Source organism: Elephas maximus, chromosome 9, assembly GCF_024166365.1.
Source record: "Elephas maximus indicus isolate mEleMax1 chromosome 9, mEleMax1 primary haplotype, whole genome shotgun sequence".
NCBI lineage: Eukaryota > Metazoa > Chordata > Mammalia > Proboscidea > Elephantidae > Elephas > Elephas maximus.
The window spans coordinates 111,397,927-111,467,349 of NC_064827.1; the positions used below are offsets into that span (position 1 = coordinate 111,397,927).

Genomic DNA, 69,423 nt, shown 5'->3' on the forward strand with positions numbered 1-69,423 from the left:
TCAATTACAATAATGTAGCAACTCTAAGTATTGGTCTCCCACCCCCCTCCCTCCTCCAGGACTTGTTATTAGTTTATTTGTTTAGTGATGGACTGCATTATTTTACTGAAGTTTATCCTCCCTCCCCACAGTGTTAAGTCTCTAAAATTGCTCCTCAGGGAGCTGCAGTTTTGGGGATCCCCAGAGTCACCCTGGGTTGACAGTTTTACTGATAAAAAACAAAAATCCATTGCTTTTGAGTCAATTCTGACTCATAGCAACCCTACAGGACAAGTAGAACTGCTCCACAAGGTTTCCTAGGAGCAGCTGGTGGGTTCAAACTGCAGACGTTTTGGTTAGCAGCTATGCTCTTCAACACTGTGCCACCAGGTCTCCATTTTACTGATTGAGCTTATCAGATATATGCAACTCAGAACACCATTAACAGATTGCTGTGCTTGCTTGCTGAAAGTGAAGAGGACTTGAAGCACTTACTAATGAAGATCAAAGACTACAGCCTTCAGTATGCATTACACCTCAACACAAAACAAAAATCCTCACAACTGGACCAATAAGCAACATCATGATAAACGGAGAAAAGATTGAAGTTGTCAAGTATTTCGTTTTTCTTGGATCCGCAATCAACACCCGTGGAAACAGCAGTCAAGACATCAAGATGCATTGCATTGGGCAAATCTGCTGCAAAAGACCTCTTTAAGGTATTAAAAAGGAGAGATGTCAGCACAACTGAATTAAACCAAAAGCAAAGAAGTTTCCTGAATAAACTGAATGCTTCGAAGGCCAGTGTAGCAGGGGGAGGGGCCTGGGGACCATGGTTTCAGGGGACATCTAAGTCAATTGGCATAATAAAGTCTATTAAGAAAACATTCTGCATCTAAAGTGGGATGCAGAATGTTTTCTTAAACGCTAGCAAGCAGCCATCTAAGATGCATCAATTGGTCTCAACCCACCTGGATCAAAGGAGAATGAACACCAAGGACACAAGGCGATTACGAGCCCAAGAGGCAGAAAGGACCACATGAACCAGAGACTGCATCATCCTGAGACCAGAAGAACAAGGTGGCGCCCAGCTACAACCCGATGACTGCCCTGACAGGGAACACAACTGAGAACCCCTGAGGGAGCAGGAGAGCAGTGGGATGCAGACCCCAAATTCTCATAAGACCAGACTTAATAGTCTGACTGAGACTGGAAGTACCCCGGTGGTCATGGCCCCCAGACCTTCTGTTGGCCCAGGATAGGAAACATTCCCGAAGCCAACTCCTCAGACATGGATTGGACCGGACAATGGGTTGGGGAGGGATGCTGGTGAAGAGTGAGCTTCTTGGATCAGGTGGACACTTGAGACTATGTTGGCATCTTCTGCCTGGAGGGGAGATGAAAGTGTGGAGGGGGTTAGAAGCTGGCGAAATGGACACGAAAATAGAGAGCGGAGGGAAAGCAGGCTGTCTCATTAGGGGGAGAGTAATTGGAAGTGTGTAGCAAGGTGTATATGGGTTTTTGTGTGAGAGACTGACTTGATTTGTAAACTTTCACTTAAAGCACAATAAAAATTATAAAAAAAAAAAAATGTCGCCTTGAGGACTAAGGTGCACCTGACCCAAGCCGTGGTGTTTTCAGTCGCCTCATATATGTGTGAAAGCTGGACAATGAATAAGGAAGAAGAACTGACAGCTTTGAGTTGTGGTGCTGTCGAGGAATATTGACTATACCATGGACTGCCAAAAGAGGGAAAGATCTGTCTTGGAAGAAGTACAGCCAGAATGCTCCTTAGAAGCAAGTATGGCAATACTATGTTTCACATATTTTGGACATGTTATCAGGAGAGATCCTGGAGAAAGACATCATGCTTGGTAAAGTAGAGGGTCAGCGAAAAAGAGGAAGACCTTGGACAAGATGATTGACACAGAGGCTCCTACAATGGGCTCAAGCATAAGGACGACTTAAGGAGGTGAACGACAGGGCAGTGTTTCCTTCTGTCGTATACAGGCTCACTATGAGTCAGAACCAACTCAACAGCACCTAACAACAACATGCAAGTTTAGGAGCCCTGGTGGCACAGTGATTCAGAGCTCAGCTGCTAACCAAAAGGTCAGCAGTTCGAATCTACCAGCTGTTCCTTGGAAACCATACGGGGCAATTCTACTCTGTCTTATAGGGTCGCTATTAGTTGGAATTGATTCTGGCAACGGGTTTGGTTTGGTATGCAGGTTTAATAATCAACTTTTAAATTGGGCAGCACATCATTACCAAATAAATCAGTACACTGATTAATTAGGATTTTTAAAGTGCTTATATATAATGTTATCAGGAACTTCAAACACAAATTTCTGATTGGTTGAAATTTACATTAAAAAAACAGTATGTATTCAAATTATGAGTCTGAATCGACTCGACGGCACTGGGTCACTGGGTTATTCAAATATTATTAAAGTTTAAATTGAAACTTTGGTAAACAATTATAAGGCAATGACAAGATCAGTGAGTCATGGTTATAAGACCCCCGTAGCTTTGAAAATAGGATATGTTCATTAATCTTGATTGTTTTCTGAGAGTATACGTTTCATGTGAAAGTTAATAATAATGAAACCAGCCTGTTTGGTTTCAGTGAGCCTGATTACCTAGAAACAATTATGTGAAACAAAACAAGCTACTTCTACAGGTTAATAATTTAAAGCATAGCTAAAAGATGATTTATTTGTTACAATGCACAGATTTCTAGCAAGATGATCTTTACTGTCATGGGTAGAAAAACTTTTTCTGATTTCATAATACAAAACTTGTAAAAATTTAGCACCCACAGGTGCTAAACTGCCTTAATTTCTGGCTGATTGCTCAGTTATTTTCAACAATGCCCTGGGGAATAAATTTTTTACAGGCTAATCCAATCAAAGTGTGGGTTCTTTGAAGGAATAGTTTCTGAGGTTCCTGTCTGATATTTGTTCTGACCTCAGAAGGACTCTGGAGCTGGAGATGGGGATAATCTTTTCTTTGAGTGACATGTTGGCTCTAGGAGTTGAGCACTTGGTGGAGGAGAGGCAGTAGTCTGAGGTCCTCTTGGCTTCCTAGTGGGGAACCACGACCTCAAGAGCTGGGTAAGGGCTATCATCACCCAAATATTCTCAGTGCACCTCACTCTGCCACCAGTGGGATCTGGACCACAACAGGGAGCCCCCACCTCTTGACCACAATTGCATAGGACTTAGCCTCAGCAATAGGCAGCCAAGAGCAGGATGAGAAATGCTATGTACTGCTCCTCCTGAGAAGAACGCCCTCTGACTGGGAGCTGAGGAGAAATGGAGCCTGTGTTCCTGGCTGCAGAAGTCTGGACTGGAGTCTGCCTCCCTGAGCCACCGGCTCTTACCTTTCTAATTTTCTTAGATTTTTCTTGAATAGATTCTTTTTTTTATTTACTGTTTGCCCTTAGGATCATTTCCTGAGGCTTTATGTTGTTGCTTTTTTTCATTTTCACCAGTTTCACTGTGGAGTGGGTGTCTTAGTTATCTAGTTCTGCTACAACAAAAATACCACAAGTGGATGGCTTCAACAGAGAAAAGTTTATTCTCTCAGAGTCCAGTAGGCTACATGTCCAAATTCAGGGCATCAGCTTCGGGAGAAAGGCTTTCTCTGTCAGGTCGGGAAGAAGGTTCTTGTCATCAATCTTCCCCTGGACTAGGAGCTCCTCCACGCAGGAACCCCGGTCCAAAGGACGTGCTCTGCTCCCGGCACTGCTTTCTTAGTGGCATGAGGTCCCCCACTCTGTGCTTGTTTCCCTTTTCTTTTATCTCTTGTAAGATAAAAGCTGGTACAGGCCATTCCCCAGGGAAACTCCCTTTATATTGGATCAGGGATGTGACCTGAGCAAGGGTTTATATCCCATCGTAATCCTCTTAACCACAGGCAGAGATTATGATTTATAACACATAGGAAAATTACAACATGGAGGACAACCACACAATACCAGGAACCATGGTCTAACCAAGCTGACACATATTTTTGGGGGACACAGTTCAGTCCATGACAGTGGGTCAGCAGAGCTCCTCACACTGTCATGCCGACAGTCAGTCTCCTAGACATGATTTTAAACCTCTGCACTCACTACACATCCCGTGTTCTTCCATTTAAAAGATTACTTGAGGCCCATCCCATAGCCACAACTCCCCTGCCTGTAAGTGGCTTGGGGAGGCCTCAGCACACATCTACTCTGTCTTCAACACCAACAGAGCCCCACATTTGTCCCTGGCCAGTTAAAATTTGTCTCCCACCTCCCACTATTTGGGGCAGCCTTGTGACCTGTCTCTGGCCATTGAGAACCAGAGAGTGACTTTCTGGAGAAAATCAAGTCTTCTTGAGGGTTGTCCTTTGATAGTGTCCCACCTGCAAGCAATTGGAGTAGCACCAAAGGTATAAGCTGGAGTCACAGGGGATAAAGCAGCCCCAAAATGCTCTTGGAAAGACTTGGTTTGGATTCTGAAAAAGAGGCAGCAAAAGTGAGGTCTATTGGAGTAAATTAAAGGCTTTAGTAAGGGGAAACACTACAGAAGGGCCCTGCTGAATCCCATAAGCCCACCACCAAAAAAAAGAAAAAACCATTGCCGTAGAGTCAATTCTGACTCATAGCGACCCTATAGGACAGAGTAGAACTGCCCCCATAGAGTTTCCAAGGAGTGCCTGGTGGATTTGAACTGCTGACCTTTTGGTTGGCAGCCGTAGCACTTAACCACTATGCCACCAGGGTTTCCACCGGCAATTAACCTAGGTTATGATACTGGTGTACCAAGGGCCTTTGTTCTAACACTTATATACTCAAAGAGTGAGTGAATGTCGAAGGGGGAAAGAATGTGATATCCGCTCCCAGGGGACAGGGACAGGAAAATCAAGTCTGAAAACCTGGGGGGGGAGGGGCAGGGAATGGCCCTGAGGAGTTTACTTTGCTGATGACTGGATTTGCACTTAAAGGTCGTTAATCAGAAGCTATTGGTCCCAGAGGAAGGAGAGAAGAGAAGGTAGTCTGGTTAATGTCCCTGTTTAATTGAGGTTACTGTCTGGTCAGTCACTCGTTCTCAAACCCAGAGTCCTTTGGGGACAGGATCCATATTGGATATATCTAAATCCCCACACCCTTTGACCTCCCCCTGCTTCCTGCTGGAGGTCCAGCTGCCATCTTGGAACCATGAGGAAGAAGACCGTGTGCTAAGGAGGAGCATGAAGGCAGAAGGAGCCTGCCAGTCTAGAGGACGCCCTGAGCCACTGCCCTGCCCCATACTGGCCCTGTGGTGGGGACAATAAAGCCCTTGCCCGTGTAAGCCACATTTGACAAGATTTTTGGATTGACAGTCCTCCTTTACTCTGCTCCAGCTCCCAGGAGCTGAGAGTTAGAGAGACAGGTTTCTAGGTGCTGCAGTGGAAGAAGGGCAAGAAACTGGATTGTTAGATTCCCCAGCTAAGGAGCTGGGGAGAGCTCCATCCTCTCATAGGCTCTTCAGAGTGGTGGGTCTTCCCACTCCTCCCTCACCCTAGCCCCAGAGGAGAAGATGGAGAGGGAGGCAGCTCAAAACCCCACCCACAAAAGCCCTTAGAGGCCCAATTATAGCTTGTACTAGGACTTTCTTGCTGTTTCTTGAACACTCAAGCTTCCTGCCCACCTAAGTGCCTTAACACTTGCTGTTGCCTCAGCCTGGAATACTTTGCCCTTGCTAGCCACAAGGCTCACTCTCATGCTTTTCTTCTCTGCTGAAAAAACATTTTTGTTATAATTATCAGTCAGGGTCAGGTAAGTTGTGCTGACGAAACAAACAACAACAAAGTTTATTTCTTGCTCACAGTGTGTCCAGCACAGATTGGCAAGGAATCTGCTCAGTGTAGTCACTAGGGACCTCAGCTGATGGAGCAGCTCTCACCCCATCTCCCCTGCAGGGAAAGGGAATGCTGGAGGGTCATACACCAGCAATTAAAGACTCTGGCCTGGAAGCAACACCCTTCACTTTTGTTCAAAACACATTGGCCAAAACTATTCATGTGACTCCACCCAACCACACAGGGGGGCTAGATGTTCACTCTTCTGGGTGTACAAAAGGAGATAAGACCTAGATACACCAGTGACCAACATCAGTGACTGCTGTATTATTCTTAATTTTTTTAGTTTTCGTAGTTATGCTTTTATTTTAATTTCTATTAGAAAAATTGTGGTTTTCCATTTATGGTAGTGATATTTAAAAAAATTTTTTTTTTCCAGAGCTTCTTTCTTGCCCTGCCTTGCGCTAGGCTGCCTAACTTGCAAAACTCTTTTTTTTTTTTTCCCAACTTGTTATTGTGGTTTGGGTGAAAGTTTACAAAGCAAAATAGTTTCCCATTCAGCAATTTGTATATATTTTGTTTCATAACATTAGTTGCATTCCTTTCAATGTGAAAGCACTCTACTCACTTCCTCCCTGAGTTCCCCGTTTCTATTTGCCCAACTTTCCTGCCCTTTTCTGCCTTCTGAACTTTGTTTTTGGGCAGATGCTGCCCTTTGATCTCGTATGGTTTTTTGTTCTGAGGAGCACATTAGTCATGGGTGTTATTGTTCACGCAATAGGCCTGTCTATTACTTGGCTGAAAGGTGATCTCCAGGGGTGGGTTCAGTTCCTGGTATGAAGGGTGTCTAAGGGCCATAGTGTTCAGGGTTCCACCAGGCTCTGCCAGACCAGTAAGTCTGGTGTTTTTTATGAATTTGAATTTTGTTCTACTTTTCTTTCTCACTTTGTCCAGGACCTTCTGTTGTGATCCCAGTCAGAGCAGTGGCAGTGGTAGTCGGGCACCATCTAGTTCTTCTGGTCTCAGGCTACTGGAGACTGTGGTTCATGTGGTCCATTAGTCCTTTGGACTAACTGTTTCCTTAGGCCTTTGATTTTCTTCACTCTTCTTTGCTCCAGACGGGAACAGACCAATAGCTGTATCTTAGATGGCCACTCATAAGCTTTTAAGAACTCGGTCACTACTTACCAAAGTAGGATGTAGAATATTTTCTTTATGGACTATGTTATGCTTATTGACCTAGATGTCCCCTGAGACTATGGTCATAAGCCCTCAAGCCCAGTGACTCTGTCCCTCAAGGTGCTTGGTTACAGCTAAGAAGTTTTCATGACTGTGCCCCCTGTGTGCTCTACCATATACATGGGTATCTTGCAGTGCATGTAAATACGTATGTAGAAATATCGTCTGCCAAACCTATATATGCTTGTGAGTGTACTCCTATACCCCATTCCACACCTGTCCAGCTTACACACCTACCTATAGTCACTCATAAATCATTGTTTGTATATGTATTAGGGTTTCATACCTCCCAGTGTCTTCCTTTGCCTTGGTCATGTTGTGCTTACATGCCCCTTATTGTACATTGCCTTTCCTTTCACCCAGGTTAAAATGTATCTACTATCTAGTTAGTGATTTTCCCTCACTCTGTCTTCCATCCCTGGTAGCCATCAAATAATGTTTCTTTCTGTGTGTAAACCTGTTCTTGGCTTTTTATAATAATGGTCTCATACAATATTTGTCCTTTTATGATTGACTTACCTCACTCAACATAATGTCCTCCAGGTTCATCCGTGCTGTGAGATGTTTCACGGATTCATTGTTATTCTTTAATGTTGCATAGAATTCCACTGTGTGAATGTACCATAGTTTGTTTACCCATTCATCTGCTGAGGGGCACTTAGGTTGTCTCCACCTTTTTGCTGTTGGGAATAATGCTATGGTGAACATGTGTGTGCATATATCTATCTGTGTCAATGTCTCTTATTTCTATAGGATATATGCCTAGAACTGGGGCTGCTGTATCATACGGTATCTCTAACTTTTTAAGGAAGCACCTTACTGTTTTCCACAATGGTTACCATTTTATAATCCTGCCAGCAGTGTATAAGAGTTCCAATCTCCCCACATCCTTGCTAGCATTTGTTTTTTTTTTTTTTTTGATCATTGCCATTATTGCCAGGGTGATATATCTCATGGTTGTTTTGATTTGTATTTCTCTAATGGCTAATGATTGTGAGCATCTCTTCATGTATTTGTTGGCCACCTGAACATATTATTATTCTCATTTCTGTTAACTCAAGCCCTCTGAGTCCTGGTTCAGATCTCTTTCAAAATATAGTATAGGCAAGACCCATGGTTTTCAACTGATATCAAAGTTAAGTCATAAAATAAACAGAGCTTGGTCTTAATTACTGGAATTTTGCCATTCTAATAACGAGAAATGGCTGAGAAGTTATAAAATTGGGCTGTCACAAAGGAAACCTCATTACCCATGTCGCAAACCTAAAGGCACAGAGAAAAACCAAAAATTAGTATAACAGGATATATGTATTTTGAATACATATGATTTTTTTTGTATGATTTGGATTGGGCAGCGTCAACCCAAATATCGGGAAAGGGAAAGCGCTCTGAAGGGAGGACAGTGAAATTGGGTTATATGTAGATCATTGTTACGTTAATTTCTCAGAAAATAACATCAGAACACCAGCAGGGTTTCAGGGTCCCTTCGTTACAGAAGCAGAATCACCAAGGACACACCATACATCCTAAAACACAGCCTCCAGTCAGACCCTAGAGTTCCTGCTTCTCAAAGCTGGCTGCACATAGACAATTTTCCAAAAGAATCCAATGCCTAAGGCCAAATGGTCTCTACTAAGTTGCTTACTAAGCTATTTGACCTGAAGATGACTCCAGGGAACCAGTTCCTTCAAGGTTCAAAAGGACACCTAATGATGGATGGCCTGGGTAGGTCACCCCAACTCCATGAACCCAGAAATCCAGATGCCAGGAGAATCAAAATTATTTTGTCAGCCAACAGAATGTCCCCCAATTGGGAGACTGTGGTTGGAAGAAATTGTGCCTCACAAGCCGATTCCTATTTGTTTAACTTATGTGTTCTGTTTCTTTATTGTTGCATAGCGAATCACCCCAAACCTTAAAGACAGAACACCAATCATACCACGCTATCATTATCTTTCATGGCTGTGGATATGCTGGGCTCAGCTTGGTGGTTCTTGTACTTCTCACATGCGACTTCAGTTAGACAGTGGCTGGGGCTGAAATCTACTTGCATGTTGGGCAGTTGATGACAGCTGTTGTCTGGATCTGAGCTGGGACTCTTAGTGAAACACCTATATGTGACCTCTTTGGGTGGCCTGATCTTCCTCCCAGCATGATGGCCAGGTTTCAAGAGTGAACACATCCCAAGAAACAGGAAGTGGAAGTTGTTGGTTTCTTAGGGCCTGGGCCCAGAGCAATATTCTATTGGTCAAACAGTCACAGAGTTCAGATGTAGAGCCCTTCGATTTCTCAAACTCAGTATTGCCAGGAAGAAACTCTGGAATACATCTCCCTCCCCACCTCATCCTGCCCCAGGTCAAAAGCCCTTGACTCCACTTTTTTTCAGACCCCACATCCAATCCATTAGCAAGTCCTTTGGAATCAATCTCAAATTTATCCAGAATCCAACCCTTCTCCCCACCTCCCCAGCCAGCACTCTGGTTCAAGTCTCCGTCTTCTCTTGCCTGGACTATTGCAATAGCCTTTTCTCTGGTCTCCCTGCCGCCACTTGAGTCTATTTCCATATTTATTTTAAAAATAGGAATTAGAGCAGATCACCATGCTCTCCCACTGCCTCAAACTGAGAGCCCACGGCTGCCTGGCCTTCCTGGTCCTGTGTGATCTGCCCTGTCACCTCTTGGCCTCACTTCCTATTCCTCACTGCTGCTCATCCCTCCCCAACCACACTGGTGGCAAGACCATTCTTGCCTCAGGGCATCTGTGTGTGCTGTTTGTTTCCTCTGCCTGGGACACTCTTCCCAGGTAGCATGTGGCTTGATCCCTGACTTCATCCAGGCCTCTATTCAGATGTCCAGTGTATTAATTACCTACCTGCCATGTAACAGGTATCCCAAAACACAGCGGCTTAAAAAACAATAATCATTTACCGTTTCTCACAGTTTCAGTGAATCTGGAATTCAGGTAAAGCTGAATTCCACAGTGGTTCTTGCTTGGGGTCTCTTGAGATTGCAGTTAGATGTCAGCCAGGGCTGCAGTCCTCTGAAGACTTCCCTGCAGCTGGGGAGGTGGGGATAAGAGTGTGCACCCCAAGAGGGCTCACGCACATGGCTGGCAAGTTGGTGCCGGCTATTGGCTGGAGGCCTCAGTTCCTTCCCATGACAGCCTCTTCTCAGGGCTGCTTGAGTGAACTCATAACATGATGGCTGGCTTCCCCCAGAACAAGCTATTCAAAGGAACAAAGCTGAAGCCACAAAGCCTTCTGTGACCTAGCCTTTGAATCACATACCATCATATCTGCTGTATTTCTTTGGTTACCCAACCAGTCTGATTCATTGCTGGAGAAGACTATAGAAGGGCTACCTCTGTTTAAATAACATTAATTAGGGACTATTGGAGGCTGGCTGATTCCCCAGGCCTCCTCTAACCTCTAATCTGCATGACTCTTCTTCCTAGCACTTTTTGGCAGCTATAATTAGACACTGATTTGCCTCATTCTGTTAGGTCTCCCTAACAGGGGCAGGGACCTCACCTGTCTTCCCTATGATCCAACTCTGAGATGGGCACATGGCAGGTGTTTAAGAAACATTTGTTGAATTAATTAATGAGTAAACCAGTAAATGAATGGATAAATCAATGAATTTGGGTCAAAGCCTGAATCCCTACCTTCCAGAAGACAGTGGCCCCTAGTTGTGGGAGAAGAATGTCCTTTACCTCTCCTTGATCTTATGGCCACTCCTCATGCCACTGCCCCTCTGTTGGTCAGTCCAGCCACATGGCCTGCCCTGAGCTCCTGGGTGCCATAGTCCTCCTCCTCTGGCCTGTTTACCTGTTCCCCTTTGCTTGGAACACGTTTCTTCAGCAGATCCTAGTCAGCCTCAGCCTCAGCCTCAGTGGGAGCCCTCCCTGTCCCCGTGTCTTACATTGGCATCTTTCCTTGCTCTCCTGTCCCTCTGCCCAGTTGTCAACTTATGTGTGTATCCAGTAAGTGCCTACCATGTGCCTGGCCCAGTGGAGATGTGCTGGCACAGACAACGGCCAGTAAGGAAGCATACAGAGCCCAAGGGAAGTGAGGGATTCATCCTGCAAGGATCTTGGGATAAGCACTACAGACAAAGGGCACAACACAAACGGAGGTTCTGAGAACGGAGAGAGGCTGGCTGGCTTGGGCTGGGTTCTCTAGAGAAGCAAAACCAGTGAAGTCTCTAGATATACATAAAGGAAATGGCTCATGCAGTTGTAGACGATGGAAAGTCCCAAATCTATGGTTCAGGCTGGAGGCTTCTCCCAACTCACGTAGTTGCAGGGGCTTGCTAACCCAAGATCCAGACCACAGAGGCTAAGGAATCCCAAGATTATCTGGCAAGCTGTTGGCTCAAGTCCCAAGAACTGGAGGTCAGATGAACAGGAGCACCTGCAGGATCCAGAACAAGCAAAAGCCAGTGAGCCTTGCCAGAAAGTCTGCCTATATTGGATGCACGCCACAACCCCAAGGAAACTCCCTTTCCACTGATTGGATACTCACAGCTGATCTCATCATGAAGGTGATCACATTATATCAGATCTCACCATGGAGGTGATTACATCATTCTGTGACTCTCAAAGTACATCATAACTACCAAATCACTGAGGATCATGACCCAGCGAAGTGGACACACAAACTGAACCATCACAGTCCACCCCCTATCAACTTGCCACCTGTACACATCTCCTTAAACCATACATAATCTTTGAATAAAGACAATTATAAAGTCATACTTGCACCTAACAATATACAACTAATACGTGTACAACTGAAAACACACTGGCTCTGTTTACATCTTACATTTTATAAGTAAAGAAAAAAACATTTATGCACACATACAAGGCAAAAAAAACTCATAACAATTACAGTCCTCATTTCTGGTCAAGTGGTTTTAACTGGTATTTAGAACTACCTTCTTCCACTACCCATTCCGTATTCCCTTTACCCTCGGCAAGCACCTCATCTGGTAGTGGTTCTCTGCCCGGTGGGGTGACACAAACCTTCATTCCTGAAGATGTCTGGGCCATTAGTAGTCATGTTAGAATCGAGTTGCCATAGTTTTCCACTAACTTCACGAGGCGTAGTAGTAATACTAAGAGATGCCCTAAGGGATCTCCTGTACCCCGTAATCCATGCTTCAGCGATCAAACCAAATAAACTATTAGATCATTTCCTAAGCTGTAGGGCTGAAACATCTGTGCTTAGTGGGCCCCTATCAATAAACTCAGAGTGATCTATCTTTATGTTCCTTGCACCATTATCCTATACCCTTACTAGCCATTCCCACACATATTCCCCAGATTTCTGTTCTGTACATATTAGAAAAGTCAAGCAGTTCTTTTAGAGCATAGCATACCTCCTCCTGAGTCACAGATTGTACTTCACCTTTTGGGGCTCTGTCATGGATTCAATTGCATCCCCCCAAAATATCTATCAACTTGGCTAGGTCATGATTCCCTTGTATGATTGTCTACCATTTTATCTTCTGATGTGATTTCCCTATATGCTGTAAATCCTATCACTGTGATGTAATAAGGTGGATTAGCAGCAGTTACATTGATGAACTCTACAAGAGTAGGTAGTGTCTTAAGCCAATCTCTTCTGAGATATAAAAGAGAGAAGCGAGCAGAGATACATGGGGATCTCATACCACTAAGAAAGCAGCATTGGGAGTAGAGCGCATCCTTTGGACCTGGGGTTCCTGCGCTGAGCTGCTCCCAGACCAGGGGAAGACTGATGCATCACAAGGACCTTCCTCCAGAGCTGACAGAGAGAAAAAGCCTTCCCCTGGAGCTGACATCCTGAATTTGGACAGCCTACTCGACAATGAGAGAATAAACTTCTCTTTGTTAAAGCCACCCACTTGTGGTACTTCTGTTATAGCAGTACTAGATGACTAAGACAGGCTCCCTGGGACTAAAGTCCAGTTATAGTCTAAAAAACCCATTGCCGTCAAGTAGATTCCGACTCATAGTGACAGAGTAGAATTGCCCTACAGAATTTCCAAGGAGTGGCTGGTGGATTTGAACTGCTAAGCTTCTGGTTAGCAGCTGAGCTCTTAACCACTGCACCACCAGGGCTCCAGTTATAGGTCTGGAAGCCAAAATCGGTAGTGGGATGTGTTTTGAGAACATTCAGCAAGGTCTTGTAAAGCACCTGCCTCAGATGATGCCGCAGGCAATGACTCAGACAAAGGCTCTTCAAACACAGCTGAGTTAATCTCATCAGATGGGGGTAGAGGTGTTAATGGTTTTACTGGAAAACGAGGCATAGCAGACAAAGATGGAGTGATTTCTTCAGATGGAACTGAGAGGACTGGTTCTGTTGGCAAGAGTGATTCAAAAGAATTTAGGGGCTCAGTGTCCCTACCTTCTTGATTATCTGCCCATATGTTCCCACCCCAAATTTCAGGATCCCATTTCTTCCCAATCGATGCCCTCACTTTAACTTCAGACCCCACTCGAGGTTGGGAATTGAGTTGGTGTTGTAATTCAGCCACTGTTATGATAAGACTCTGGGTGTGGTTTTTGGTAATATCAACTCTGTTACTACAAGAAATAAAGCCTTCTTTCAACTCACAAGTGGCAACTTTTAGATCATTTATGCAGCACGTGAGCTTTGACTCTGAAGCCCCGAGCTTATCTCTTTCTTTCACCACTTTGTCTAGTAAAAGTTGTAACAACCAACCAGCTTTCTTATACTTCTCATTCTGACAAAACTGTACAAAGGTATCAAACATGCAATCACCCAGAGCCTCGTTTCTCACCAACACCTGATCTATTGGTGGTGATCTTTTGTGTATTTCTATTGCCACCTCATGCCATGGATTAGCAGTGCCCTCTTTACTACTAGAAGCAGAGTCATCAACATCTTTAAGACTAACCAGACTTGGGAAACAATTTAGAAAACTCATCCTAACAATTTTGTTTCTGTAAAACCACTCCTAGTACCAAATGTCTTAGGTTGGGCTCTCTAGAGAAGCAAGGCTAGTGAAGCAACTCTCTCTCTGTATATCTATACCTATATATGGAAGCCCTGCTGGTGCTGGTGTAATGGTTAAGTGCTACAGCTGCTAACCAAAACGTCGGAAGTTCAAATATATATATATACACACACATAGCGAGAAAGAGATCAAGGAAATGGCTCACACAGCTGTAGAGGCTGAAAAGTTCCAAATCCTTGAGTCAGGCTGGAGGCTGACTCACGTAGCTGCAGGGGCTGGCAAATGAATCCCAAGATGGGCAGGCAAGCTGCTAGCTTAAGTCCCAAGAATTGGAGGTCAGATGAACAGGAGCCACCTGCAGGATCCAGAGCAAGCAAAAGTCAGCGAGCCTTGCCAGAAAGTCCACCTGTATCAGATGCAGGCCATACCCCCAAGGAAACTCCCTTTCCACTGATTGGCTGCTCACAGCAGATCCCATCATGGAGGTGATCACATTATATCAGATCTCATCATGGAAGTGATTACACTGTTACATGAGTGCCAAACTATAACTGCCAAACAACTGAGATCCATGGCTAGCCATGCTGACACACAACCTTAACCATAACGTTGGCTGAAAGAAGAATAGAAAGGCTCTGTGCAGAGGAGGGGCTGCAACTGAGGGCCCACAGGCCTCTCTAGGTGCCGTGTAGGGCATGGCTGCAGGGGCAAGGGATGAGGCAGGGAGGCCAGCGTGGAGGGACTCCTACTGTCCAGGTGAGAGTTGATGGGGGCTTATGCCAGGGTAGTGGTTGCAGAGGTGGCAGAAAGGAATGGATTGTGGGATGTGTTTGGAAAGTGGAGCCAGCAGGTAGGGAAGGAATATGAGCTGAGCCCTGTCACAGTGGTGTCAGGGCAGGGGCAGGTAAGTGCCAAATGCTCAGAGTCCTTAGGTATCAAGTCACTTCCTATGATGATCCCAAAATGGCTTCTCATTTTCCCTGATGATTTGCTGTGCTGTGGTCAAACAGCCTGGGAGGGTTATGTGCAGGGCCCTAGGGGCTGGGAGCTAGGTCAGCTAGTGGTCTGTGCGGGTCTCCCTCTGTAAAATGGGGGTGATGGTCTCTACCTCACAGGGTTGTCATGAGGGTATAGCTTCCAGGATCCAGGATTTGGAGCAGCAGGTCAGAGGAGCATTAGCCTCAAGCCAGTCCAGGCCAGGTTTGACTCCAGTGGGCACAGGTGCAGCCCCCCTTTGGTAAAGACCTAATGTGCACCCCAGCAGGGCTAGGTCTCATTCATCTAGTCAGGCTTTAAAAATGTATTTATTGAGCACCTATTCTATGCCCGGCCCTGTGACCAAGGCTGACATGGCCCCTGTCTTTGGACCTACATAGTGGGGGAGACAGATAGCAATAAGTGGTGTGAAGAAAATGAGATAGGGTGTTTTCCCACCAAAGGTTGCATTGAGATTCTGGACTTGGGCCAGTGAAATTATGAACTGCTCTCTTATTATGAATAGAATTGAGCAGTTCATCTGGTCGGAGAATCTTTTGCCCATTTCTATGTGGTGTTATTTTTTTCTTAATGATTTCTAGGAACTCTTTATTAATTAGGGTGATGAGCCCTTGGTAAGATGAGTTGTCAGTATTTCCCCCAGCTTCTCATTTGCTGTGTGACTTTGTTGATTGGAGGGGACCTGTGCCCAGAGGCCTGAAAATAGGGAGAGAGTGTCTAAGTGCCCAAGCTAGCAGTGGGAATAGCAAGTGCAAGCCCCCAAGTGGGAATGAGCTTGACATGCACGCTTTTAAAACTTATTTATTGGATCTAGGTAGCCCTTTACACAGGGTTATGGATGCAGAATAATAGGGCAAGGGGGTCCAAGTGGCCCTCCCAGGGCAGGGTTGGTTGTTTGAGGCTTGAGCTGGGCACCGGAGGAGGGAGCCTAAAAAGGGACAGGCCATGCCTAAGCACTAACCCTGGGTGAGAGCCAGGTGGGTTTTGCACCCAGGCCTGGGGGCCTCAAAGAACTGCTACACTCTGACCTGTGCTTGTCTCCTTCCCACCCCTTCTCTGCCCCTCAGGCCCACGCTGGGCTCCATGTTAGCTCTGAGCCTTCCCAATCTCACGGGGAGCTCAAGGCCCCATTCCAGGCCAAGCTCCAGCCTCTCCAATTATTACATGCATGTGTGCCCTGGTGGCGTAGTGGTTAAGTGCTAGGGCTGCTAACCAAAAGGTCAGCAGTTCAAATCTGCCAGGCGCTCCTTGGCAGAAAGGAATGGATGTGGGATGTGTTTGGAAAGTCCTATAGGGTCGCTGTGAGTCGGAATCAACTCGAGGGTACTGGGTTTTTTGGGTAGTGGGGGAACGAAAGGAACCCTGGTGGGAGAGTGTTTCAAGCACTTGGAGGCTAACAGAACCCACCAACCACTCCACGGGAGAAAGATGTAGTAGTCTGCTTCCATAAAGATTACAGCCTTGGAAACCCTATGGGGCAGTTGTACTCTGTCCTATAGGGTCGCTATGAGTTAGAGTTGACTCCACGGCAACAGGTTTGGTTTTTGGCTTTTAATGTGGGAACAGCCTGCACAGTCAGAGAAGAGGTGAAAACAAAACCTCCCCAACTACAGGCTTTTCCTTCCCCTGTAATGGTCTCCATTTTGTGGCTGGGAGCCTGGCACTTCCAGTGGTGGGCGCCAGAGCTGGGAAGGCCAGCTGTGCTACAGATGGGGAAGCGAAGCCAAGGAGGTGCAGAGATTTGCCCGAGGACACCCATTTTACGAACTGAGAAACTGAGGCTCAGACAAGTTAAATGGCCTCCCTAGTCAGGGTCACGCCGTCTCCTTGAGCAGATGGGGGGTGTGGACGCCCCGAGAGGAGGAGTGGCCCACCTAGGTCATGCCTTTGAGCCAATTTCTCCCCTGGACTGGGAGGAGAGACACCGTCCGAGCACTGCCTCCTCTGGCTGTTCCCTTTGGAGTACTGAACTCCCACCGGGCTTTTTGCCCAGGCCTGGATCTACACTCTGCACTGCGTGACCTCCAACGTCGCGCTCCCGGAGCTTCAGCTTCCTCATCCCTGGGCAGGGCAGCGGACCACTGAGCCCCCGGTGTTGGGTGGGGCTTGGGGGGGCGGGGATAAGACCGAGCTGAGTCCAGGGACTGAGGTTAGGCGCGCGTCCGCTATTGGAGAGGCTTGTCAGACCTAGGGGCGGGGCCCAAGCCAGGGGCAAGGCCCGGGCTCCTGACGTTGTCGTATCTCACGCTGGCGGGGGCGGAGCTAAAGTAAGGGGCGGGGTCCACCTAGGGACGGGGCTCAGAGTCCCTGCTGGAGCCGCTGTCACGCTGGCGGGGGCGGGGCCCACGGAAGAGGCGGGGCCAGGGCGCCTGGCCGCCCCGTAATACACGCGGCGGGGGCGGGGCTGTGGCCAAGGGCGGGAAGGGGCGGAGCCGGGAGGGAAGGAGCGGGCTGAGACTCCGCCGGAGGGGCGGGGCAATCACCAGAGCCGCGGATCCGGGCTGGCGGACGTGCGGCCAGAGCGGACAGTCCTGGGACGGCCGAGCGCGGCTCCAAGGCTGCCGCCATGACAGGTCAGTGCGGGCGGGGCCGGCGGCGGCTAGTGGGGCTGCCGGGGACGTCCTGGTTGCACAGCGTGGGACGGGCTCCCGCGGCCCCGAGGCTCCGAGGGCGCGGTGCCTCCCGCCGTAATCTGGCCTGCGCGGCCCGTTCACTCGCTGCAGTCGCGGGAGGGAGCCCGTCGAGGCGCTCCCTGGCCGTGTGACCTTGGCCTCTGTCCGATGAGGACTAGACAAGTTGAGAGTTGTGGCGAGTCTGGCCCCTGGGGTGCTGAATGTGCATGACCGTCTCTGCGCCTGGTGCTAGTCGTCAGTGTCAAACCCAAGCCCATTGCTGCGGAGTCGATTCAGACTCTTCGCGACGCTATGAGTAGAACTGAGTAGAACCGCCCCATAGGGCTTCCAAGGCAGTAAGCTTTACAGAAGTAGACTGCCACATTTTTCTTCCTCGGGGTGACTGGTGGGTTCGAACTGCTAACCTTTGTTTAGCAACTGAGTGTTTTGACCAGGGGTTTCTTACTCATCGCCCCTCAGCTGGACCTGCTGCGTGCTGCCCCGGGTCCCGCCTTTCTTGGTGGGTGTGGACATGCGGGTGCAGGACCCGGGAAGAGCCCGCTAGGGTGTGCCTGAGACGCCCCTGCCGGAGCTGGGAAGCCGGAAGTGTAGAGGAAGCTCACTACAATGCGAAGGGCAAGACTTGGAGGGTTGTCGGGAGAGAGTGGTCACTTCCTTGCCAAGTCTTGGAAGGTTGTAGGGAGGGAATGGTCACTTCACACCTGTGGGCGAGTTTGGTTTTTTGGGTTTTTTACTGTCTCTCTCTTCACACGGTGTGAAGAGAGAGACAGTAAAAAACCCAAAAAACCAAACTCGTTGCTGAGGAGTCGGTTCCAACTCATAGAGACCCTATAGGACAGAGTAGAACTGACCCACAGGGTTTCCAAGGAGCGACTGGTAGGTTCAAACTGCCAACCTTTTGGTTAGTAGCCGTAGCTGCTAACTACTATATAAAACCAAAACCAAACCCGTTGCCAGGGAGTCCATTCTGACTACAGAGTAGAACTGCCCCCCAGAGTTTTCAAGGAGCACCTCCTGGGTTCGAACTGCTGACCTTTTGGTTAGCAGTTGTAGCACTTAATCACTACGCCACCAGGGTTTCCAACTATTGCATAGGAGGTCAAAATAACAGCAGTGAACATTCACTGTGGTCCTACTGGGTTTCTGGCACAGTGATACCCCTTCATGCTCACAGCTCCTGAGGGGTGGTACCTGTGTGTTTACAGAGAGGAGGCTGGCAGGGGTTGATGTATTCCTATGCAGTGTGTGACTTTGTGACACCTCCTGGCTCCCTGTGGAACTGCACCCCTTACCCCAGGCAGGCATGGGGGGGGCCCAGGGACAGCAACTAGACTCCCCCAAAGCTGTTGTGCTTCACTCTGGGCAGCCCCACCATCCAGCCTCTCCGACTTCTTTTTCTGGAATGGGGTCTCCAGCCCAGCCATCCCCCAGGGCCTCCCTGGCTCTGGAGACCCACCCACTCCCTCCTGTCCCGAGGGGCATGCTCCATAGACCTTTCCCCTTGGAGAAGCCTATATAGTCTCATGAGGGGAATGGACCAGTGACTGGCCCAGCCCTCATGGTCAGAGGATGTGGGGGTGACCAGAGCCCATGCCTCATTCTTGAGAGTCTCTCCTTCTGCCTGGTGTGCAGAGGTCATCCGGGGTGCCCCATGGATCAGGGAGGCCCCAGAAGTCCCCAGTCTTCTCCCCCTGTGCTTGCTGGAGTCTTGGCCTGGAGCTTGCACACAAAGGATTTCATGGGCTGGAACCCGGCGACTTCCAGGACTCCTGTGTACCAGCCTCGTTAGGAAGAGATCCCAGCTGTCACCCCCTTCCTTTGCCACCACTCTAGACTCTTTCTTTCATGGCTGCCAATTCTGAGTATCAGCTGTGGGCCTGGTCCTGCACTGGGCACTTCTTATCTGTAATTGCCTCATGGGGACATGTCAAATAGTGTCTCTGTACAGTAAGGAAACGAAGGCTCAGATTGGGCAGGTGCCAAGGCCCACAGCCACTCAATGTCCAGGCCAGTACTGGGACCCTGACCCCGGGATCTGTGCCTGTGCCCTGCGCGGCGCCCCCCCCCCCATCTTCCAACTCCTTGTGGCACATTCACCCAAGGTGCCTGATCCTCAGAGCCTGTGTCCGCATCAGAGGTGGCCCGTGGGGTCATTCTGCATCTGGGGCATGCACTCCAGCAGGCCTAGACCTTCCCTGTTCTCTGCCCACACCCAGGCCCTTAGACTGACATTCAAGGTCATATGGGCACTTGCTCCAGCCTATCCCAGGCCTTCTGGCTTTAGCACCTGCAGCCTTTATCTTTAAGCAATGAATAAGAATAGCAGCCAGAGTTTACAGGGCATGTCCCACCTGCTGGGCATTCTTCTGTGGGATCTACACATGCTAATAAACCTCACCCTTTGTAATCTAGCATCAGGACTTGTCCAGTTTCCCAAGGGATAAGAATTAGATCAGCATAAAGCTGGTTCCTATGAGGTGGAGGTCAGACATATCTCCACTTCTCCACTGTGTCAATTGAGGGTCTTCCTCTTTTCCACTGGTCTTGTACTTTACCAAGCATGATGTTCTTCTCCAGGGACTGAGCCCTCCTGATAACATGTCCAAAGTGCGTGAGACAGTCTTGCCGTCATTGCTTCTAAGGAGCATCCTGACTGTACTTCTTTCAAACAGACTTGTTTGTTCTTCTGGCAGTCCATGGTATATTCAATATTCTTCACCAACACCATAATTCAAATGCATCAATTCTTCTTCAGTCTTCTGTATTCATTGTCCAGCTTTCGCATCCATATGAGGCAATTGAAAATACCATGGCTTGGGTCAGGGGCACCTTAGTCTTCTTCAAAGTGACATCTTTGCTTTTTAACATTTTTTAAGAAAAATTTTTATTGTACTTTAAATGAAAGCTTACAAATCAAGTCAGTCTCTCATACAAAAATTTATATACACCTTGCTAAAAATACACCTTGCTATATACTCCTAATTGTTCTTCCCCCAATGAGACAGCCCACTCCTTCCGTCCACACTCTTTTTTCATGTCCATTCCGCCAGCTTCTAACCCCCTCTGCCCTCTCATCTCCCCTCCAGATAGGAGATGCCAACATAGTCTCAAGTGTCTTCTTGATCCAAGAAGCTCATTCTTCACCAGCATCTTTTTCTATCCCATTGTCCAGTCCAATCCCTGTCTGAAGAGTTAGTGTTGGGAATCGTTCCTGTCGGGGCCATGACCAGCTGGGTCCTTCTAATCTCAGTCAGACCATTAAGTCTGGTCTTTTCACGAGAACTTGGGGTCTTTATCCCACTGCTTTCCTGCTCCCTCAGGGGTTCTCTGTTGTGTTCCCTGTCAGGGCAGTCATTGGTTGTGGCTGGGCACCATCTAGTTCTTCTGGTCTCAGGCTGATGTAGTCCCTGGTTTATGTGGCCCTTTCTGTCTCTTGGGCTTGTAATTACCTTGTGTCTTTGGTGTTCTTCATTCTCCTTTGCTTCATGTGGGTTGAGACCAACTGTTGCATCTTAGATAACCGCTTGCTGCGTTTAAGACTGTCCTTGTTCACAGATGGCATGATTTTCTACATAGACAATCATGTCATCTGTGAACAAGGACAGTTTTACTTCTTCCTTCCTAATCTGTATGTATTTTATTTCCTTTTCTTGTCTTACTGCAAGTACTACGTTGAATAGGAGTGGTAAGAGGGGACATCTCTGCCTTGTTCCCAATCGTAGGGGTAAGGCATCTAGCTTCTCAGTGTGTTGATTAATGTTATGTGTCAACTTGGCTAGGCCGTAACTCACAGTATTATGTAATTATCCCCCATTTTGAGATCTGATGTAATTATCCCCCATTTTGTGATCTGATGTAAGGGGAGTTTCCTTGGGGGTGTAGCCTGCATCCAATATATATGAATACCCTGAAAAAGCTCTCCCTTGCTCTGGATCCTGCATCCAATTCATCATCCTCTAACCTTCAGTTCTTGGGATGTGAGCCAAGCAGCCTTCTACCTGACCTGCAAATCTTGGGATTTGCCAGTTCCTGCAAACCCATGAGCCAGCAGCCTTCTGAATGACCTGAAGATCTTGGGACTCTTCACTCCCACAACCCTGTGATCCAGCCGACTTCCACCTGACCTGCTGATTTTGAGTTTGTCAGCCCCCGCAACTGAGTGAGTCAGGAGAAGCCTCCAGCCTGATGCCTGACCCACAGATTTGGGACTTGCCAGCCTCTACAACTGCATGAGCCACTACCTTGAGATAAATCTCTCCTTCTCTCTCTCTCTCTATATGTGTGTGTGTTTCATTGATTTTGCTCCTCTGGAGAAGCCAGCCTAAGACGTTTAGTACTGAGAGTGGGGTCTAGAGAAAAAAAATTGTAAGGATGAGTTTTCTAAATGTTTCTCAAGTCTGGCTAGTCTTAAATGTACTGATGCCTCTGCCTCTAGTAGTAAAGAGGGCACTGCAAATCCATGACATGAGGGGCCAATAGAAATACGTGATATATCATACCGATAGAGGTGAGGCTCTGGGTGACCGCGTGTTTGGTACTTTTCTACAATTTTGTCAGAATGAGAAATATAAGGAAGCTGGTTGATTGGTCCTACTTTCACAAGACAAAGTGGAGAAAGAAAGAGATAACGCTCAGGGCTTCAGAGTCAAGCTCAAGCACCACATAACGAGCTCAAAGTTGCCACATGTACCCTGGAGGAAACACTTATTTTTTTGTATATTTCTTATATATTGTTGAAAACCAAAAGCAGAGTCTTATTGTAAGAGTGTCTGAATTAAAAAATCAGTTGAATTCCCAACCACAAATGGCATCTGAAGTTAAGGTGAAGGCATTGATGGGAAGAAACGGGATCCTGAAATGTGGGATGGGGACATATGAGCAGATAATTAGGAAGCTGGGAACATTGGGCCCGTAAAGTCCACTGAATCACTCCTGCCTATGGTACCACCCTTCTTAATCCCATCTGAAGAGGTTACTCTGTCTGTCTGCTAAGCCATCCTCCCCAGGAAAACCATTATCCCTTCTACCCACATTTGATGAAATTGAAAGCTGTGCCTGAAAAGTCTTTGTCTGAGATACGTCCTGGGGCTTTGCCTGGGGCATCACCTGAGGCAGATGCCTTGTAAGACATTGGTGACCCACCCCCACCACCCATTTTTCTTCTAGACCTATGTTGTTGTTGTTATTAGGTGCCACCGAGTCAGTTCTGACTCATAGGTTCCCATGTACAATAGAACAAAACAGTGCCCAGTTCTGCATCATCTTCACAATTGTTGTTATGCACGAGCCCATTGTTGCAACCACTGCGTCAGTCCGTCTTGTTGAGGGTCTTCCTCTTTTTTATTGACCCTCGGCTTTACCAAGCATGATGTTCTTCTCCATGGACTGATTCTTCTTGATAATATGTCCAAAGTATGTGAGACGTAGTATCGCCATCCTTGCTTCCAAGGAGCATTCTGGTGGTACGTCTTCCAAGGCAGATTTGTTCATTCTTCTGGCAGTCCATGGTATATTCAATATTTTTCACCAACACCACAATTCAAAGGTGTCAGTTCTTTTTCAGTCTTCCTTATTCATCATCCAGCTTTCACATGCATATGAAGCCATTAAAAACACTGTGGCTTGATTCAAGCACACCTTAGTCTTCAAGGTGACATCTGGTATTCTCTGAAAGCAGAGAATACCAGAAAGATGTTTACCCATGCATTCAACTATGTGGATCATAACAACTTATGGATAAAATTATAAAGAACGGGAATTCCAGAACACTTAATTGTGCTCTTGAGGAACCCGAACATAGATCAAGAGGCAGTCATTCGAACAGAACAAGGGGATACTGCATGGTTTAAAGTCAGGAAAGGTGTGTGTCAGGGTTGTATCCTTTTACGATATGTATTCAGTCTGTATGCTAAGCAAATAATTCGAGAAGCTGGACTATATGAAGAAGAACGGGGCATCAGGATTGGAGGAAGAATCATTAACAGCTTGCATTATGCAGCTGACACAACCTTGCGTGCTGAAAGTGAAGAGGGCTTAAAGCACTTATTGATGAAGATCAAAGACTATAGCCTTCGTATGAATTTCACTTCAACATAAAGAAAACAAAAATCCTCACAACTGGACCAATAAGCAACATTATGAAAAACAGAGAAAAGATTGAAGTTGCCAAGGATTTCATTTTGTTTGGATCCACAATCAATACCCATGAAAGCGGCAGTCAAGAAATCAACAGACACATTGCATTGGGCAAATCTGCTGCAAAAGACCTCTTTAAAGTGTTGAAAAGCAAAGATGTGTAGACATATAACTAGATTTAAGTCCCAGCAAGCTCCAAAAGGTGAAGTATGAAGTGTGACCCAGGAGTAGGCACGCTATACTCCAAAACAACTGCTTGACTTTTCCAATATATATAAACAGAAACCTGGGGAATATGTGTGAGAATGGCTATTAAGGGTGTGGGATAATGGTGCAAGAAACATAAAGTTGGATCAGTTTCAGTTTATTGATATGGGCACACTAAGTACAGATTCTTCATTCATTGTTTCAGCTTGAGAGGCTAAAACAGGATCTAATAGTTTATTGGGGTTGCTGAAGCATGGATTAAGCAGTGGCCTACACTAAATTATGAGTCAGAATTGACTCGATGGCACTGGGTTTGGTTTTTTGTTTACACTAAATTAAGTTAAAGTGCCAGACCTGGCTTGGTACACTATAGAAGAAGGTATCCAAAGGCTTGGGGAAATTGGCATGTTAGAGTAGATTTATCAGCTTGGACCCACAGACCCACACATGGAGTGCCCAGAGGACAGACCTTTTACCATGACAACAAAGAAAAAAAAAATTACTGCCATCAAGTTGATTCTGACTATAGCGTCTCCTTTGGATTTCCTATGAGTTGGAGTTGACTCGACAGCAGTGGGTTGAGTCTGGGTTTCCAAGGCTGTAAATCGCTCTGGAAGCAGACTGCCACATCTTTCTCCCACGGAGCTACTGGTGGTTTCGAACTGCTGACCTTTCAGTTAGCAGTCAATCACTTTAACCACTGCGCCACCAAGGCACATAGGTGAGGAAAAAATTGTGACGGGAGCCCCAGCATCCTTGAAGACTGCTGTGATTTTATTTAAGTCAGATTTGACAGTGGGACGTGCTTTCACTGAATTAAGACACATAATTACAATGGGGCTGATTGGACCCTGTGGTGGTAGGGGCCAAGTGGCAGCACTTAATCCACCAGGATAGGATGTGCGTGGTTACCATAATTGACAGCAGAGTCAAACCACTAATCAGAATAATCTGACTCGTATGGGCTTATGGCATTGGCTCCTTAGTCATGGTGTCCCCAGGAGTGAGATAAATGGGAAATCTACTAAATATTTACTTGATCTGTACAAGCAGAAGAATTCTAGGTCAAGTAAATGGCAGTCTAACTTGATTTGCCAGAATAGGGAGTCACTGCCCCTCAACCAATTCCCAGACTTGAGCCACTTTACAGACCCACAACCCCTGGAATGAAGGGGAGACTAAATCCCCTTGAGGAAGGATCTCACTGCACTGCCAAAAATTTGTAGCGGTAATCTTGCTGCCAGCCTTCCCCAAAGAGATCTATGGCTTTTTACGAGAGTGACTGTTTGTTGGGGAAGAGGAAATAATCAGACTTTTGGGGGATTACTGACACTAGATCTGAATGGACACTAATTCCAGGAGACCCAAAACATCACTGTGGCCCATCAGTCAGAGTGGGGGTGTATGGAAGTCAGGTTATTAATGGCGTCTTCACTCTCAGGTCCATCTCACAGTGGATTCAGTGTGTCCCAGTCCTATACTCATTTCCCAGTTCCAGAATGCATAATTAGAATAGACATACTCAGCACATAAAGTATAGCAATGGGCCAATGCCCATGGAATTCACTGGTCTTATTATGTTGCCCATTATCCTGAAGCCACTGGCTTGATAGAACAATGGAATGGCCTTCTAAAGACACAATTACTGTGGCAACGAGGTGGCAACACCTTGTAGGGTTGGGGCAATGTTCTCCAGGAGGCTGTATATGCTCTAAACCAGCATCCAATATATGGTGCTCTTATTCCCGTAGCTAGAATTCAGGGTTCTCGGAATCAAATGTTGGAGATGGACTTGTCACTACCCTAGTGAACCACTTGCAAAATTTTTGTTTCATGTCCCCACGACCTTATGCTCTGTGGTTCTAGAGGTCTTAGTTCCAAAGGGAGACTCAACACTGATTCAGTTGAACTGGAAGTTAAGAATGCCACCCAGCCACTATGGGCTTCTCATGCCTCTGGATCAACAGGCAAATGGGAGTTATCATATTGGCTGGTGTGATTGACCCTAACTACCAAGCAGAAATCAGACTGGTGTTGCATAATGGAGGTGAAAAAGAGTATGTCTGGAATACAGAGATTCCTTAGGTGTCTCTTTGCACTAACATGTGCTGTGATTAAAGTCAATGGAAAAGTACAGCAGCCCAATTCTAACATGACTACTAATGGCCCAGACCCTTCAGGAATGAAGGTTTGGGTCACCCTACCAGGCAAAGAACCACAGTCAATGGAGGTGCTTGCTGAGGGTAAAGGGAATACTGAGTAGATGGTGGTAGAAGGTAGTTCTAAGTACTAGTTATGACCACTTGACAGTTGCAGAAATGAAGACTGTAATTGTTATGAGTATTTCTTCCTTGCTTTATCATATGTGTATGTGTACATATACACGTGTATGTACAGCAAATATTTTTTTTTCTTCCCTCCCCATCCCATCACCTATAAAATATACAAATGGGGCTCATGTGTTTTTGGTTGTGCATATGTTAGTTGTATCAGGTTAGGTGTAAGTATGACTTTTTAATTGTCTTTATTTGGAGATTATGTATGGTTTAAGATGTGTACATGGTTAATGTTATGTGTCAACTTGGCTTTTCCGCATTATGGAATTATCCTGTATAATGGTTAAGGTTGTGTGTCAACTTGGCTGGGCCATGATTCTCAGTGATATGATAGTCGTGTGATGGTGTGATCACTTCCAAGATGAGATTTGGTATTACATGCTCATCTCCAGGATGGGATCAGCTGTCAGTAGCCAGTCAGTTGAAAGGGAGTTTCCTTGGGCGTGTGGCCTGCACTGAATATAAGTGGATAGTCTGGCAAGACTTGTGGGCTTTTGCTCATCTGGATCTTGCAGCTGGCTCCTGTTCATCTGATCTCTGGGCTTTAGAACTTGAGCTAGCAGCCTCTATGGTCTTGCCTGCTGATCTTTGGGATTCATAGATCTTCAGAGCCTGTGAACAAGAGCCCTGCTCTCCCACCTGCTGATCTTGGGTTCGCCAGCCCCTGTGGCTGTGTATCAGGAGAAGCCTCTATTCTGACCCACTGACTTGGGACGTTGCAGGCTCTACAACTGCATGAGCCATTTCCTTGATATAAATTTCTCTCTATATGTATATTTATACGCTTTACTGGTTTTTCTTCTCTAGAGAACCCAGCCTAAGACATTCTCCATTTTTTAATCTGATGTAGTTATCCTCCATTTTGTGATCTGATGCAAGGGAAGTTCCCTGGGATGTGTGGTCTGCATCTAATATATAGGGATGCTTTGGCTCAGCTCTCCCTTGCTCTGGACCCTGCATGTGACTTGTCATCCTCTGACCTCCAGTTCTTGGGACATGAGACAGCAGCCTGCCATCTGACCTGCAGATTTTGGGATTTGCCAGCTCCCGCAACCTCGTGGGCAAGCAACCTTTTATCTGACCTGCTGATTTTGGGTTCATCAGCCCCTGCAACCACATGCGTCAGAAGAAGCCTCCAGCCTGATGCCTGACCCATGAATTTGGGATTTGCTAGCCTCTACAACTCTAGAAGGTTGGCAGTTCGAATCCAGCAGGCACTCTTTGGAAACCCTATGGGACAATTCTACTCTGTCCAGTAGGGCCACTACGAGTCAGAATCAACTTGACGGCAATGGGTTTGGTTTTGGTTTTTTGGACTGTGTATTTACATATGTATGCTTCCCTGGTTTTGCTCCTCAAGAGAACCTAGCCTAAGACACTCAACATTAACTATGATGTTAGCTGTAGGCTTTTTTTTTTGTACTTTAGCAAGTTTTGTTCGTTATCAAACTGAGGAGGTTTCCCTCTATTCTTAGTTTACTGAGCAGTTGTTTTTATTTGTTTGTTTTTAGTTATGAATGGGTGTTGGATTTTGTCACATACTTTCACTAATCTATTGATATGATCATATGGTTTTTCTAGCCTGTTGATGTGATGGATTATATTAATTGATTTTCTAATTTTGAACCAGCCTTGCATACCTGGGATGAATCCCACTTGGTTGTAGAGTATAATTATTTTTATCCATTGTTTGATTCAATCTGCGAATATTTTGTTGAGGATATTTGCATCTCTGGTCATGAGAAATATTGGTCTGTAGTTTTTCTTCTTTGTAATGTCCTTGTCTGATTTGGGTATTAGGGTAACACTGGCCACATAGAATGACTTAGAAAGTGTTCTCCCTGCTTCTGTTTTCTGGAAGAGATTATAGAAAATCATTATCATTTCTTCCTTAAGAAAAAGTCACCAATGAAACCACCTGAATCTGGTGCTTTCTGTTATAAAAGGTTATTAATTATTGATTAAACTTCTTTAATAGATATAGGCCTCTTCAGATGGTATATGTCTCTTTGTGTGAGTTTTGGTAAATTGTGTCTTTCAAAGGATTGGTCCATTTCATCAAAGTTATTAAATTTGCGGCAGAGAGTTGTTCATGATATTCCTTTATTATCCTTTTAATATCCATGGGATCAATAGTGATGACCCCCCCCTTTCCATTTATGAGGTCAGTAATTTGTGTATTCTCTGTTTTGTATCTTGGTTAGTCTCTCTAGACCTTCATCAATTGTATTGATCTTTTCAAAGGACCAGTTTTTAGTTTAGTTGGTTTTCTCTGTTGTTTTCTTCTTTTTAATTTCATTGATTTCTGTTTTAATACTTATTATTTCTTTTATTCAGCTTGCTTTATGTTTATATCGCTCTTCTTTCTCTAGTTTCCTAAGGTGGAAGCTTAGATGATTCATTTTGGTTCTTTCTTCCTTTCTAATACGTGCATTCAGTGCCATGAATCTTCCTCTAGGCGCTGCTTTTACTGTTAGGCTCTGGTAGTTTCCCTTGCGGGCTGGCAGAGAGTAGAATGCACTGGGCATAATTCAAAATGGTTACTTCCCTCGCGCCACCTCCTGCTGAAAACAAGAAGGAACTTCTGTCAGATCTTCAGTGAAAGCCTGATGGGGCACCTGGAAGTAAAAATCTCGAAAGTGTAGGGACCCCCTGAGATCGGGCCCCTGGGAGTTTTTACTAAGGTAGCCCGCACAGCGTCCAGCAGTTAATCGCTTACAGCTCAGTTCCCAGTTCCAGCAGCTTCTGCTCCTGGTGAGCTGTGATCCTCTGTGTCAGCCTGTCCGGACCTCTGCTCCTGGTGAGCTGTGATCCTCTGTGTCAGCCTGTCCGGACCTCTGCTCCTGGTGAGCTGTGATCCTCTGTGTCAGCCTGTCCGGACCTCTAGTTTCCAGGGCATCAATTTGCCCTATGACCTCAGTTCTCAGTTTGTTCAGATTATTTCTTGCTATGGTGATGGTGACAACTCTCAAGTTCTTTACATGCTGGAGCAGAAACTGGAAGTCCAAATAGGATTTTAAAAACTTTATTTGAAAATAATTTCAAACTTAAGGAAAAGTTACAAGAGTAGTAAAAGAATACTCTTCACCAGACCTATGTATGTTCATCTAAAACAGCCAAACCCATTGCTATCGAGTTGATTCCGACTCACAGCGACCCTACAGGACAGAGTAGAACTGCCCCGTAGGGTTTCCAAGGAGCGGCTGGTGGATTTGAACTGCCAACGTTTTGGTTAGCAGCCGAGTTCTTAACCACGTTTACACACACACACACACACACACACACACACACACACGTACATATGTATATATATACCTACATTCTTGAATTGTCAGTTTGACTCATTCTTTCAGGAGGTGCCATCCCCAAACTGGTTATCATTTTTGCAGCTCACATATTGTGTGATGAATTTTAAACCTTTTAAGTCTCATTACATTTGTATGAATCACAGACTCTTAGGGCAGAATTTATTTCTTGCCCAGAAGAAATGGTTCATCCTCCTCCTGCTGTTTCTCACCTACAAGAAGAGACGGTTTTAGCCAAATCATTCTGAACTGAAAACTCTCAACTTTCAGAGATGCTTTTTAAAATAAAAAATCATGTAGACCTCTTGCTGTGTCCTAAACCTCTGCCAAGAGTGAGGCCAGCAGAATGAAAGCTGCGGTGAACCGCTTTACTCAGGGCACTTGAATGTCCACCCGGGAGCCTGTGTGATGGAACCTGGGAAGCCGCCGTAAGGATGTGAGGAGACGTACCCCTTCTGTGTGCTGGTGCCATCATGGGGGCCCTATACACCCTGCCTCCCCACCTCCAGCCCCTCTTATGGGGAAAATGGTGATGTTGAAAGAAAGGAAAAAGGGAAGCATCCCTCAGCCCCCTAGGCAGGTGTATGGCTTTGGCCTTGCAAACACGCAGTGCCCAGTGGAGCACCAGCTCAGACCCCTGTGCCCCTTGTCATGGTGTCTGTGGTCTCCCAGGAGGCTGTGGTCAGAAGCTGTGCAGTTGGCCTCAGGCCAGCACAGGGCAGCCTATGCCCCCCCCCCCACCCGGGCCCTAGCTTTTCTCAAGTGCCATTACGGGTACCCTGTGGACAGCGGGCACTTGGCTCCATGGAGCTTGTTTCCTATGGCTAATGCTCTGGGGTAGCATTGAGGGCCAAGGGTGCGGCACTTCCTGACCTGGCAGCCTGGCTCCACCCTGTCCTGCAGCAGAGCTGGCTGGTTACTTGCACCCACTCACCCTTCAGTCTTGGCGAGTAGTTGGAAGATGTGGGACTGTGCCTGGCTACACGGGGTACCCCATGGGCTGAGGCGTCAGAGTTGCTCCAAGGTGCTGCAGCCTTATGCTCCCTTGGGGATCAGGTGGCCAGTGGTTGTGGGGGCCTTGCTGTGGCCAGCAGGCCTGGCGTCTTTATGAGTGGGGGGTCGTGCCACTCTGCCCCTCCCCCTGAAGCCCACTCACACCCCATGCTTGCTGCCCCTGGATTTCAGATCAGACCTACTGTGACCGCTTGGTTCAGGACACGCCTTTCCTGACTGGCCACGGGCGCCTGAGTGAGCAGCAGGTGGACAAGATCATCCTGCAGCTGAACCGCTACTACCCACAGATTCTCACCAACAAGGAGGCCGAAAAGGTGCTGAGGAGGTGAGGGTGGGCAGGGTTGGGCTGCGCTGGGCTTCCCTTCCTTCTCCTCTTTCCTCAAGACAGGCGGGGCTTGTCCTTCCCAGAGCCTCTGTTTCCCCGTCTGTGAAATGGCATGGTGAGTGCTCTGTGCTCACAGGGTTGTTGTCAGGATTAGGCAGCATCAGAGCTGGCAGTCCATTTGCCCAGAGCTGCCCCTCGTCCCCCGCCATATGCCCCCTGCGCAAATGATGACTGGCTTCTCTCCATTGTCACCCCATCGGACAGGAGGTGCTGAGGCCGTGAGAGCTGGCTCACTCCCCATGGGTGCCCATCTAGCAAGTGTAAGAGCCAGGATGGGCCACAGAGCACCCTCCCAGCCCTCTCTGTATGCAGGGAGGGTGCCTGTGAGTGGCTACAGCCGTGGCAGATGTAGGGCCCAGCCTGCTCTCTGCTCTCCCTCCTGGGTCTGCCCCGCCCACCCTGCACAGCTGGCCTGGCTGGAGAGTGTACTTGAAATGCAGGGAACTGACCTTTGAACCCATATTCCCGCAAGTGCCTTGTGGCCTGATGGGTCTTAGGCTTCAGGGACCCTGGTGGGGGAGCTGGTGAGCACTGCCACCTGCCTCCTCCCTTCCAGCCCCGCCCCTTCCCAGGCAGACCACGGACAGCCAGGCCACAGACAGCCAGGCCACCGACAGCCAGGGCACTGACAACCGGAGGGAGACTATCTCTGGGCTGCAGGGTGGGGCTGGGGGCCCTGAGTGACCTCCTTCTTCTTTCAGGCCTCCATGTCTTCCCTCGGAGCAGGGGTAAGGATGCCATGTGCAGGCTATCCTGAGGGCTGGGACTTAGAGCTCCTGGGACGGGGGACAGCTCCTTAACTTACAAAAGTAGTGCAGAAGTTACAAAAAAAAAAAAAAAAAGCTCATATCCAAGTTTTACTATTGTAATGGAAAGTCTAATACATATTCATGGTAAAAAATTTGAAAATTGAAGCCCCCTGCCCCACACATCCCACTCGCAAGCATGTGTTCCTTTTCTCACAGATACCCCTTGGCAGGGCAGGGGCTGCTGCTACACGCCTCGCTTTGCTTGTAGTTGCTGCACATCTTGGCCCACGCTGGCCTGCATGCAGCCATGTAGAACTGGTTGCTGCCACCAGGTGGCAGAGCAGCACGCCTCACCCTCCTGGCCCTCGTGGTCAGGCCCAAGCTTCTGTTCCACAAACACACTCAACTCAAAGAGACTGTTCGTTTCTCTTCAACCCCTGATGAACTTTTTAAGCACTTGAATTGGACTCCTATAGACTGCAAAATAGTGAAATTTATTTATGCCCTCATCCCCTCAGTAACTCCTGTCATAACCCTACCATCTAGGTTTCCATGTCTCCTCAGAGGGGTGAGGCAACTCGCCAAGGCCACACAGCAAACCACTTGAAATAATGTCCCTGCCCAGTGTTTTCTGTATGACCTCCCCAAGCTTCAGTTTCCTGTCCACGGAGTGGGCAGTGACTTCCACCCCCAGGGTACAGGTGGGGAGGGGATAGCATATGAGCCTAAACATGGGTACGGAGTAGATGGCTCAGGCACTGGGAGTATGGAGGTAGATGGCTCAGGCGCCATGGGTGTAGGTTGGGTGGCTCAGGCACCGTGAATGCAGGGTAGGTGGCTGTGGCAGTCACTGACACCTTGGAAGTGGTATGTCCCCACCCCATGAGGAGGCTGAGGCTGGAGACAGACACAGGGGGTGACCCCGCCCAGCCTCCACCGGTCCCCATCGGCTTGACCTTCCCTCTCCTCCAGTTCCGGAACCCCAAGGCGGCTCTGCGTATGCGGCTCTGCAACCTCTTGAGCCACCTGCAGCAGAGTGGCGAGCGGGACTGCCAGGAGTTCTACCGTGCCCTGTACATCCACGCCCAGCCCCTGTACAGCTGCCTGCCCAGCCGGCATGCTCTGCGTAAGTGCCTGCACCCAGGGCCCCACTGGCCCTTGCTGTGCCTGCTCAGCACGGTGCCCCCACACGCCTGGCTGTCTGTTCCAGCCGGGCAGCCGTCAGCAGTGAGGGGTCTTCTGTGTGTGTGGCAAGTCAGAGCTGTGGGCTGCTTCTGCCTTCCTCTGTGACGTGCCCATCCTGTGTGAAGATCTCTGTAGCATAAATTCTCAGACAGGAAAGGCCGGGCCAAGGGCACGTGTGCTATCCTTTGGCTACTGCCTATTGGAAGAGTTGCCCTCCTGTTGGCCAGGCACCCTCAGGCTTCAGGCCTCACCTGGGAGGTGTGGGAGCCCCGCAGTAGCTAGGTCCCAGAGCTGCACCCACAGACATGTCCTGAGGCCTCTGCCCCATAGTCCTGGTGGATGGCCCTGTCACCCTCACGGGCCCACAGAGAGGGGTGGCTCGCTTAGGTCACACGCCCAGTGTGCCAGTTTTCCTCAGGGCTCTGAAGGCTGGGGGCCCATGTTGACATGGTGCAGACCCAGGAGAGGAGCGGGTGCTCCTGGGGCCGGGCCATGCTGTGGGTGGTGTGTGGCCTCAAGGGCTGGGTGGGAGACTGGTTTTGTCCTGGGTTCTGGGTGGTGGGAACGGGGTCTCTCTACCCAGCTGTCAAGTGCAAAACACAGAAGTGACCGTGCCGCACCCCTGCTTAAAGTGAAGTACCTGTCCTGGCTCCCAGGTGCCCTTGAATTGGCCCAGCATGTTGCTCACCAGTAGACCCCTCCCCTGCACCCCCAAGTCCAGGCTGCCAAGGCAGCGGTTATGTTAACAGCAGCTGGACTTTGAGCATGCGGTGTTTGTGGTGCTTTGTGGCTACAGGGTGCAATGGTCTCTCACATGGCCCTCCCAGTTACGGTGTGGGTGAAGGAGAAGGTACTGTGAGGCTGGGGGCCAGTCTCCCACCCAGAGCGACTCCCCAGATGTGGGCAGGCCACGGGTCCAGGAAGGCAGGTGCCACCCAGCTGCCTGCGTGTCTGATGCCCGCCCACCCTTGGGGACACAGCTTGGTGCTACCTGGCCTTGCCTCCCTGTATCCAGCAACATCCTGACTTCACATCCATGTCTCAGGTCTCTGGATGTTCACCTTGGGTGATGGCTGAGGGTGCGGGGCCCACCATCCTCCCTGGCCCACCCCACAACTAACCTGCTCTATGATTTTGTTTTCAGAAAACTCAGATGGCACAGAGCTAGACTCAGGCGTGGAGAGATGGGAGCTGAGTGACAGGGGTAACACCTCCCTCCCACATCTCTCTGTCTCTCTGTCTCTCTCTCTGTCCCCCAGCACCCTACCCTGGCACCAGCTCCTCCTCTAGGCACCATTCTTGGCTTTCTGTTGATGGACAGATTCCTTCTAAAGTGCTCGCTGACAGGCCCTCCGGGCATCTCCTTGGGCCTGGCACCCCACCCCGGCTGGCCTCCCCTGCTGTCCGATGTGGCCTCTGCTGGCGCCTAGATGGCCTGCCTCCTAATACAGAGAGCATGTGCCAGCACAGCCCCGTCACAGTTCAGGACGCCACCCACTCACACCTGTTTCTCTCCAGGACCCCTGGGCTTCCTGGCTTGCCTCAGCGTGGCTGTGGGATTGGCCCTGCTCATGTACTGCTGCCCTCCAGGTGGGTCACTCCAGGTGGCCTCCCGACACACCAGGGGATCCCAGAGCTGTACCCATCGCCCAGCCGAGGACACCAGTGAGCGGACATGGAACCCCTGACTCTGGTGGGCCCCGAGGCCTGCATGCACCTAGGGACACTTGGCCCTTGAGGACTCGGGCCTGCCAATTCTGAGACCATCACTAGATGGGCAGGCTGCCACAATGGCCTCCCAGGCCCCAGGGGTAGACCCTCTTCTTGTGGCCAGGCTGGGCTGCCCCCTCCTCTCTTTTGTTTACGAAGGAGAGTTTGAATCTGCTGAGGGTACAAGGGAACACGTGCATGTGTCCTGGGGACTGGCAGGTGTGGTTGATGTGGGAACCGATAGGTGTGCCCCTCCTAGCCCCTTGCAGGTGACCCAGGAAGCCCTCGGGTAGCTGTGAGCACAGCAGCATCAGCCACTGTTGGGCTTCACGCTGACATGAGTGACACATTTGAGCTTTGGAGAATCCAGGGTCTTTGCTTGTCACTTGTTTCAGCTAGAACCCTAGGCAGTGCCACTGGGGACAGATGAGCAGGACGCTCTCGGACGCCTCAAGTACTGCTCAGGCTCGGGCGAGGGGAGAGCAGACTTCACCACATTCGCGCCATTAGTGGGAGCCGTGACCTGAAGGCCCCACATTGGTGCTTCCCTTCATTGTCTCCTCCCTCCCACCATGCCTTCCAGACCCCAAGGTCCTGCCAGGGGCCCGGCGCGTCCTCGGCTTCTCCCCTGTCATCATCGAGAGGCACATCAGCCGCTACCTGCTGACCTTCCTGGCAGAAGACCTGGGGGGTCCCTGATCCAGCTCTGGATGATGGACCCCACTTGCTGTTCAGCCCAGATGCTCCCACCGGCCAGCTGCCTGGCCTGCTACCATCATCCAGCCTGCCAAGACCGCCCTTGGTCAGCCTGCAGCCCGCCCACCCGCCGAGGGGACCAGAGTGTTTCTTTTTCTAAATTTTTTTTTTTTTTTTTTAACTATTTATCATTTCTGTGAGACTCACTTTGACTTTGCCTTATAAAGGAGCTTAGTGCTATTAAATGGCCGAGACTCCTGCCGCTCAGCTGTCTTGCTCTTCTGCTCCTAGAGGGTTTTCTCTGTGACTTGGACTCTGGCTGCCCCACCGGCCTTGCTCCCACCCTCCGAGTTGAGCCAGAGCTCTTCCCAGCCTTGCTCCCTTCCCAGGCCCCCCAGGACATAAAGTCCATACATCCTCTCCAACCACTGTCCCTCCTCACACCGCTCCATGCTAGGGGACCAGCTTTTCACCAGCCGATGCCCGGCTGTCCCCTGCCTGGGCCCTCATCCACCACCTCAGCCTGTCTGCTCCTGCCATCGCAGAGCCCCGTGCTGATACCCGCAGGCCAGACAGTGTTCCAGGCCTGGGCGCACCCTCCACCCTTTCCCTCCCACTGCATCTGTGAACCCAGAAGGACCTTGCCTGCCATGGGTGGGGTGGGGTGTGTGCTGTGAGCTCTGTCAGCGTCTAGGGGGCCCACGGCGAGGAAACTGAGAAGGAAGTCACTGCCTGAGGTCCCACAGCCAACAATGGGCACAGATGGGACTTCAGACCCATCTGAGCTCATGCCACGTCCGCCACTCTTCCCTTCTCCCCTGCCGTTGTCATTCCTGCCGCCCTCCACTTGGCGTGTCCCGAGGAGACCCGTACCTCTTCACCAGCTCCTCCCCTGAGTCCTTTCCCTGGTGACAGCTTCATTGTCATTGTCATCACCACAATGAGGCAGTTAGAGTCCTTGGCTCCTCTCTTCCTCTACCCCCTCCCCTGGAAAGGGGGCTGTGCCCCACCCTCGGACAATGGCAGACTTAATGGCCTGCTTCTTGGGGCTCTGATTTACATGATTCACAGGTTCCAGGACCTGAAAGTAAAGGCCTTGTGTGCTGCTCTGGAAGGCCCCCTCACTCCAGGTATCATGAGTTCCCACCATGCAGCCTCACCCAAAGGGGTCACAACTCAGAACCACACTCCTGAAGAGTGGCAGTGACCCCCGGCAGAGACTATAAAGTAAGGCAGTGTAACATGAGTTCAGCCTAAAGAGAGGATCTGAACTCTGAGGACAAGACAACCCAGAGGACCATCTAGAACTTTAGAGATGAAAAACGTAACTGTTGGTTTTGAGCTCGTGGCACAGGCTCCTCATGCCCTGCTTTGCAGCCTAGGGTTTAGCCACTTCCTCTTTTGTCCCTCTCAGCGCCTGGGGCCCCTCAGCCCTTCTTGGGGACACAGAGCCCCTCTCCCTTGAATTGGAATGGCTGTACTGGCTTGTGTCACCTGCCAGCCTCAGGCCTCAGGATCCTGTGGAAATGCCCCTGTGGTCACGAGAATGAACATACAAAGGCAAGAGTGGGTGGGTAGTTGCCTGTGGCTTCACCTCTGGGCCCCCCGCCATTCGGCCAGGCAGGGTGAGCTGTGGCAGTAGGCAGCTCCTCACCTAAGCCTCGCTCCAGGGTGATGACACCCACCAGCCTCTGCTGTCAGCTCCGTCTCTGTCGCCCAGTCTGTGTTACCTCACTTTACAGACGAGGAAGCTGTAGCTGGGAGCCGCAGACCACATGGCAGGCAGCGAGGAGCAGGGACTTCTGAGTGCCTCCCGCCACCCCCACACACTGGCACCCTGGCCTAGGCCTCCGATGTCTCCCACCCCCTGATGTCAGCTCCCCCGCCCCCAGCCTTTTCTAGGGCAAACACAAATACTTGTCACTCTGCAGCATCATCATGAGTCTGTATTTTCTGGGGCTGGGGTTTTCCGGAGGGACTGGCCCCTGCTTCAGAGGGTGCCAGCAGGCAGGCCATCGTCCTGGGAGTGACGACAGTGCTGCTGGTGCAGCCTTTATGGGGCTCCAGTGACCATCCCCCAGGGATGGCTCTCAGGCAGGAGCGACTGAGGTTCCTGTGAGAAAGTATGAAACGAGACTTGGGGGTGGGGAGGGCAGGAGCCCCAACCCCTATTCATTCACGACCGTCCACAGTAGTGCCTATGGAGAATTACGGGTGAGGAGGCCAAGGAGCCCCCACTCACACCGGCGTGGCCTGCGGTGTGGCACAGAGAGGCAGGCTTGGGGGCCATTTCACCCGCACTTCCAAGCTGCGGGGCCTTCCTCAAGCACAGCCTGTATAGTACTGCTCTGCCGAAGCGCTCCTCCGCCAGCAGTGTTCCCAGGGCTTCCCTGCATACGGCACTCAGCCCCCACCCTGCCCTGGTGGAATGAGCCCCCACATGGCTGCTTACCCCCCTGTGGCTCCGGAGCCTGGGGAAGAGAACACCTAGACTCTGCCCCCTCTGTTTCCAGGCGTCCTCCTGGGGCCTGTGGGAGGGGTGGCCCTCCTGGGGCCTGTAGGGGGGTGATCCTCTTGCAGCCTGTTGAGGGGCACAGTGTTCCTGCGGCCTGTGGGCGGGGGCTGGAACTCTGAGCACTACATCTCCCACGCTACCTGGCACCCAAGCCCTGGTGTCAAATGGGTGCCGCTAATCGCAGGCACTGGTGCTTCGCGGCCTGCCGGCGAGAGGGGCAGAAAGGGGCAAAGGGACCCTTCTCTGCAGCAGCCTCAGTCCCAGACTCCACTCTATGGCTTTCAGGAGGGGGAAGCAGAGAAGCTGCAGCCACTGCGGGGGATGTCCAGGCCATACCCCACCATAAAAAAAAAACAAAAACCGTACACACTCCTAATTCCAGGTTCATTCCTCCCTCCTGATCCCCTGGGTGGCTTCTGTTCCTGTCCTGCGCCCTGACTGAAATGCCTGGGGTGAAGGGCCGACGTAGGGGTGCCGGCAGGGGGGATCAGCCCTAGAGAATGAGGGAGGGGTTTTGGGGTGTTCAATGCTAGTTCCACATCAGCTGAAGGTCCCTGTTAGGAAGTGAACGAAGAAACTGGACAGAGACCAGCAGCTCAGGCATAGGAAGGCCCTTGAATCTGGCCGCCCTGAGGCTGCCTCCAGGTGAGAAGAAATGGCAGCAGAGGCTGGTGGGGTGTGGAGAGCGAGCCTTCCCGGGGCCAGTCCAAGATGGCCTGCAGGGCCAACCTGGGAGGGTGCCGTCTCTGCAGATGCCGCCCAAGGGGGATGGATGGTGACTGCACGGTGCCAGCCTGTAGGCTTTGTTCTGTGGGCTGTGGGGCTGGGGAACCCTGTCCTTGGGCTTGGGCAGGAAGGCTTTCTCTGCAATCCCCTCACCCCCTTTGGTCCCGACCCACTGAGGCCTTGCCCTGGAACCTCTAATCCCTGGACCTCAGGTTGCCACTAGACTCCTCCCAACCCCCAGTCACCTGTGACCTCATCCCAGACCGTGCCTGAGTTGAGGTCAGCCACATCCCCACTCACCAGCAAAGCCTCTGCTGGTCAGTCAGCCCGGCCTCTCTGATCTGCCCAACTCCCAGCTGGCTGATGCTCCCCTAAGGGCCTTCCCTCTGGGCTGAGAGCTGTGGGGTGGGGGCCATCTGTGTCTAGCCCTCAGCCCAATCCCCATCGGGCTCCTGCCTGCCAGACACCTGGCAGCCGGTGCCAGAGACCCGGACTGACTTAGATCCCTAAGTGTGTAAGAGTACCTTAGGCCACACCCTCCCCTGCCAGAGGCCTGCCGTGGCTCCCTAGTACCCTTGGGGTGACTCCCGAGGCTGGGTGGGGCTCAGGGCCCTCACTATCTGTCCCCCGTGTCCCCATCACCTGCTGCATGCCCCCACATCCTCAACATGCTGTTCCCTCTGCTTGGAATGCTCCTTACTAACCCACCCCACCTGCTTGTCCTTCAGGTCTTAGGGAAATGCCACCACCTCCAGGAAGCCTTCCCTGATATTCCAGCTAGGAGAGGTTGTTCTCTCCCCTCCCTACCTCTGGCTGTAGCAGGGGCTGGGCAGGGGCTGGAGGAGCTCCCAGTCACGGCAGAGGCATGCCACGGGCTGGCCCCCATGGCTTGGATGCCCAGGAGGAGGGGCCAGGGCACAGACAGAGAGGACAGGCTGTGCATGCCAGGCCTGGATAGGCAGCTGCATTTTGCACAAGCCAGGCTTCCCTCCTGGGACAGGAAACAGACATGTTGACTCTGCAGGGCTCAGGGTCCTGAGGTTGGGGGCTGGGGTGTAGGTGCTGACACTGCTGAAAACTGAGGTCACCTCTTCCAGTCCCTGCTGAGTCACAGCCTTTGCAGGCCAGTGCTGAAGCCCTTTACGGATGGGCTCAGGGGGCTTCCCAGGGTCCCCCAGCAACTCTGCAGCCACTGGGCACCCCTCCCCACCACGGGCTGGCCAGCACATGGGTTAGGTACCTGCTAGTCAGCCTGGGCACCCATCTTCACACCAGCAGGAGAAGTGTCTGCAAGGCCAGGCCTGGCTTGCTGCCACTGTTGCTAGCACCTCCTCACTGAATGGATGACTGATGGGGGCAGGTGGGTGCTGTTCTCTCACCAGGTGGGGACAGGGACCTGTGCAGGCTCTCCCTCAGCTGGGCCTGGCCCCGAGTCTTGTTAGCAGAGCTGGGCAGCAGACATGCACACAGAGGGTGGCAGCCAGGTCTTGCAGGGGAAACGGTGGTGACACAGGCCAATGCGCTCACAGGGCAGTGGTGGACCTGGTGGTCCAGCATGAGCTGCTGCTGGGGTAGCTCCTTCTGGCTGGGCTGCCGAGCTGGTAGCCTGGGTCCTCATAGCAGCCTGGCCTAGTGTTTCCCCAAAAATAAGTATTGAGAGAAAGAGAAGGAAAACGGGCACACATCCAGCTCCCTGACTTTTAGCAGTGATGCGATGAGGAAATAGGAACTACGTTTTAGTTACGCAGATGGGAGAAAGGCGTGAGGGAGGAGAGACAGGGAGATGGGGGCAGAAGAAGAAGGGGGAGGACAGTGGGTGGGAAAAGGTGGGGTGAGGGAGAGAAAGGGGGGAGAAAGGCTGCGAGAGGGACCTGGTCAGAGCTAGGACCAGGAGCGCTCATCTCTGCACTGGGATATCTGGGCGCCTCCAGCCTGCAGTACAGCTTGTTTGCACAGTCTCTAATGCTGGAGTGCATTTTCCTGGGGTGTGGGCTGGGGTATGAAGGAGGGAAGATGTCAGTTCAAGGCCCCACCCGGCTGAGCAGCAAACGCTGTCATATTACCTGCTAAATACTAGCCCCTGAGCGGACCCTTCTTCTCACCGGCCCAGCCCCCAGGCCAAGCCCCACACCTCCCACTGGCCTCCCTGCCTTTGCCCTCACCCCCACCATCCCCATGCAGCCCGAGGGGCCTGGGAACTCAATTTGGATTCTGTCCTCCTCTGTGTGGGTCAAATGAGCAGGATCTTCAATGGATAAATTGTACGAAAAGAGAGATGGAGTGGGATGTGTGCTGGAGATTAAATGAGACTTAGAAGACACATGAAATGTTTTACTGGGTAAGATGTCTAAGGATGCACACAAGGACACATCAACTATAAAGAAACAGGAGCAGGTAATTACTGTAAAAGTCAGGATGGCAGATACCTGAGGCAGGGGAAGCAGCTGTGACTGGGCAGGGCCTGTAGGGCGGCCAGCCAGCTCAGTGCTATCGTCTATCGTCCACATCATCTATCCATCATCTGTCTGTCATCTATCTCTCATCTATCTATCCATCCATCCATCACCTATCATCTATTTTTTTTACCATGAGGAGGTTAAGAAAATAGCCCTCTGTTATTGCTCCCATTTTACTTTGGCCAGCCTCCAAGCTCTACATGATTGCCCCCCATATACCCTCTGGCCCCCACTGCCGCTCTGCCCAGCCATGATGACCACCTCATTGATCTTCCAATGCCAGACCAGAGGGCTCGTGCATGGGCTGTTCCCCACCAGCCCTGGAGGCTCAGGGACCTCAGGACAACCAGTCCCAGCCATCTGGAGCTCACCCCCTCTAGCATCCCTTATGGGTGAACTTACTGTCCTAGCCAAAGGAGGAACTAAGCCATGTGTTGGCCAACACACTTGACCTGGTACTGCCTCACGAGACCAAGTACACTGCTGCCATTGCCTCACAATTGGCTGCCGGCCAGCTCGCTGCCAGTCCATTGGGCCACACTCTGTACCCGGGCAGTGTATACATGGACCGGGCCAGGGGCAGGCAGGCTGGGGACTGCCATGAGGCAGCCATCATCCCTGTTCTCAAAGGTGCACAAGTTCATATGGGAAAACGTGCCAGGGGAGCTTCCTGGAGGTGTTTGGAGAGGGCTTTTGGGGAGGGGACAAGTTGGAGTGTGATGGGCCAGGGAGCTGTTGTGCCTGGCTGTACCCGGGGTATGTAGGCATGCCCCTGGGGACCGTGTGAGGGTGGGTCACTGGACAGGGAGGGGCAGGCCACCGAGAGTGGGGTGCTGGGGAGAAGACCCTCCCATCACAGCACTGAGGCCCATCAGTCCCTCATGCTCCCAGCATAGCCCCTCCCACACCCTCCACAGCTACCCAAGTCCTCCCACCCCCACCTGCATTCTGGGGTACCCTTAGGGCGTCTGCACACACCTGCTCCCAGGTGCCCTCTCCTACTCACAAGCCCCAAGTTGCAGCACCCACCCACCGACCCCACATCTTCTGACCTCACGTGCAAACACACACCAGCGCAGCTCCACATCTTGGTTCTTCAACCAAGTGCTCTTTGGCAATCACTGTACATGGGGCTTAATGCCTGAACATGCTCCTGGGGAACAAACGAGCACCCACAGAGGCAGAAAGCATGAGCCCCACTCCACATACCAATCACGTCTCAACTCTGCTGCCTCTACTTCCCCTGCTTTTTCCTTCCTAGAGTATTTTATAGTAAACCCAGGATCCGATCATTTCAGCCATGAGTACTTCTGTTATTGATTACTCAATGGAGGCTTTTCTAAGCTAATCAACTAGGCCCACATGTAAGCCCGCAGGGGTATTGAGCCATTTAAGGCTCAAAGCTCTCAGAGACCCTCAGTCTCAGCAGGCTCCACCAGGTTGGGAAGGAATGAACAGTGACAGAGAAGGGAGGCTTTGGCAATTTGGCAGCCTGGGGCTCTAGAAAACTGTGTGGACGAGGGGGAAGGCAGAGGGCCAAGGAGGTTCCCACAAGCAGGACACTGTAGAGGAGCCCCCAAGGCAAGGACTGGAGGTGAGATGGGACAGGGTGTTGGCCTGAGGCCACTGGAGCATCTCCACTCCATTGCGGGATGGAAGAGGCTAGTGGAGGGACGGGGAGAGTTGGGGGCCCAGGGGAAGGGCAGTGAGGCCTGGGGCAGGGGTGAGGGAAGATGGAACACAAGATGGGGTGGGTGGGGTCTCCAGTGTGGGTGAGGTGAGGATACAGCGGGACCCCCAGCATGCGATAAGTCAGCTTTGGCCTCACAGGCACCAACCACAGTGGGTGGCGTGAGCTGATGATTCGAATGACTCCTGCGGCCTTGGGATGTCATCCTGCCACGCGTCCCCAACCCTCCTCCCACGCTGGCCCTTGGGACGTCACTACTGATGGATGAGGTAGTACTGGACATGACTGCAGGGCAGGGCACGGCCCCAGAGATGGCCACACAGCCCTCCCTGCAAGCACCGGGGCTCTTTCAGTTTATGAAATAGGGGAAAGGACGAATCACAAACCCTGACATCAGAGTAGGAGATGCTTGGCCCAGAAAGGTGACGTGCAGTTGAGCCCAGTATGGAAGTGGGAAAAGTGCTGGGACTTTTGTCCAGCAGGTCTAAGTGGGCTGGGAGCAAGGAAAAACTCATCAGTGCGGGGTTCCAGAAGCTGGATGGCTGAATCAGTATACATTCGGTCATCACCCGGGGCTTGGAGTTGCTTGTGACGCTGTGGGGTCGGAGCCCTGTGCACCACTAACCGTCACACAGCCCTGTGCTGAGGACACAGGTATATTCAGAGATCCGGAGGCTGCTCCTCCCCTAAAGTTCATGTACACTTGGTCCTGACCCAGCCAGTGGAGGATGCAGCACCTGGAGCCAGGAGGTTTATTGTTTCATGCTTAGAAAACAGACGGGCTTGGGGCTCTGCCCCATTGCTGCTGGTGGAAGGCAGTCGGGTCCAAGGGTGGGCGGGCACAGGGCCAGGTCCAGGCCCAGGCCCAGGCCATCCAGGCTCCCTTGGGGTGCCCGCCACAGCCAAGACACCAAGCCCAACCCCAGTGCCAAAAGGGGGTTTGGGCTGTCAGTGTCCCATGGCTAGGAAGCGGGCAGAAGGCACTGTGTTGCATGGGTGGCTCAGGTCCCCATGAGGCCTGGGAGGCTGGTGGCATCGGCAGAGGGAGAGGGGTGTCTCTCTGTCCCTCTGGAATGTCCTGAGACAGAGGGCTGAGAGCCAACAGCTGGCCTGTCCTGGACTGGCTCTGTGTCCTGGGGCGGGTCGTGGCCCCTCACTGGCCTGCTGTGAGATGGGGCACAGCTCTCAGAGGAGGGGTGAGGGGTCTTTAGTTCCAGCCTGTGGGCCTGCCACAGCTCAGCACACAGGTCTAGCCGATGGCGCTCAGGTGAAGCTCATCCTGGAGGAATTCCCAGCCGCGGGCAACGTGGGAGGTGCCACGGGAGTCAGACACCGTGGGACGAGTAGCTCTTGGTTTTGGGCACCAAGCTGTCGGCAGGAGTCACCGGGGACCCTGCAAAGAGGGGAAAGGAGAGGCATGGGTGCTAGCCCAGGCGTCAGAGCCCCTGGGGGCTCTGACACCAGGAACAGCGTCTGCTGGGCCCACTGACCAGGGCTGGTTAAACTCGGGATCAGAAGGGCCTGCCCGACCTGGGCATGTCATGATGGGTCACTGTCAGGGTGGCAGGCAGAGCTCCTGTGACTGTGCCACTCAGCACACTGTGATTCTGTATGTGAGGGGCCCGGCCAGGAGCCCCTCGGATGACCTCTGGTCACCTTTAAGAACCACTCTGTAGCCCTGGCAGAGTCCCCTTGGGAGGGCTAGGCCTGTGCTAACCTCCAGGCTGGGTGGCCATGGCAGGCCCAGTGTCCCCTCCTGGACATGGCAGATGGGACAGTGCTGCCTCAAGGACTATGTCTGGGGCACACAGTAGGCAATTAACAATGGCCTCATCATCATGACATGAGCAAGAGGGCAGCTTGGTGTCCAAGGTTCCACTGGGGGATGGGATGGACCTAGCAACAAACCAGGGCCAGCAGCTGACATCAAACTGGACGCCACATGGGGCCAACAGGTCCTAGGCCCCAGGGCAGCTCGGGATCCACATCGGGGGCACTGGGCACCAGGCGTCCCTGCCCTCCCCCTGCGTGAGGCCGTGTCCTCGGTGGGAGAGGGTTGTGGGCATGGACCTTGGAGGCAGTGAGGAGTGGGGTGGGCTGCGGGCTCGACCATGTCTATGAAGGCATACTCCCACTATCCGACCCCACTGGTCACTTTTGGATTCTCCTCTCATGAGCAGAGCTGAAGCTATATCTCGGGGTCTGGGGTGCCCTGCCTGCACACAGAAGCTCCTATTTGCTTCTGGGCTGTGGTGTCTGCTGTGCGGAGGGACCGTCACCTGTCAGCAGGGCCCTGCCAATGGCACTGGGGCCCCATTGTCCTGCACGACTCCCTTCTGTGTTCTGTATCACCTTGGGGCAGCCTGTGCACCTACCACAGGGCTGCCCACAGCCTCACTATATGCTGCCGCCAAGCCTTGGGCAGGCCACAGGAGATTCGGGGGCTCATTTCCTTCCTCCGTCAGAATCTGCCTGTGTTTACATATGTCCCTCTCTTGCCAGATGGGTGCTTCTTAGGGCACCTGTCTCCAAGCACCTCAGGACCCCAGCCCTGCACATGGCAGGGGCTTTGTGTGGAGTGCTAAATCTCTGGGAGCCGTGTGCTGTGTATCCTTGGGCATGACCCTTAGCCTTTCTGAGGGAGCACAGAACCTGGCTTCCCAGCTGCTTCCCCCTAGGCTGGATGGAGTAGGGGTCTCATCCTATGATTTGCCTGTGGCCTTACCACTCCCCTACATTCAAGGAGACAGCGCTTAGGTGACCTTCCACAGGCACTGGTGACTGAGCAAGGGGGCGCTCAGCCCTGGGCGGGGCCAACAGGTGGGGTGTCTTGAATTCCTCCCAGCCTGCTTTCCTTCCTATGCCCACAAGCCTCGAGCATCAGTGGCCCATTCACACAGCAGGTGGGCACACAGTCAGTGCCCAGCCTGGCGCCTGCCATGACTGGCAGAGGATGCAGTGAGCCAGGCTGGGCCCAGCTCCTGCTGCCTGCAACTGAGGAGGGTGCTGACCCAGTGGCAGAGCCCTGACTGCTCAAGGGAAGCCAGAAATATTGTTTTTGTATGAACTCTGCCGGTTGTTAACTGTAACTCCAAACCATTTCTGCTCAAATGCTGAGGGCTGGGGCCAGCAGCCAGCACAAGGACAGGTCAGCTTTGACAGCCCTGGACAGATGGGCGTGGCTGTGCACAAAAGGTCTCCATGGTCCCTGGCCAAGGAAGGCACCAGCACACAGGGGGCAGGGGCCTCGTCAGGCTGAGAGCCTCCTGTGGCCCCCTGGACTCCCACCCGTGGACGGCAGGTAGTGCCAAGGCTCCTGGGCTGGGTGGGTCTCACACCCCCTCCTTGCTCACCTGAGCTCCCTACTGCTGGGGCGCCACATCGATCAACGGCTTCTGGACACCAAAGGCCGTGATGAAGATGTTGACCACCACGATGATGAACACCAGGCCCGTGGCCAGGTTGTTGAGGAAGTCCAGCTTGGCATGCTTGGCTGGGTTGTTGAGGTCGTACTTGACTGTGGGGTGAGAGGGGACAGTGGGCAAGGCTGGCCTGCAGGTGTCTGCCCCACCCTGATCTGGACATGTGAGGCCAGGCCGTGCTTCACAGGGCCATAGGGCCCTCAGCCTTGTTTTCATGATAAGTTTTATCGCATAGAGAAAACACACAGTTTTATAAAATACTGACAATGATGGCCTCTGGGCCCCAGCTAGGCAGCCGCATTGTCCCTGACCCACAGAGTCACCCTGGGAGACAGGCATCTGTAGCCCCACTTTCTCCTCAGAAAACTGAAGCTGGGGGTGGTGTCAGCAGCTCAGGCCTCGAGTTGCAAGCGCTGCCTGCTCCAGGCTCTGCCTAGCTGCTGACTTTAAGGCAAAATGGATTGAGCACACGCCCACTGAGCCCATCTGTGAACAGGACGATGCAAAGGCAGCCCTGCTATGTGGTGGTGGAAACTGAGTGGCAGGGGAGTGTAATCCTGTCTTTGTGAAATGGGTACCCCAGGGGAGCAGCATCAGCCCAGGGTAAATCCTGCTGCCTGGTCACTGCTGGAACTCAGGTGACCTTCTCAAATCCCGGGGCCCCTACCACCATCTATGAACAGCAACCCCAGCAGGCCCCACAAGGGGGACCCTCTATGAGGATGGGTAGCTGGGGGGCCTCCTTTCCCTCTTCACTGTGAAGTCAGGGTGTGTTGCTTTGGGTGGTTCCTCTGGGTGTGGGGGTCACTGGGCAGCTGCCCAGCCCTGCCTTCCCATCCACACTGGTCCCTCTGTCTATCCACTGGAGGAAGTTGGCCTGAATTTGAGGTGATGGTATTTAGCTACTTAGTGTTGGGGAAGAGTGGCGTGTTGGTGGCTACAGCTTGCAATTTAGGTTTTCACTCAAAAATGGCCAGATGCCAGGGGCAGGTAGCCATGTTGGTGGCTATGGCGGCAGGCCAAGGATCCCTGCCTCAGCAAGCATACCTGTTGTGCAAATTCGATGCTCCGGCCATCCTTGACATGTGTGTACCAGGGACTGCCCTGAGCTGGTGCAGGAACACTGAGGTAAACAGAGCCCAGCCCCTGCCCTGGCTCTCGGGGACCTGCTCCCCTTACTCATTCATGCAGGGTGTGATGAGAGTCTACGGAGCAGGAAGCAGGAGGTCCAACACTGAAAGACCCAACCCTCTGGAAGACGAAAGCCCTCTAAGGGTCCTCATGGACCCTTCCTGCTGAGCAGTGGGCTTTTACACTGCCCCACTATGCTTCACAAAGGGTCCAAGTCTCTAATTTCAGATAGATGTGTGGAAGTGGAGTCTGTTTGAACTCCAATGTGATTCACAGAAAACCCACAATTGTTTGAAAGATTTGCTCTGACAGAAGCACCACCATCTCATACAGAACAAACTGAAGGAGGCCCTTGGTCCCTCAGCCTTCTACAGGCAGGAAGCAAGCTGAGAAAAGGACTCCTCATGGAAAAGGAAGGACGGCTCAGAGGGTGGGACCAAGAGCCATACTGAACAACTCTCAGAACAGAACAGGGCTGACCCCAGGAAGGACCCCAGCTCCGTGTGCCTCCAGCAGCTGCTCTGTGCAATGAGACCTCAGGCTGTGGCTGGCCCAAGTCCTGGCCTCACGCGGGGGTCTGGAGGTTGGCAGGAGAGGCAGATAACTTGTTCGTGCAGTTCATGTCTTCAGATCAAGAGAGGCTGCGTCTCAGGGCCTGACCTGGGCCTGACTTAGATGTTAAGACCCTGGACTTCAAGCTGATGGCATCATGGGCTGAGACCTAGTGGCCTTGGGGGAGTGTTACACATGTAGAGTGACTGAACTATTGTAGCAGGAGGGCAGACTGCCCGATTGTATTCTCCAGAAATGGCAGCACCAACATCTCCCATCACACGCTCTTCTCATAACATGACCTCAGCACACATAAGCGGAGTCACCGAGTTGTGGGGCCTGTGTCCCTTCACCTTGAATTTGAACGGGCTTGTGACAATTGCAGAAGTGATACTATGTGACATCTGAGGCCAAGTCATATAAGGTGATACAGCTTCTGCCAGTTCCCCTGAGGTGCTCACGAGGAAGTGAGCCATTATTACACATATTAAAAAAAAGCCCCGTTTTTATTACATATAATAATATAGGGTGTGTGCATACGCGTTATGTACACATATAGCACTGAGAGGTGGAGAAACTGAAAGTACAAAACTTTGGAAATCACCGTGAAAAAAGGAGTCAATTCTGCTCCAGGTCAGTGTAAAGAGATGGAAAGTAAAATTAAAGAGAGTAAGATTGGGATTAACAAAATATTGCTGACTCTCCAAGACAGAGTAGAAAGAAATAACTTCTGCCAGTAACAGGCCCACCACTCATCTGTCAGTAGAACAAACAAGTCTGTCTTGGAAGAAGCACTGCCAGAATGTTCCTTAGAAGAGAGGATGGCAAGACTTTGTCTCACATACTTTGGATGTGTTATCAGTAGGGACCACTCCCTGGAGAAGGACGTCATGCTTGGTAAAGCAGATAGTCAGCAAAGAAGAGGAAAACCCTCAATGAGATGGCTGACACAGGGTCTGTAACAACGGGCTTAAACATAGCTGCTGTTGTGAGGAAGGCGCAGGATGGGGCAGTGTTTTGTTCCGCTGTACACAGGGTCGCAATGAGTCAGACTGCCCCTCAACCTGGAGGAGCCTATAGGGCCCCAGCCCCATGTGCCCCAGCAGCACTGGTATCCTCCCTGTGTGCTCCGGCCTGCTCAAGTTTCTCTGTCCCAGGCAGTACTGCCACCCACCCATCCCCACGTCAGAGGGTGGCACTGGGTCAGGTCCAGCCTCTCTGCACCTCAGCTTCCTCCTCCAGGAATAGGGAGACAATACCAGCGCCTGCCTTGTGGAGCTCCTGTGAGGGTGCTTGTGAATGGTAACTCAGTGTGGCTATGGTATTTTCCTATGTGTCCTCAGCTCGGGTGGAAGGAAGGAGAGAGACATGGGAGGGTGGGGAGGCTGCACAGCTCTGGGCACAAGAGTGGGCAAGCAGACGTGGGCCGCCCCGACAGGTGGGCCTTCCAGGCGGGGGGCAAGCACTTACCGAGGAAGATGAGCAGCACGCCCACGCCAACCTGGAGAACAAGGGAGATGGAGATAAGGACTACAAGGGGCACAAAGAAGGTGAAGCTGGGGCCCTGCTCAATCACGGCCTTGAGCTGGGAGGCGTTGGCCATCAGCAGGGCGATGTCTAGCATGCTCTCAGCCGCACTCTTCTTGTTGGCGTAATGGTTCATGTTGATGGGCTGGCTTCTCCGGCCCCAGGGCAGCACCTGCAGAATGGGGCACGGTCAGCCATGGCCAGTTGGGTGTGGGGTGGGGGGTGCCTTCTGCCCCACTCCCAGAACCTCCCCCACCACAGGCTGCACAGGCCTGTGCAGTCCCCTCCTGACTCCTAGCCCAGTGTCCTCCCTGTGAAATGGGCCCGTGACTGCGACAGGGCTGCTTGGTGGGCCAAAAGAGGCCCTGCAGATAAGGCCTTTCATGTCCCTGGCACAGGGCAGGAAGTGGTTATTACTTCACGAAGAAACCATGGGATGCTGGCTGTTTGACCTGGGCAGAACTTTCCCCAGGGATGATGTCATGAAAGCACCAGTCAGCACACACATGCTGGCCTTGGAAATGTGTCCCGCCCTTGCCCTCCGCACGGGTGGAGCCATCTGGGCAGTAGCCCTAGAGCCTGAGGTCCCTCTCCAGGCCTGTCCATTCTGTGCTCCCACAGGGAGGAAGTATGTGGGCAGAGGAGCTGGATTCCTGATCCTCACACACTTGCCCAGACATGACACAGAGCCTTTCCTGGTGGAGGCCCTGTATCTCCTAGCTGTGTGGCCCTGGACAAGCTGCTGGCCTCTCTGTGCCACAGCATCACTCTCTGTAAATGGCCCACTCACCTCACTGTGTGGCCCTGAGGAGATACCAAGAGCCTACCTGGCACACAAAAGGTGCTCAATTAATGCCTTGGCATAAGACAATGCAGCTGAGCTTAGCTTCTCTTAATTTTTAGGTGAATAAAGAAATACAAGTGCTGACATCTCCTTGGCCCCCACCGTCACAGGTAGGTCCAAGCCTTGTGCCTAGCACCAGCCTGTCCCAATGCTGCCTGGGTCATCCCTACTCTCTAGGGTCCCCCATGACAGGTGCTTACCTCTTAAGCCCACTGGTTCACTGAGGGCAGCCCTCATCAGGAGGCACCTGGTCCGGTCCCTCCCAGCCAACCAGGACAAACCTGCCTGCCTCAGACCCTGCCCTAGCCCTCGGTCCAAAATGCTCCAGCCTAGGCCACAGCCTACTGGGCTGCTGAGACCCGGGTGCTGGTGGCCCGCCCTCCTGGGCTGCCCCATGAGATCTTGTTTCTAGACTCATAGAAGAGGCATGAGGTCTCTGAGAGGGAGGCCAGGGGGGTGCAGTGGCCTGGGCCCAGGAGGGCAAGTTAGGCTGAAACGACCACAGAGAATGGATGCTGGGCTCCACTTCGCTTGGCGGGCAAACACAGCATTCACTGACTGCATCCGTTTTGTTAGCTTGAAGCATCTCACAACTAAAAAAAAAAACCACATTCTGGGAAAACACAAGGCAGCGATACAGAACTAACAGAAGGGCTGGGGCTTTGCTTTTATGGTAAATATTTTTTTAATTTAAATTAAAGAGTCCAGGAAGAAGAGGAGGCTGGATCTTGGGGACACAGGCAGGCTCTGCCGCAGGTACCCGGTACCTGCGTGTTCCAAAAAAAGATTCTTAGCTTCGGGGCTTTGTATTTAGGTAGCAAATTCACTGGGTTCAAAATTCCAAAGCTACAGAGTACACTGGGTGTTGTGCATTGAATTGTGTCCCCCCAAAATGTGTATCAGCTTGGCTGGGCATGATTCCCCAGTGTTGTGTAGCTGTCCTCCATTTTGCAATCCGATGTAATCTTCCTACCTGTTGTGAATCCCACCTCTATGATGTTAATGCGGCAGGATTAGAGGCAGTTATGTTAATAAGGCAGGACTCAATCTACAGGATTAGGTTGTATCTTGAGTCAGTATCTTATGAGACATAAAAGAGAGAAGCTAGCAGACAGAGAAAAGGACCTCATATCACCAAGAAAGAAGTGCCAGGAGCGGAGTATGTCCTTTGCACCCGGAGTCCCTATGCTGAGAAGCTCCTATACCAGGGGATGATTGATGACAAAGACCCTTCTCCAGAGCTGACAGAGAGAGAAAGCCTTCCCCTGGAGCTGGTGCCCTGAATTCAGACTTCTAGCCTTCTAGGCTGTGAGAGAATAAATTTCCACTTGTTAAAGCCATCCACTGGTAGTATTCCTGTTACAGCAGCACTAGATGACTGAGACACGGGGAAAGCTACCTCCACCCCGGACCAGCCCCCCGTCCCTGGCCCCCATGTTCCTGAGCACACTCAGAAAACAGCATCGTGGATCCCTGTGCTGCCTCTTTTCCGGGCAGCCCCGTGGTATACTCCCCGCTGGGCTTCTGCTCCGGCCAGATCAGCACCTCCAGGAGCTGTTCCCCTCAAGGCTGTGAGGGCCTGGGTGCCCACAGGGGACAGGCCTCTGCCCTCCCAACAACACAGAGGTTGTCCCAGCTCTGCTCTTGCCAAGCCACCCCAGCCACGCAGTGCGTATGCTCCCAAATTCCATAAACCATGTCAAAGTGCCCCCTCAAGGGTGCCCCAGTCCTCATCATGTCCCTTCCCCAGGACATATCATTAAGTGGAAAAAGCAAGGTGCGAACCCTGTGAAGAGTTCCTCCCTTCAGGGGAATGCACAGGGGAACCATATACATACATGTGCATGCACATATATACGTGCACATAAGACACACACACGTACGTAAACATATGCGTAATACACATACACATATAATGCATACGTACACACGTGTGTCGGTGCTAGCTGTGGTAGCCCCTGAGGGGAAGGAAGAATAACTTTTTATTCTGAGCTCTCTGAGTGGTTTGAATATCTTGGACGATGTGGTCACACAAGTGAGGGGTGCACTGGGGTTTGAACGCTGGCCCTGGGGCACCACAGCCATGGGGGCTAACACGAGCAGCCTCCTCTGGCCCCCATAGATGTTAGCAAGGGGTTTGGGAGGCAGAGTTCTCGGTGGCTCCTTGACGAGCCCCAGCTTCCTGCTGTGTGACCTCAAACAGCCTGGCCCCCTCCAACCCTGGATGTTCTGGGGTGTCTGCAAACAGCCTCTGAGCCTTGGGTGGTGAGCAAAGGGCACCAAACCATGCTCCCATCCCCGTGGAAGCATCACCCAGCCATTTGCTTCCTGCCCAGACTGTACGATGACAAGGAGTACGGGCCAGAAGTGGTGGGCTCTGGGGAAAACCCATGGCCAGGGAGGTCTCTATTGTGAGTGCCAAGACTGCATACTGGGACACTCTGCCAGCCCACGAGTCCTCCTTCCACCAGCCAGTGAGGGGTGTGCTATTCTCCCCATCTTACAGACAAAGAAACTGAGGCTCAGAGGGGAAGGAGGTGGCCTGAAGCCCATCTATGAGGAAGGAGCAGATTTAGAATTGCATCTGGGCCCCAGCACAGCCTCAGCTTCCCCTGAGAAGGGGGAGCGAAAGTCTGCCATGGGGCTGTGGGAGGGTTCAGGGAGCCGCACAGGGAACCACACACCACGTCTGATGGACAGGGGCTCTGAGGGGCAGCAGGAGAGTACTGGGGTTAAGACGACTCACTGCACAGTGAGTCCCAGGGAGGGCAGGAGTCTGCCCGGACACTCTGCAGTGTTTTGGGAAGCCCGGGGCAAGAGCTCTGAGCAGCCCCCCGGGGTAGGAGGGGCTGAGGGACCAGTGCCCACCCCACAGGTCTGAGGGCCTCACAGGCCTGGGCTGCCCTGCCCTGCCTCTGCCCTGCCTCTGCTGACAGAAGCCACTTCCCCTGAGACCTCAGCTGTGACCTGGGCAGTACAGGGAACAAACACCTTGGTTAATGTGTCTGCGGCGCCAAAATGTCAACAGTGTCCTGGGAGCTGGGGTGAGGTACACCGAGGCAGTGGGGCTTTCCCCCTAACACTGGGAAGGAGCCTCGTGGGGAGGGAGTCCACTGCCCACGCTGGTCCCCCTCTGACCTTCCAGGGCACAGTGCTCCAGGCAGCCTTTGTGCTAGTGGCTCTGGGCACAGGTCTTGACCACACTCTGGCGTATGGCCTTGGCTCAGACAAGGAGGGGAGCTGGGCAGACACAGGATTTCATCTCTGTCTCCTGCACCCGAAGGCCAGGTTCTGGCTGCAGCGTAACAGGGGTGCCAGTTCCCCCAGGTTTGGATGGGCCCTTCCAATGCCGCCCAGCTGGGCCTGGGCCATTGAGCCTGGGAACTGGCCCCTCAGACCCCCTTCTCCTACACCCTAGCTTCTCCAGAGGCTCTCCCCAGCCCCCAAAGAGGATGGGCCAAGACGCTCTCTGCAGGCCCAGAAGTCATGGTTACTATTCCCCTCAGTCCTGCCTGCTGGCTCCACCACCACCCCGTCAATAAGTACTCAACAGAGTCCACACAGCAATCCTGGGCCCAGCTGTGCTAGCGGGGGCGGGGGGGGGGTCCTCAGGGCAGCACCCCACCCCCCGGAGACCTCACTTCCTCATCTGCAAAAGAGAAATCAAGGCCCCCATCACTGCCCCACCAAGGGCCTGCGCCTGTCAAGGCTGGACTGGAGCTTCCAAGCTACCCCTCTCTCATCCCCGGACTCTGGCTGTACCACCCCAGTCAGCTGGGGACTGTGCTATGCCTCGGTGTCCTCATCTGTGAAGGGGGCTGTGCCTTGGTGTCCTCATCTGTGAAGGGGTGAGTGCAGGGGGCTGTGCCTTGGTGTCCTCATCTGTGAAGCGGTGAGTGCAGGGGGCTGTGCCTCAGAGTCCATCTGTGAAGGGGTGAGTGCAGGGGGCTGTGCCTTGGTGTCCTCATCTGTGCAGGGGCCTGTGCCTTGGTGTCCACCTGTGAAGGGGTGAGTGCAGGAGGCTGTGCCTTGGTGTTCACCTGTGAAGGGGTGAGTGCAGGGGGCTGTGCCTTGGTGTCCTTCTGTAAAGGGGTGAGTGCAGGGGGCTGTGCCTTGGTGTCCATCTGTGAAGGGGTGAGTGCAGGGGGCTGTGCCTCGGTGTCCTTCTGTGAAGGGGTGAGTGCAGGGGACTGTGCCTTGATGTCCATCTGTGAAGGGGTGAGTGCAGGGGGCTGTGCCTTGGTGTCCTCATCTATGTAGGGGTGAGTGCAGGGGGCTGTGCCTTGGTGTCCTCATCTGTGCAGGGGCCTGTGCCTTGGTGTCCACCTGTGAAGGGGTGAGTGCAGGAGGCTGTGCCTTGGTGTTCACCTGTGAAGGGGTGAGTGCAGGGGGCTGTGCCTTGCTGTCCTCATCTGTGAAGGGGTGAGTGCAGGGGGCTGTGCCTTGGTGTCCTCATCTGTGAAGGGGTGAATACAGGGGTGCTGTGAGGATCAGTGCACCCCTGCAGGCGGGGTACAGCAGGTGGTCCTGGAGCACTCTAGGTGCTGGCGAGGCTGAGACCCCGGCCTGCCTGTCTGAGCTGCTCAGCTGGTGGTGGAGGGGCTGGGATGGTACTCCACCTTGCTGTCCAGCTCTCACCACTTTGAAAGACCCTGCTTTCCAAGCAAACCAAACTTATTCACACTTAACTCCATTAAAACAGTAAGGAGGGTGAAAAACGAGCTCAGGACACAGATCCCCGGGCTTGTCCTTGTCTGGGTGGCCACCACCCCAAGCACCCTAGGTCCTCACTCTCAGTCCTGGCCAACCACAGCCAGTGGAAGCCCCGCCGCCCCTTGGTGTGGGGGACTTCATCGTCCTTCCTCTTCCAGGTGCTTACTCTGTGCCAGGATCTGCCCTGAGCCTTGGGTGTTACCTCGTCTGCCCTACAGCCACCACCCACAGGCCATGCACTGCTGCTCTGCCTATCTCCCATCTCCCAAATTGAAGCCCAGCAGGCGAGGAGACCACCTCTCTAGGGCCACACAGAAAGTGGCCTGGGCACCCAGGGGGTTTGTGGCCAGGGCCAACGCACTCTCCTCACCAGGGCAGCTGGGCAGCAAACCCCAGGAGGTCAGACAGCAGCAAGGGGGGACTACCCAGGAGAAAACTCCCAGCAGGAAGCCCCCGGCAGGAAGCCCCGGGCAGGAAGCCCAGAGACAGCAAGAAGTCTTGCCTTGGCTGGGGTTCCCTCACAGCTGGCTGGCCCATGTCCTGCAGGCTCAGCACTGTCCAGGAGTGACCTCTTAGTGAGCTGTATCAGCCGTGTCACGGCTGCCTTTTAGAACTTGGCCAAGAAATGGCCAACGTCAGGACCTGCCAGAAAGCAGAAGTGAGGAGAAGAGCAAACTTCCTCCAGGCAGCTGGGATGATGCACGACCCAGCCAGGGGCTATGCAGGAGGGAGGACCACAGTGTCCCCAAGGAACAAACAGGCACCATTGGTCCAGTGTGACTGGACAGCCCCATCACCCTGCCAGGCCAGGCGCGGGGCAAAGAGGGGACCAGCCAGAGGGTACGTTCCAATCCTCTTGTTGGCCATCTCTTGTAAAGGGGGGTAGTGCTCCCTCCAAGGTGTACTGTCGGATTCAAGTGGCCATGACGCCTCCAGAGAGCACAGCACGCTCATTTCACCATTAATTTTTTTTTTAATTTTATTAACTTTTATTGAGCTTCAAGTGAATGTTTACAAATCAAGTCAGACTGTCACATATAAGTTTATATACACCTTACTCCATACTCCCACTTGCTCTCCCCCTAATGAGTCAGCCCTTCCAGTCTCTCCTTTCGTGACAATTTTGCCAGCTTCCAACTCTCTCTATCCTCCCATCCCCCCTCCAGACAGGAGATGCCAACACAGTCTCAAGTGTCCACCTGATATAATTAGCTCACTCTTCATCAGCATCTCTCTCCTACCTACTGTCCGGTCCCTTTCATGTCTGATGAGTTGTCTTTGGGAATGGTTCCTGTCCTGGGCCAACAGAAGGTTTGGGGACCATGACCGCTGGGATTCCTCTAGTCTCAGTCAGACCATTAAGTATGGTCTTTTTGTGAGAATTTGGGGTCTGCATCCCACTGATCTCCTGCTCCCTTAGAGGTAATTGTTATTTTTACTATTCCTTTTACCACCAGGTGAAAAGTGAGCTGGCTATAAGGAGACACCGAATGAATACTGCAGGCTCAAGGGCACACCCCACCCCTGGCGCCAGGGCGCATGGAGCCCTGGGCGCATGGGGGTGCAGATTTGCTGTGACCAGACCAAGCGCTGGGCTCCAGGTGAGGGGTTACATACAGCTGACTCTGTCTTCTTCAGAAGGTGAGTGATTGTGCTCTATTTTACATAAGAAACTGAGGCTCAGAGACGGTCTGTACTTGACTAAGGCCACACAGCAGGGGTGTCTCAAGACTAGGGGGCTCTTGGGCCTCCGAGTACCCCCACGAGCGCTCCCTGAGCACCTACCGCAGGTGGTGTGTGAGGGCTGGGGACACAGCAGCGCCTGCCCTCACACTCTCAGCGGTCCCAGTGTTTGCCCGCACAGAGCAGGCTGGACAGCTAGATGTGCCCCTGGGGACCAAGACCCCTTCCTGACACCTGCCTCTCCTCTCAGCAAACCCTTTCTTCCTTGCCCTCCGATGTTATAGCAGGCTGGTGTTCAGAGACAGGCAGTGGGGCACAGTGTCTGCCCGGTGGGGTTCACCCTGGGGAGTGCTTTCCTGTCCAAATCACTTAAAGTCCATGGGCCCTCATCACCCAGTAGAAAGTCTCCATGGGACCAGGCCACTGGCAACACACTCAACCCAAAGCTTCACAGGCTCGGGTTGAATCACGCTGCTTGGTTTTCCCTGTATTTTTGTAAAAAAAAAAAAAAAAGGTCTTCCATTTCTAACAAGGAGAGATTAAAAGTTTCCTTTTAAAAGATACTCAAGATAATCATGATCATTTTGTAATCATAATGACGACGAGGCTGTTCCAAGCATCTGAGTCCTCACAACAACCCTTTGAGGAAAGCACTGTAGTTAGCCCTGTTTTACAGATGAGAAACTGAGGGACAGAGAGAAGGAGTGATGTGCCCAAGAAAGTAAGGTGGCAGGGTCGTGAGGATGGGGTAGGGAAGACAGAGGCTGGGGAGCAGGGCCCTGGTGCATCTGGGCCCCAGGCTGTGTGAGCAGAGTGGCTTTTGAGGCTGGCCACCCCCTCCAGGAAGCCTCCATGTCTCTGATTGGGCTCTGGCTCATTTGGACCTGAGCACCCCAGTTTCATTTGCCAGAAGAAAGTTCTCCTCATTTCAGCCTCATCCCTCCCCTGCTGACAGCCCACAGAGGACCTGTGGTCCAGCCTCAAGGCCTCTCCTGTCCAGTCTTACCTCCCACGCCACCACACCCTACCCAGCCTTGCAGGTGCCTCAGTGTCTACCTCTAGGTCTTTGCTGTTTCCTCTGCCTGGGATGCCCTCCTGTACATCTCAGGAGGCCAGACTCCCTCCCTCCAGGGCCCAGCTCTGATGTCTACCATCTTGTGTAGGAAGCCTTCCCTGATTCCTGCAGGCCCTTCCACCAGAGCCCACCCCTGAGAACTGAACATTTCTTGCCTTAGATTCTCCCTTCTTTGTCTGGTTGGTCTCTCATCTCTCAGACTAAACTCAGCAGGATGGGATGCGTCTCACTCACCTCTGGTCCCCAGAGTACTCCTGAACAAAACCAACCCAACCTTTCAGCTGGGCCTGAGATGCAGCCAGTCCCCTAGCTGGACAGTCCCATTCTGCCCTGGCAGAGGTGAGGCCATCTCTAAGGCATTCCAGGTGCAAGGTACAGCAGCGCAAGGCCAGCTTCCAAACCACTGCCACCTGTTGTTGCCTAGTTTTCTTCCCCCACTTCCCTGGGAGGCAGACAGGACAGAGACACTTTGTTTCCCATTTTTAAGACCCAAGGTCACATAGCCAGGAGGTGCCCCCATGGTCCCTAAAGTGCTACACGCTGGGGTAGGCCAGTCCCAGAGGGTCACACACCCCTGGTTGAGTCCCAGCTGGGTCTCCCAGCCCCTGGCTGCCGCTCTTTGTCCTTGGTTTCCTCAGTGCTACTGTGGGGATGGATGGTCCCAAGTAAGCCAGGGCTGGCATGAGGGTTTAGTAAAAGAACGTACAAGACCCTGGCACAGTGGCTAGGGCCTCGGAAAGGCTCCATGAAAGATGGAGAGGATGGTGGCAGACGGCCAGGGCAGAGAGAGGCATCCGTACTTCCCCACATCTCCAGGTCCACCACAGCTCTTGCACCCTTCTCCCTGAAAATCACCTGCCACCCCTGTACTGGCCCAGGATTGTCCCCATCACATCTGCAGTCTCCAGGCTGCATTAGTCTCCACCCACAGTCCGGAAAAACCCACAGGCCACCACTTCCTCGCTGCCATTCCAAGGAATTGGAAAATGAAAGATTGTCCAAAGTCAACAAACAAGTTAGGGATTGCCTTTCTCAAGGCCCTGCATACAGGAGGTATAGAGAGTGTTGGCCGGAGAGGATGAAGCTCTAGGCAGGGTCCCCCCAACTTCAGGCATGTGGGGAGGGGGGCTCAGGGCACCTCCAGCCCTAATGGAGGGGCTACTGCCCTCCCAGGCCAGCAGAGAAGCCCTGGAACCCGGCACTCAGGGCCTGTGGATGGACACCCGCACGCCTGGGTGTGTGTGTGTGTCTGGGTGTGTGTGTGTGTGTGGATTCTCCCCAGCGAGGGGAGCCCTGGTGTCACCAAGGCAGCTGAGTGACGCAGGACACACAGCCTCATCCCCTAGCAGGACACACATCATAATCTGTGGTCATCCGGTGGTGACATAACTGTCTGCCCGATGCTGGCCGGCAGCCCAGGAGGCTGTGACTCCTCTGCCCACCGGGAGATGGCAAGGTTGGAAGTTAGAAGGGTAGTGAAAGAGAGGTGGGAAGGGCCAAGGGACTATAGGGCTGGAGGTAGGCGGGAGTAGGGGAAGAATATGGGTGCTCAGAGGAGGGGGCACCGTGCTGGCGGCGAGGGAGGGCCGGCGGGCGAAGCGAGGCGGGAGCACTACCCAGGGCGCTCTGGCGCGCACTCCCTCCCCAGCCCGCGGGTTGGCAGAATGCCAGCCTGCTCCGCACCCCTCACCTGATGACCCCATCACCAGCCCAGGGATGGTGGAGCCCTTGGAGCCACCCGCTCCCGCCTCCCACGGGGAAAGTGGGGTGCAGGGAGGCGACATTTGCCGGGTCAACAACACCGGGCGGCTGGGGGAAGCGACGCCCTTGCCACCCCGCAGTGCGGAGCGCCACAGGTGCCAGCGCGTAGGGCCCAGAGAGGGCGGCCTCTGCCAAGGTCACACAGCGAGACTGCGGCGGGGCTGGGGCTTACCGAGGTGTGCGGAGCTTCGGGGAATTCCGGGCGCAGGTCGCCGTTGAGCTCGTACTCCTCGGCGCCCGAGTCCATGGCGCGGCCGCCGGGCAGCCTCGTTCGCGGCCTAAGAGTGTGCCGGCACCGCCGCCGCCGCTGCCCGCCTCTGCCTGCCGCTGCCGCTGCCGCTGCCGCTGGGCCCCCGCAGCGCGCCCGCTTCCTCAGCTCTGGGCAGGCCAGGCGGGGCCCAGTGCGCCACCGCCCACAGACTCCGCCCCGCGGCCGGGGGCGGAACCCGGGCCTGCGAGGCCGGGCCTCCGCAGCTACCTGGAGGCCGGGTCCTAGGGGGACCCGGGCGCTCAACTTCTCCCAGAGACCCGACTTCCTCCTCGGCCGACGGGGCCTGGGACGCCTTCGCTGAGACCGGGAGGGGCCGCGCTGGACACCCCGCGGGTGCCCAACTGAGAGGGCGGACGGAGCCCCTCCTCTTGGCCCGCGAGTTCTAGGCCCCTCTCAGACACTCCATCATTCACATTTTTAATCTATAAAATCGGTCCACGAACCAGCCTTTCCTAAACCCTTTGCAAGCTGCGAGGCCCAATACTAATGCAAGCCAGCGTTGCGTTGCTACCGGCGTGCGGCTTTGCGGGAGAGCCCCAGGATCTCCCCAGAGCCCTGCACGCTACATCTTGTAACTATATCATATAAGCCCTCGGGGCTCCCCAACTCGTGGGCGCCCTGCTTTCCATTCTCTGAGCCTCGGCTTTCTTCTGGAAATGAGCGTATGAAGGCCTGCCTGGCAAAGACTAGTGGAGGGGAAGGAGGCGGGGGAGGGATCTGCGCGGATTGAGCCGCACTGTGTGCCGGCCTGGCAGCCACCCTCTCCCGCCCTTCCCCACAGAACAGCCTTCTTGTGCCCTGTCTCTGGGGGGCAGAGCCCACCCTGCTCTGAGCCCCAGCCCCGTGTCAGAGGCTCCTGTGCGGGCCCAGCCCTGAGCTCCAATGCCCCTCCGGAGTGCGTGGCTCTTTCAGCCTTGGCTCGGTCCACCTTGTTCCTCTGGAGCTCCCAGCACGCCTGTCCCGGCTGGGTCCCTCGCCGCCCCCAGGTGCTGGAGGCCGGGTGGGATGTGGAGGGAGGGAGGGAGGCAGGCATGGCAGTGCAGGCAGCTGCAGGACAGTGTGTCCCCGACCTGACCCTAACCTTCTCCCAGACCTAGCTGCTTTTTCACCCTTTTCAGTGACGCCCCAGACTTCTATATTCTCTCACAGTACCCACTGATGCTCCCATCAAGGCCCCAGATGGACGTGGACACCAAGTACACACATGGCCCCTTTAATCTTCCACCTGCCCTGGGAGGTGTGAGGGGGCCAGCTTACCAGGACGCTGGGTCCCAGAGCTGCTGCCCAGTAGTTGTGTGGCCTCAGGCAAGTGACTCAACCTCTTGAGTGTCAGCATCCCCCTCTGTGAAACGGAGGCTGTAATGCTGTTAGCACACAGCTGGGCATCTGATCAAGGCCATGTGAGCCTAATCTTTTTTCCCTCCCAGGTGAAGAAACTGAAGGTCAGAGGTCGAGCAGCCCTAGGTCACTGATGGAGCAAGTTAGGACTGAAGTCAGGTTGGCTAGAGGCATGCGGGAGGCCTAAGAGAAGTCCCTTCACATTCTCTCATCATGAAGCACCTATTGTGTGCCACGCCCTGTTCCAGGACAGGGTATGTATGGCCTTGAGCAAGACAGGCAGCTGGCTCTGTGAGCGACACGGATAAAATGAAGGCGGGGTGGAGCCAGCCCTGGGAAGGGTGCTCTCACCCCCACTGACAGGAGACACTGAGGCACAGGCGGTGAGAGGCACAGCCAGGACTGTGCCACGCCAGGTGGCCATGAGCAGAGCGACTGGGGAGATGGCACTGCCACTAAGCAGATGTTGCTGCCCAGCCCCCACAAGGTGGTAAGGCAGGTACCCAGTGGGTGCTGGAACTCAGTGCCTCCCTTGCTGCGTCTGCCGTCTTGCTCCAGGCTCGGGACCTGTTGTCTCCCTGCTGCTGCGTGCCTGGCTGCCGTGGGAGGGTGAGTTTTGTAAGTGAAACAGAAGGCCGCAGAAAATGCAAGTCACCCTGAGGGATTTATCAGAAGGAGTGAGCTTCCGGTAAACCCTGGTCCAGACCCTGCTGCTCACCCTGGGCACACCCATGCCATCTAGGGAGGAACGGAGGCCTGGGGCAGCTGGGTGCTTTGAACAAAAACCCTGGTCCAGGGCCCCCTGGGTGACTTAACTGCTCACTTGGCCTTTGTGTCCTCATCTGTTCACTGAGGGATTTGGACTTGATTCTTCAGGGCTCTGCCCATCTGAAGGATTGGAGGTCAAGGATTTGGGGACTGCCCTGGGAAGCCAGGGAAGCTCATCCTGACCACAGCTCCTGCATCCTGTCAGCTCAGAGCTCAGACCGCCAGGCCTCTGTTTGGCCATCCCTCCCGCACAGAGAGGCTGTCACATCCAGAGAGTATCAGAGCTGGGTCTTGAACCCAGCTCTGCTTGACTCAAAGTGTACTCACTACCATCCACCATGGGGGGCAGCAGATGTGGCGGACACCTTGGGCAGGTAGCTTCCTGCCTTGGCCTCTGTGGCCTTCTCATGAGATGGTGTAACAGTACTGAAGGCCGTGAGCCTGGAGAGTCCTTAGGGCAGGGTCTGGGCACAGAGCCCCAATACAGTAGTGTTATTGTCACTCCACCCAGGTCTCTGCTGCCTCACACAATTGTTCATGAGCAGAGTTTGAAACGTTGGCACTATTCACATAAAACATAGCCACCCAGGCAGACACCGCCCTCAGGAGGCAGCTTTCAGGTCTGCTTGAGGTGGCTGCTCACTGTACTGGGTACCACAGGCCAGGAAGTTTGGACCAAACCCCCTGCCTGGAGGGGCAAGGGAGGGGGAGACATGGGAAAATGACCCTGGGAGCCAGAGTTCTCTGGAGGGAAGCTGAGTAGGGGAAGAAGAGAGGGACAGAGGGACTGACCCCTGCCTGGTCACATCAGGAGGGGTGCGATGGTTAAGGTTGTGTGTCAATTTGGCTGGACCATGACTCTCAGTCATTTGGCAGTTATGATGTAGTCTGGTAGTTATGTAATGATGTAATCATCTCCATGATGAGACCTGACATAATGTAATCATCTCCATGATGAGATCTGCTACGAGCAACCCATCAGCTGAAAGGAAGTTTCCTTGTGGACTTTCTGACAAAGCTTGCTGGGTTTTGCTCTTCTCTGGATCCTGCATGTGGCATGTCATCATCTGACCTCCAGTTCTTAGGACTTTAGCCACCAGCCTGCTGTCTTACATGCCAGTCTTGGGTTCAACAGCCTCTGCAGCTATGTAGCTACATGAGTCAGGAGAAGCCTCCAGCCTGATGCCTGACTCACAGACTTGGAATTTTCCAGCCTCTACGACCACATGAGCCATTTCCTTGTTACACCTCTCTCTCTCTATATATATATGTATATATACACATGCTTCACTGGTTTTGCTTCTCTAGAGGACCCATCCTAAGACCCGGGGTTTGATAGGAATGTGCCCAGGCCCTGGGCACATTTCTGAGCCGACCCAAGGGCCACAGGGCTTCGGCTCCCATCTGGGGCATGTTATCCCCTTTGAGCTTCCAGGCAGCTCTGTGACTCAAAGTTCATTGTTCCCACTTTTCAGAATATGAAAGTCAAGAAAGGATTGTAGTATAACAATTAGAAATTTAGATTCTGGGTTCCTAAGCCTGCTCTGTCACTAGTTGGCAGTGGCCCTGGGCAAGTCAATTCTCTTTTCTGAGCCTGTTTCCTCAGCTGTGCAATGGGCAGAGACAGGCCCCTTCCCCCCACCCCCTACCCAGGGTATAAAGGTTTGGGGAGGGCTGGATAAGGCTCCCACCTGCCCCCTGATGCCTGGTGTTCCCAATCAGATTCCTTATTTGCATCCTCCTTTGCCTGTGGAACCCCTGTTTTCCAGCTCAGGGCTGGTTACCAGTCAGGCAGGCCTGATTCAGCAAAACGTTTTCAAGCAACTGCCCATGCCTGTCTTGGCTCACCTGGCTCACCTGGCTTAGCTGGCTTCAGGATCTTTCTGGGTCTAGAGTCCTGTGCAACGCCCAGAGAGTGCCTCTGTGTGCACAAACCCCTAGAGCTGTGTCTGCATGCATGCATGTCCCTGGGAGGCATGGTGGAGGCAGGGGCGTGGACCATGAATGAGAGCAGGCCCGTGGCTTTCCCACGGGCCAGAGAACCTCCTCTACACGGCTCTCCCCCCGTGATAAAGGGACTGTGTAATTGTTGGAGGGCCAGCCCTGTGTCAAGTTCTCACTTACTAGCTGTGTGACTTTGGACGCCTTTCCTTGTTTGTTAAACGGTGTTGTGAAGAGGACAGAACCCGCCGCGGGAAGCCCTGAGACCTGATGTAGGAGAGTGAAGGGGTCTTAATTTTGGCCCCTCAATCACAGCCTGTCCCCCAGCCTTGATCCCCAGGTCAAGGACACAAAGGGGCCTTGTCACCCGAGCAGACCTCAGAGGTGACATCTTACAACAGCCTCTGCTGCATGACCCCTGCCCAGGGAACGGGGCAGTCTCTTGGGGCCTGTGGCTGCACAGCCCAGATGAGCCAGAGATGAGGGGTGGCTGGGCCCAAGCAGCCATTCCAGGTAAGGGTCTTGTGGGTGTGTGCTAAGAGCACCAACTTCCTGAACGCCAAGGCGATGTTTTGGCATTTTCTCATGAACGGGAATCTTCAAAGGTGGCCATGGCCTTTCTCCACCTGAGAGGCAGGCAGAGAGGTTATCTCCACTCTACAGAGGGAGAATCCAAGGTTGGAAAGTGGGTGTGACATGCCCAAGTTGGCCCAGGCTGCAAGAGGCTGTCCTGTGCCCTGGCTGCCTCCTGAGAAGGCTGGCATGCGGGCCAAGCAGCCTGCCAGCATGTGTCAACAGGACGATGAGGAGGAGGATGGTGGGCTGGGGGGCTGGTGGTCAGCCCTTGGGCAACAGGAACTTGAAACAGCAGGGTGGTCTCTCCAGACTGAGCCAGCGCCTTTCCCTGTGGGTGGCCTAATCACTCACTGCCCGCCTCATGGAGACATTCCATGCCCAGCAGGTGGGCCCAGGAGTCTGCATTTTTGTCAGGCTCTGTCTGCTTGGCATTTCCCAGGGAACAAACTCCTACCAGGCAAGTTCACTGATCCTCCCCATTTCGAGGAAGGAAAGAGGAAGGCAGGCCAGGCCTGAGAAGGTGCTGTGTAATCATCCTCATTTTAAAGACAGAACAGCAGAGGCCTTGAGTGGAGAGGGACTTTCCAGGGTTATGCAGTGCTGAGTGGAAAGCAAGAGGCAGAGTGAACGGGTCTTAATTTTGGCCCCTCAGTCACACTGGAGATGAGTCACATGAGGTGGGCACTCAAGCAGTTGAATATGCCTTGCCTCACAGCTGTCCCCAGAGAGAAGTGACTTGTTGAAGGTCACATGGAAGACTCAACTGGCCTCAGAAGACCACTAAACCCCAGAACAAACTGGAAATCCACCACAGGAGAGGGAGGCCTGAATGAATTATAGCCTTCTGTGTTGTGGGATGTTAACCTGCTAAAAGAGGCAGGCAACTGGCTGAGGGGTGCACTGGGTATCACAGAGAGAGGACAGTCAGAGGCTTCCTGTTAAGAGCCCTGGCCCACAGGATTGTCCCTGCTGTTGGTGTGTCAGCCTTTCCCCTGGGCCTGGCTCTCTGAGGGCCAGGTTGGGTCTGATGGCACTTGGCAACTATGGGCTTCTATGCCCAGTAAAGCCCTTGTCAACAGTGGCCACAACAAAAGAGGCAGGGGTAGTAGTCATACCCCACAAACTGTTCTCTCCTTCTTCCATGGTCATAGACTCCTGATTTTTAGCTTTGCAAACGGACTCCCAGGATAAAAGCTGCATTTCCCGGTCTCCCCTGCAACTAGGTATACCCATGTGACTACAGTTTGGCCAATGGATGGCTGTGCGTGTGTGACATAAGGGAAGAAACCCGAAACTGAAGGGATGTACCATTCTTCATTACTTCTTCCTTCCTGCTGGATAGATTATGGATGTAATAGCTGGAGCTCCAGCAGCCAAATTGGACCATGAGGAGATCTTGGGCATAGAAGCTTTGCATGGCAGAGCAAAAGACAGAAGGAGCCTGTGCCCCCAATATTTCTCGACTGCCCACCTCCGGACTTTTTAACTGTGAGTAAGAAAAGAACTTCTCTCTTGTTTTTAGGCTGCCATAATTTTTTTTTTTAATGGTACTTTAGAGGTTTACAGAGCAAACTAGTTTCTCGTTAAACAATACATATATTATTGTTTTGTGACATTGGTTACCATGTAATTTTTTTTCCCCTGATACAAGTGATCCTGACCCTGTCTTGAAAAAGTAAGTCAGATTATATCACTTACCCAGCTGAAACCTCTGTGGTGGCTCCCGTCAAAATCTAAACTCCTGGACCCTGCAGGATCTGGCCTTCTGAGATCCCTCCCCTGTCACCTTCCTCTCCTCCTCATTCTCTCCACTCCAGCCACTTGCTGTTCTTGTCCTATGGAGCCCCTTTCTTACTCACGGCCTATGCAGTCCCAAATATTCTGCCCCCGGGTCTCTGTGGGGCCGGCTATTTCCTTCATGTGATTCCAGTGTATCCCCCTACCTGCAGTGTCCCCCAGCCACACTCCATCCTGTACCTGTTTGATAACCTGCCTTGTCAGTACCTGAAATTACCTTGTCTGTGGTTTGTTTCCAGGTGCATAGCCTGCCCCTCCCCCATGCACCCTATGGAGCCGATCAGAGTCATCTCCCCTGGCAGGAGCAGGGGTGGTGGTCATGGCGGGGCGGGGGGGGGGGGTGGGTGGGCATGGCAGCATGGAGCCTGGTGCACAGCAGGTGCTCAGGAATCAGCTGTTGCCCCCACCCCACACCAGTGTCCCCATGACGGTCCAGCTTCAGGCAGTGTTGCCCCACTGACCACCACCCAGCATGATGCCCAGGTCACATCCTAGCCGCACCCTCTCTGCCCAGCCTGCAGAGGCATTGTCAGGCCTCCCTGAGCCTGGCCTGCTCTCAGCTCACCCCAAATGGCTCTGATGCTGACCATGACTCGGGCCGCCAGGCCACAAAAGCATGGAACACCCCAAAGGGCAGCTTGTCTGTGTGTGAAAAAGACAATCTCTGAGGGTCAGGTCTAGTGCCGTCCGCCTTCCTACCCAAAAAGTCCAGACTGAGCCTGGCCTTGGCTGCTCAGCTTGGCCTTCCAGGGGCCGAGACATCTGAGCATGGCCCCCGCCTCCTCCTGAGTGCTTGTGTCAGGATGCTCCCCCTGAGCACCTGTGTTGGGGTGCTCCCCCTGAGCGCCTGTGTCAGGGTGCTCTGTGAACACTGCCAAAGCCACTCAGGCTCTGAGCTGGGGACAGATGTAGGAGGGGCCCACGCATTCTCTAGCCAGCTTTCTGATCTTCCCTCCCTCCTGCCCAGGGCCAGAGTCCTCCTCATTCTCCAAGTCTGCGGGAGGGCCCCTCCTCCAGGAAGCCCCCAGATGTCCCCAGAGGCATCCATTTCGCACCCCTCCAACTCTTCCACAGCTTGAGCCTGATATCTAGCCTAGGCAGCTAGAAAAGGGGCTGCTAGGCCCCCCAGGGTCCAGAAGACTCTCCCTGGTCCCACCCTGAGCCCCGCTCCCTCCTGAAGACCCCACCCACAGAGGCTCAAGAGGCTGAAGAGATAGCTGGCTCCGTTAGCACCCGACAGCTTCCAGAAACTTCCCAATGGCGATTCATCAACAGCCTTGTGAGCTGTTGCTCCCATATTGTCTCTATGTAACACAAAGAAGTGGAGACACCCACCATCAAGGGGCAAAGTGCAGAAGTAACCAGTGTCGCTCCAGACTCCTTGCTCGTGGCTTGGTGTGCATTATCTCATGTTGGTGCTGTTATACCTGTTCTACAGGTGGGGAAACTGAGGCCCAAGAGGCGAGACGGGTAGAGCTGAGGTTTGAATCCTTGCTGCCCAGTTAGAATTGACTTGACAGAACTTTTGTTTGGTTTTGTTTTGCCCAAACACAGCCTGCAGGGCGTTTGGCTTAGAAGGCCAGTCGAGGTGGCACAGGAGCCCTCTGGGACCTCAGGCTTTTCCTCTCTTCCTTGAGGAACAAGTCCCCAACCCTGAATCGTTCCTGGCTGATTCTTGGTGTTGCTCCCTTGGGGTGACCTCTGTGAATCCCCACAGGGAGTCTACCCTGGTGGGTGAGGGGACAGCAGTCAGCCTGAGGTCTCTGATAGACACGGCAGGAAGCCTGAACTCTGCCTTCCAGAGAGGCACTTCTTTACCTGGTCCTGCATGGGCCAGGGATTCTCAAACTCTAGCTGCATCAGAATCCTGAAGGACCTATTAAAACACAGGTGAGCCTGATGTCTGCAGTTATAGCCAGTCCCCAGGTGAAGCTGACGCTAAGACCCACTGGGCTAGGCCATCTGTGGCAATCCTGGGGTGGGAATTTGGGTCGAGTTGTGGAGGTGACTGAGGGGCAAAAGGAGGGAAAGGAAGTGAGTCTCTGCCGTCACCTTTGCAAGGATCCCCTTGTCAATCCTCCCTCACCACAAAGCAGCCATCGCTTCACTGTGGAGAAGTCAAAATTCATTGGTGTGGTATTTTAGAAGCGAGTATACTGGAAAAACATTTTAAATTATTGTATTTGCATAAATCCATGAAGAGAAGAGGCCTAGAGAGGAATCCTTTCCCAAATTCTAAGGGTTGATCACCACGGTTTTTTATCTGTGGGGTCAGTTATGACCAGGCTGGTGAGGTCCTCTCACTGGGTTACCTCTGGGGTTGGTGGGCCATGTTAGTTTAACGGATAAAGAAGCATTAACAGAATCTCAGGCAAGGTTATACCACCAGGGGGACAACAGCTTTGAAAAGGAGCTGCTCCAGGAGAGCTTGTTTGCTAATATGCAATGGCAGAATTGCTGGATGGCCAGGCGCAGGGCACAGGGTGATTTAACTATGCCCTTTGCCCTCTTGTCAGTGCCCGCCTTGCTTTGGATGACTAGCCTGTGCTTTGTACTCTGAAAATGTTTGTGTCAACAGCTTGTTTTCCTTCCAAGTTTTTCTTTGAAACCTTGCTTTGTCTGCTGACTCTGGTTCCAAGGCTGATATGAAGAACTTGAAATATGATATCTTGCCTCCACAACTGGTATCTCTGGTCTAAGGAAGTGGATATGGAGGTTTGGGAGTGAAAGACCTGCTCAGAGAGTCAGCATTGCTCAGGAAAAAATCTCTGTGGGGCTTACTCTGTCCCTTCAGGAGAAGGTAGGAACCCATGTGCCCTTGTGGCTGGGCTGTGACTGGGTTGGCAGAAGGCTGAGGGCTGCCCTGTGGCCACTGCCTACTCAGGCAGCTGTGGCTGCCAGCCAGACGCAAGGAGCAGAGCCTCCAAACCCCTGGGGTCTCTAGTCCCATGTTCAATCAGGTCCTGAGTGTCTGTGTGGCCAGCCTCTCCGTGGACAGTTGTCTATGCAGTCTGTGGATCTCGACACTGAGGTTTCCTGCTCTGTGCAGAAGCTGAAGCCTCTGGGCGGTGCCCCACAATGCCGAGTTTCCTGTCCCTGGCTCTGAGGGAGTTGGGCTGGCAGGGGCTAGGCCCCGGCAGGACTGTTGCTGCGTGCTCAGCTCTGGATAAGGGCTTTTCACGAGTTGATAAGAACTTGGCCTGCACAAAGGGGCATTTATTGTGGCAGGATGGCGTGTCTCCGTCTGAGCAGAGAGGATAGAAATAGCCTTTCATAGAGAGCCAAC

The 69,423-nt window shown here is 52.5% G+C and overlaps 3 protein-coding genes across 11 annotated transcripts; 1 reads left to right on the forward strand and 2 right to left on the reverse strand.

Annotated features, from left to right (window-relative positions):
- Positions 1–17,474: 17,474 nt before the first annotated feature.
- CARD19 (caspase recruitment domain family member 19) lies at positions 17,475–35,612 on the forward strand. 8 transcript variants are annotated; one of them, XM_049896246.1, is made up of 7 exons: positions 17,475–17,569; positions 30,798–30,940; positions 31,713–31,739; positions 32,733–32,886; positions 34,090–34,149; positions 34,464–34,610; positions 35,239–35,612. In XM_049896246.1, the coding sequence occupies exons 1-7, from the start codon at positions 17,563–17,565 to the stop codon at positions 35,352–35,354; spliced, it is 654 nt and encodes a 217-aa protein (XP_049752203.1). In that variant the 5' UTR covers positions 17,475–17,562; the 3' UTR covers positions 35,355–35,612. The 8 variants fall into 8 exon arrangements, with proteins under 8 accessions (XP_049752203.1, XP_049752206.1, XP_049752207.1 ...); XM_049896249.1 differs by having other exon boundaries at positions 34,464–34,535; XM_049896250.1 differs by having other exon boundaries at positions 34,464–34,638; positions 35,239–35,324.
- Positions 35,613–37,239: 1,627 nt separating this feature from the next.
- Positions 37,240–40,365, reverse strand: LOC126082996 (uncharacterized). Of its 2 annotated transcripts, none has more exons than XR_007518693.1 (2): positions 37,804–38,143; positions 37,240–37,464 (listed from the first exon to the last, which is right to left on the reverse strand). XR_007518693.1 is itself a non-coding variant. In XM_049896255.1 (2 exons), the coding sequence occupies exons 1-2, from the start codon at positions 39,819–39,821 to the stop codon at positions 37,272–37,274; spliced, it is 615 nt and encodes a 204-aa protein (XP_049752212.1). In that variant the 5' UTR covers positions 39,822–40,365; the 3' UTR covers positions 37,240–37,271. The 2 variants fall into 2 exon arrangements, 1 of the variants encoding a protein (XP_049752212.1); XM_049896255.1 differs by lacking the exon at positions 37,804–38,143 and adding an exon at positions 39,400–40,365.
- Positions 40,366–43,462: 3,097 nt separating this feature from the next.
- On the reverse strand, positions 43,463–59,938 carry NINJ1 (ninjurin 1). Its single transcript, XM_049896260.1, has 4 exons — positions 59,619–59,938; positions 49,314–49,542; positions 46,092–46,255; positions 43,463–44,131 (listed from the first exon to the last, which is right to left on the reverse strand). Exons 1-3 carry the CDS (start codon positions 59,691–59,693, stop codon positions 46,101–46,103), a joined length of 459 nt encoding a protein of 152 aa, XP_049752217.1. The 5' UTR covers positions 59,694–59,938; the 3' UTR covers positions 43,463–44,131; positions 46,092–46,100.
- Positions 59,939–69,423: the final 9,485 nt, after the last annotated feature.

Coding starts and splice junctions, on each gene's coding strand:
- NINJ1 (XM_049896260.1), bottom strand. CDS start 59,693: ATGGACTCGGGCGCCGAGGAGTACGAGCTCAACGGCGACCTGCGCCCG. Junction 49,543..59,618: donor CCGAAGCTCCGCACACCTCG/GTAAGCCCCAGC, acceptor CCCATTCTGCAG/GTGCTGCCCTGGGGCCGGAG. Junction 46,256..49,313: donor CGTGCTGCTCATCTTCCTCG/GTAAGTGCTTGC, acceptor CTCACCCCACAG/TCAAGTACGACCTCAACAAC.
- CARD19 (XM_049896246.1), top strand. Junction 30,941..31,712: donor CCAACAAGGAGGCCGAAAAG/GTGCTGAGGAGG, acceptor TTCTTCTTTCAG/GCCTCCATGTCTTCCCTCGG. Junction 32,887..34,089: donor GCCCAGCCGGCATGCTCTGC/GTAAGTGCCTGC, acceptor TTTTGTTTTCAG/AAAACTCAGATGGCACAGAG.
- LOC126082996 (XM_049896255.1), bottom strand. CDS start 39,821: ATGTGCTGGCCAGCCCGTGGTGGGGAGGGGTGCCCAGTGGCTGCAGAG. Junction 37,465..39,399: donor AGCCCCTGCTACAGCCAGAG/GTAGGGAGGGGA, acceptor ACTTTCTCACAG/GAACCTCAGTCGCTCCTGCC.